At 37.5% G+C, this 72089-nt stretch overlaps 5 protein-coding genes and 1 long non-coding RNA gene across 14 annotated transcripts; 4 read left to right on the plus strand and 2 right to left on the minus strand.

Moving 5' to 3' along the window:
• The first annotated feature begins 14454 nt into the window (after positions 1–14454).
• Positions 14455–29803, plus strand: LOC130995219 (uncharacterized). 9 transcript variants are annotated; one of them, XR_009092098.1, is made up of 11 exons: positions 14474–14557; positions 15319–15408; positions 26257–26520; positions 26608–26721; positions 26883–27393; positions 27880–28009; positions 28561–28617; positions 28982–29056; positions 29148–29223; positions 29308–29419; positions 29543–29803. It is a non-coding gene; the product is annotated as an uncharacterized LOC130995219 (long non-coding RNA). The 9 variants fall into 9 exon arrangements; XR_009092094.1 differs by having other exon boundaries at positions 26883–27151; positions 27322–27393; positions 29148–29419; XR_009092095.1 differs by having other exon boundaries at positions 26883–27151; positions 27322–27381; positions 29148–29419.
• LOC130995206 (uncharacterized) lies at positions 19842–22966 on the minus strand. Its single transcript, XM_057920362.1, has 2 exons — positions 22896–22966; positions 19842–22199 (listed from the first exon to the last, which is right to left on the minus strand). Exon 2 carries the CDS (start codon positions 21178–21180, stop codon positions 20068–20070), a length of 1113 nt encoding a protein of 370 aa, XP_057776345.1. The 5' UTR covers positions 21181–22199; positions 22896–22966; the 3' UTR covers positions 19842–20067.
• An 837-nt stretch (positions 29804–30640) lies between the features above and the next one.
• LOC130994527 (F-box/LRR-repeat protein 15-like) lies at positions 30641–31876 on the plus strand. The gene is made up of 4 exons (XM_057919572.1): positions 30641–30855; positions 30951–31149; positions 31309–31735; positions 31815–31876. The coding sequence occupies exons 1-4, from the start codon at positions 30641–30643 to the stop codon at positions 31874–31876; spliced, it is 903 nt and encodes a 300-aa protein (XP_057775555.1).
• A 2558-nt stretch (positions 31877–34434) lies between these two features.
• Positions 34435–42014, plus strand: LOC130994529 (uncharacterized). Its single transcript, XM_057919574.1, has 11 exons — positions 34435–34487; positions 39288–39597; positions 39682–39891; positions 39971–40066; positions 40296–40418; positions 40508–40707; positions 40793–40963; positions 41043–41150; positions 41237–41303; positions 41721–41834; positions 41922–42014. Exons 2-11 carry the CDS (start codon positions 39301–39303, stop codon positions 42012–42014), a joined length of 1479 nt encoding a protein of 492 aa, XP_057775557.1. The 5' UTR covers positions 34435–34487; positions 39288–39300.
• On the plus strand, positions 35732–37177 carry LOC130994528 (uncharacterized). Its single transcript, XM_057919573.1, has one exon. The coding sequence runs from the start codon at positions 35732–35734 to the stop codon at positions 37175–37177; it is 1446 nt and encodes a 481-aa protein (XP_057775556.1).
• Positions 42015–45851: 3837 nt separating the features above from the next.
• On the minus strand, positions 45852–48370 carry LOC130995203 (ankyrin repeat-containing protein ITN1-like). The gene is made up of 2 exons (XM_057920360.1): positions 47718–48370; positions 45852–46531 (listed from the first exon to the last, which is right to left on the minus strand). Exons 1-2 carry the CDS (start codon positions 48273–48275, stop codon positions 45902–45904), a joined length of 1188 nt encoding a protein of 395 aa, XP_057776343.1. The 5' UTR covers positions 48276–48370; the 3' UTR covers positions 45852–45901.
• Between the last annotated feature and the right edge of the window lie 23719 nt (positions 48371–72089).

Genomic DNA, 72089 nt, shown 5'->3' on the forward strand with positions numbered 1-72089 from the left:
TGCTAGTTTCGGGTCAACATGAAGAAATTTGTCCTGCACAGATTTAGTCTCAAGATGTTCTTGGACAAAAGGGTCAGTAACATTAGTGGCACAAACAGTTTTAACAGCATGAAGACTTTTCATGGTATCATCAATGTTGAAAGTAAACTTTTCTCCATGATAATCCAAACAAATAGTACCACTATAAACATCAATGACTGCCCTAGTGGTCCTTAAGAAAGGACGACCTAACAGAACACCAGCTGACTCCTTCGACTGCATACCACTCATTTTCACCACATAGAAATCAGCAGGATAAACAAAATTATTCACTTTCACAAGGACATTTTCAAGCAAACCTTCAGGGTGCACACATGATCCATCGGCTAACTGAATCACAACTTTAGTATCTACCAACTTCACACCATTTAAACTATTATAAACAGCTAAAGGCATGACATTAATAGAAGCTCCTAGATCACACATAGCATACTCAATCTTAGTATCACCGATGTAACATGACAGAGAAAACATACCTGGATCCTTGCATTTGGGCGGCAACTCTTTTCGTATCACTGCTGACACGTTCTCGCCCATCACAATCTTTCCAGATTTCTTAGACTTTCCATCGATGAAGTCCTTCAAAAACTTGCTCAGATGAGGGAGTTTGAGTGCTTGGAGGAATGGAAGATTAATCTCCAACTTCTCGAATATCTTCATGAAGTCATTGATCTCTTCCTCAGGCTTCTTCCTTGCTAACCTTCTTGGGAAAGGTACTGGTGGCTCGATCTTAGGATCATGTAGGCTCGAAGCTTTATGAACCTTGGTCTGCTCACCCTCAACCCACTTGTGTTCTGCCTCTTTTCCTTTCTGTACAGCTGTGGAGTCACCGTTCTGTTTGGCCAAACCGGACTGATCTTCATTCTGGATTGCAGAATTCACCTTGCCTCCAGAATTTTCAAATTTTTGCAATTGAGATTCAACTCCAGAGGTCTTGCTCGAACACCCACTTGAATTCTGGCTTATGAGCTCACTCAATTCCTTGCCACTCCTCAAAGTAATCATATTAATGTTCTCCCTTGAATTCAATTGGACTTGGGATGGTAAGGCACCTTGATTTCCCTTGAGTTGATTCACAGACGTTGCAAGCTGAGACACTTGACGAGCCAACCCTTCGATCTGAACCCTTTGCTCTGCTTGAGACTGTTGAAGTTTTAGCACCGCTTCATTGGTTGTTTGCAAATTATTTTGCAACAATTGTTGTGAGCCAATCAACTCTCTTATCATTTCTTCAAGAGCTTTTCCTTGATTTACTTGTGGAGATGGTGGTGCTTGTTGGAATCCTCTTTGATGAGGCGGTCTATAGCTCTGCTGCTGTTGCTGCACTTGATTGCCTTGGTCTCTCCAACGATCATTAGGGTGATCTCTCCACGGCGCATTGTAGTTGCTCGAGTAGGGGTCCCGTTTGGGCAAAGGGGGCAGTGGATCAGAACAGCTGTAAAAGTTGTGAGACGAGTTTACTTGGGCTTGAAGATCTCCGTCGCCCCCAGCGCATTGCAAACTTGTATGGCCAAAGTTACCACATGCTCCACATGGTTTTTCTGTCGGTTGTCCAGCATTTGCCATCTTCTCCACCACAATACTTAACATTCTTTCCATCCTCCCCATTCTTTCTTCGAACTTGTCCTCAAAGTTAGAGGAACTTGCCTGTGCAACTTTCTTGAGCAATTGAATACGTGGCTCCTCATACTCTCTCGTTGCTTCCACCAAGTGTTGAATCAACTTCTTAGCTTCGCTCACAGTATTTTGAGAAAATGCTCCTCCACTTGATGAATTCACCAGATTTTTGGTATCTACCGTCATCCCTTGATAGAAATACTGCAGCAAATCCCCCTCTGAAAACTTATGGTTTGGACAGCTATCCACCAACCTCCTGAATCGAGTCCAGTATGTGCTCAGTGACTCATCGTACTCCTGCTTCACTCCACTAATTTCCTTCTTTAGCGCATTCGTCTTGGTGGGAGGGAAAAAATGCTCCAAGAATAGCTTTTTCATCTCGACCCATGAAGTGATAGAATAGGGTGGAAGACTCGCGAACCAAGAGTTCGCCTCTGCTGTCATGGTGAAGGAAAAGGCTGCCAACCTAAAATGCTCCTCTGTAACTCCAGTGGGGCGTTTCTGGACCTTGCAAATTTTGATGAATTCGCTCAAGAAATTGTACGGATCTTCTCCCTTCTTCCCATAGTACTTCGGGAGAACATTAAACAGTCCAAGCTTAATCTCAATACCGGTAGCAGCTGCCGGCATCTGAATTGGGGTGGGCGGGTCATCGGCCTCGTGGCTGGAGAGATCGCACAGTCTAGGATCGTCAGCCATGTCGCTTTCAGTACTTGCAACAGAAATTGAGTCGGTTTTCTCTTCACAATCTGCTTCTGTCTCTGAATCGTGCTCTGTTTGGGCAAACAGAGCCTCGTCAGCAGCGACAGTACTGGGCTTCTCCTCGACGAACTGTTCCGTTAGAACAGAAAAGTCAGACTCTGGATCCAGCAGATCCAGTAGCTTCCTTGCCTTGGCCTCTTTCCTTAATTTCTTAGCGGTTTTCTCAATTTCACAATCGTAGAGGAGGTTCGGCTTGGAAGATCTGCTCATAAACAAAAGAAAATAAAAAGAAAAAATAGATCAAAGGGAAAAGAATTAGATTAACACCGCTCCCCGGCAACGGCGCCAATTTGGTGGACGTCGCCAACCACCAAATAACTGCAGAATTATCAAAACTAATTAGTATAATGACAAGCAGGGTCGATCCCACAGAGAGCAGATAAAATCATTCAATCCCCTAAAATCTATAATTTTGGTGATGCCACCACGCCTTAAATTTAAGAAGAATTAATTAAAGCTAAGAATGCAAAATTAAATAAAAACTATTCTTGGAATAAATCAATAAAAAGGTAATTCGGCTCAAATAAATCCACACTAATTCAAAGCTCTGATCATCGACGCAAAGATTAATTAATCCCTATCAACCAACTAGTTATATGATACCGTGATACGCACTGACATACCCCAATTCCTACTTACTGTGTCGATAAACAGCTGGAGACGCCAGACCTGCTTATTTCCCTTATTAAAATATAACCTAGCTGGAGACGCCAGACCTAGATTTAATATTCTAATAGCATTAAGATGAAGGAACCCAGTTTATATCAATTATCCTAGATACGCTAGTAATAATTAATACACCAATTAATTCCTACTACGAATACGGTAGTTTTATCACTAATCAGTCATATTCCAACAATTACGGATTGGAGGTGCTAATTGACTGTAATCCAATTTAATCAAAGTTGATCAGGCTTAAATAAAATCAGAATTATCTTTAAACCCTAGGAATAAATCGAAATCAATAGGAACCAATTTTAAAACCAATTAGGTCTCACAGATTGATAAATTAGTGTTTCATTACTCTCGCCGAATTAAAGAATTAGCTACTCATAATAAAAACTAGAACAATCAAATAAATAAAATCAAACATAAAACAATAAAAATAAAATAAATTGCAATTGAAATAAATAAGAGATCACCACTTGAAATTCAAAGGAAATTAAACCGTCTGCCTTGATTCTCCACAACCAGCCGCAACTCTCAATTCACAAAATAAAGAATAATCAAAACTAAAAATTCTAAACTAAAATTGAAGGAACCTAAGCAAAAACTAAACTAATTGCTCTGTATAAAAGTCAACTCATGAGCATAACACAATACTAAACTTGCGGCTATGTCTAATAGTAATAGAATAAGAATTATAACCTAATTAAAATCCTCACTATGCGGCTAAGTGGGGGAGTTATAACCTAAGGGAATTAATCCCTAATTAAAATCCTCACTATGCGGCTAAGTGGGGGAGTTATAACCTAAGGGAATTAATTCCTATTAAAAACCGCAAGGGAGCCCACAGAAAATTGGATTCTCGGCTCCACCTGCAACTCAAGCCCAAAATTAATAAAACAAGAGTATTAGGCTTTAATTACATCTAAAATAATTAACTCCAAGCCCAATCTCTAATCTTCTCCAAAATTTATGCAATTCTTTATCAAAAATCTCGACTTTCACCATCTCTTTGCATCCACGAGCTTCCACTCTCCATCCATCTAATTCCTGCGCCAAATTATCGCAAACCATGTAAATGCATATAAAACCATAGTAAAACTCACACTAAACTAAGTAACTAAAATGCACACATCAAATCCCATCACACTTAGATCATACTTGTCCTCAAGTATGACATGAAAGAAGAATTTAATGGTGAAAATCAGCCATTAGAGACAACTTCCCTCCTCGACACGACACTAAAGACTTAAAACGAAACAAAGAAAAACAGACGCAGCAACTAACGGAAAGAAAACAGAAAAGAACAAGGACACTAACAACTCAACACTGACAACTAAACAGAAAACGACAGCCAAGTGATCATCAAAACACTAGTAACGGAACATACTGCCAAATCGAACCATGCAACTCACAATCAACTCTCAACTCTCAAATCAAGAAAAGGAAATGTCAAACAAGTGTTTTCATTGTCTATCCAGTCCAAATCAAGCAACAACAAATTCCTCTCAAGATTCACTCTTCTCTCAAATATGAATTTTGGAAATTCACACTCAAGAAGGAAGATCCACTTACTCGTGATATGTCGTGGTCACATAGTAACTCAAAAAGGTCTTTTCTCATTGGTTGTAATGGGGCTAAGGACCATCAATGATGTAGGCAAGATCCTAGGGGTCCTAAGCTCATACATTGAAGATCAAAGTGTGCATATCTAATCCAAATCATCATCCACAATTCAAGTTCATAGAGAAAGAAAGAAAGCAACTAAACTTAGGGGAAAAACTCCAATAATAACAATGATACTACATGCTCAACTCAAACTGGTGCAACATCTTTTTTTTTCTTTTCTTATCTCTTTTTTTTTCGATTTTTTTTTCTTTTATTTCTGCAGCACCTTTCCTTTTTTATATCCTCAATCAACATGCAATCATCATCTACAAAAGATCCCCACAAATCGTCTTCCAAAACTGCTCTCATCCCAAAAACTGAACTGATCAATGTCACTGTTTGGCCAAACGGATCACAGATCCTTATCATTTTACACAAGACAGCTAGGGGTGGGAATCGGGTCGGGTTCGGGTACCCTACCCGAAAAAATCGGGTACCCGAACCCGAAATTTCCCTAAATCTCCTACCCGACCCCGACCCCGAGTAGAAAATCGGGTACCCTAATACCCGACTCGGGTACCCGAATCGGGTATTAGGGTACCCTAAATCACCCGATTTAGAAGTGCCTCCAAGTTTCTTCAACAAATTCGATTTGCTCAGCATTATGGATCCAAAAAGTAATGGCCAACAAATTGTATTAAATTCCTATTGGGTTTACAAAGCTATTCTATTGATACTCTGAAAACATTTGCAAATGCCTTTTACAATTTTTGGAACCTTCAAAGGGGACGACGATGGTTGTCTTCAAACTTTGAATAGAAATCACCTGAAAATTGCACCGATGATGTCTTCAATAGGAAGTCCGGTGATGGGGCGGCGAGCTGCGAGCCTGCGGGGCGGCGCGGTGACGCCAGTGAGGCTCACTGCTTCGGCCTGAATCGATTCTCATTCTGCTCGGTAGCGGGGCGGGGCGGCGAGGGCTCACGTTATGCTCGTAGTTGGATAAGGCTCGCGGCGGTCCGGCGGGTAGGTGGAGAAGGCTCGCGGCGACTCCAGAGGGACCGAGGGATTGAAAGAGAGAGAATTGAGAATCTGAATTTGAGTCGGTGGACTCAATACAGATGTTAGAGAATAGAGAGAGAGAGAGTTGAATAGTTAATTAAATTGATTAAATAAAAAATATATATAATAATAAAAAATTCGGGTATTCGGGTATACCCGATACCCGATCGGGTATACCCAATACCCGATTTTTAGACCACCCTAATACCCGAATCCGACCCGATACCCTAATTTTTCGGGTATCGGGTACCCTATACCCGATTTTTTCGGATCGGGTAGTCGGGTACCCGATACCCTATCTTCCCACCCCTAAAGACAGCAGTTTGGGCAAACGGCACATGTAAACACAACTTAACTTTCTCTAGTAATTAATGGAATGAAGTTCAAAATTAGACATGCATCACTGGGCCAAAGAGAGAGTCTAAAACAGGCCTTGGCTAATTATTTAGTGACTAAATGAAAGAACATGGTCAAAGCTTCAAAGGGCTCACTAGGGAATAATGTTCAGGTAGGAATTCAAAAGCAGGCCAAAAGGCTACCCTAATGCCTTCTATCATGCATTACCAATGACTCACAACATATCACAACTTCATGAATAACAAACCACTCAAAAAGAAAAATAGTAGAGAGTACTCTACTCTAATAAGCTCAATTCTCACTTATATGTGGCTTTTTACTCATTGTTGCTCTTATTTGTCATCCCAAATGTCATCCAATAAAAACACAAATTTTCAATCTCAAAATCCCAAATCTCAAGTATCAAACCTCAAGTTCATCACACAACTCAATCCGGCAGCATGCTTATCACTAATACTTCAACAATCACAAGGCTCACAACACACAAAACGACATAAAAAACGGACTCAAACGCCCTGTCTGGGCAAACAGACTGTATCACGAAGGGGCCAGTCCACTTCGTCTTCAATTTTCCGGTCATCAACCGCAGCTTTGACTGGAACAAAAGTACTTTTTGGCCGACTGTAAATGTCTTTCCTTGAAAGTTCTTGTCGTGCTACATCTTGGTGCGATCCTTATACCATATCGCGGCGTCATAAGCTTCCAGATGAAGCTCATCCTCACATTTATCTTCTAAGTCGGGTGGTTCCACATCAAAATGCAGACTTCTGTCGTGTGGCTTCCGTTTGGGCAAACAGAACGTATTTCCAGAATCTGCTATTTTCGGGTCAACATGAAGAAATTTGTCCTGCACAGATTTAGTCTCAAGATGTTCTTGGACAAAAGGGTCAGTAACATTAGTGGCACAAACAGTTTTAACAGCATGAAGACTTTTCATGGTATCATCAATGTTGAAAGTAAACTTTTCTCCATGATAATCCAAACAAATAGTACCACTATAAACATCAATGACTGCCCTAGTGGTCCTTAAGAAAGGACGACCTAACAGAACACCAGCTGACTCCTTCGACTGCATACCACTCATTTTCACCACATAGAAATCAGCAGGATAAACAAAATTATTCACTTTCACAAGGACATTTTCAAGCAAACCTTCAGGGTGCACACATGATCCATCGGCTAACTGAATCACAACTTTAGTATCTACCAACTTCACACCATTTAAACTATTATAAACAGCTAAAGGCATGACATTAATAGAAGCTCCTAGATCACACATAGCATACTCAATCTTAGTATCACCGATGTAACATGACAGAGAAAACATACCTGGATCCTTGCATTTGGGCGGCAACTCTTTTCGTATCACTGCTGACACGTTCTCGCCCATCACAATCTTTCCAGATTTCTTAGACTTTCCATCGATGAAGTCCTTCAAAAACTTGCTCAGATGAGGGAGTTTGAGTGCTTGGAGGAATGGAAGATTAATCTCCAACTTCTCGAATATCTTCATGAAGTCATTGATCTCTTCCTCAGGCTTCTTCCTTGCTAACCTTCTTGGGAAAGGTACTGGTGGCTCGATCTTAGGATCATGTAGGCTCGAAGCTTTATGAACCTTGGTCTGCTCACCCTCAACCCACTTGTGTTCTGCCTCTTTTCCTTTCTGTACAGCTGTGGAGTCACCGTCTGTTTGGCCAAACCGGACTGATCTTAATTCTGGATTGCAGAATTCACCTTGCCTCCAGAATTTTCGAATTTTTGCAATTGAGATTCAACTCCAGAGGTCTTGCTCGAACACCCACTTGAATTTTGGCTTATGAGCTCACTCAATTCCTTGCCACTCCTCAAAGTAATCATATTAATGTTCTCCCTTGAATTCAATTGGACTTGGGATGGTAAGGCACCTTGATTTCCCTTGAGTTGATTCACAGACGTTGCAAGCTGAGACACTTGACGAGCCAACCCTTCGATCTGAACCCTTTGCTCTGCTTGAGACTGTTGAAGTTTTAGCACCGCTTCATTGGTTGTTTGCAAATTATTTTGCAACAATTGTTGTGAGCCAATCAACTCTCTCATCATTTCTTCAAGAGCTTTTCCTTGATTTACTTGTGGAGGTGGTGGTGCTTGTTGGAATCCTCTTTGATGAGGCGGTCTATAGCTCTGCTGCTGCACTTGATTGCCTTGGTCTCTCCAACGATCATTAGGGTGATCTCTCCACGGCGCATTGTAGTTGCTCGAGTAGGGGTCCCGTTTGGGCAAAGGGGGCAGTGGATCAGAACAGCTGTAAAAGTTGTGAGACGAGCTTACTTGGGCTTGAAGATCTCCGTCGCCCCCAGCGCATTGCAAACTTGTATGGCCAAAGTTACCACATGCTCCACATGGTTTTTCTGTCGGTTGTCCAGCATTTGCCATCTTCTCCACCACAATACTTAACATTCTTTCCATCCTCCCCATTCTTTCTTCGAACTTGTCCTCAAAGTTAGAGGAACTTGCCTGTGCAACTTTCTTGAGCAATTGAATACGTGGCTCCTCATACTCTCTCGTTGCTTCCACCAAGTGTTGAATCAACTTCTTAGCTTCGCTTACAGTATTTTGAGAAAATACTCCTCCACTTGATGAATTCACCAGATTTTTGGTATCTACCGTCATCCCTTGATAGAAATACTGCAACAAATCCCCCTCTAAAAACTTATGGTTTGGACAGCTATCCACCAACCTCCTGAATCGAGTCCACTATGTGTTCAGTGACTCATCGTACTCCTGCTTCACTCCACTAATTTCCTTCTTTAGCGCATTCGTCTTGGTGGGAGGGAAAAAATGCTCCAAGAATAGCTTTTTCATCTCGACCCATGAAGTGATAGAATAGGGTGGAAGACTCGCGAACCAAGAGTTCGCCTCTGCTGTCATGGTGAAGGAAAAGGCTGCCAACCTAAAATGATCTTCTCCCTTCTTCCCATAGTACTTCGGGAGAACATTAAGCAGTCCAAGCTTAATCTCAATACCGGTAGCAGCTGCCGGCATCTGAATTGGGGTGGGCGGGTCATCGGCCTCGTGGCTGGAGATATCGCACAGTCTAGGATCGTCAGCCATGTCGCTTTCAGTACTTGCAACAGAAATTGAGTCGGTTTTCTCTTCACAATCTGCTTCTGTCTCTAAATCGTGGTCTGTTTGGGCAAACAGAGCCTCGTCAGCAGCGACAGTACTGGGCTTCTCCTCGACGAACTGTTCCGTTCGAACAGAAAAGTCAGACTGTGGATCCAGCAGATCCAGTAGCTTCCTTGCCTTGGCCTCTTTCCTTAATTTCTTCGCGGTTTTCTCAATTTCACAATCGTAGAGGAGGTTCGGCTTGGAAGATCTGCTCATAAACAAAAGAAAATAAAAAGAAAAAATAGATCAAAGGGAAAAGAATTATATTAACACCGCTCCCCGGCAACGGCGCCAATTTGGTGGACGTCGCCAACCACCAAATAATTCCTGCAGAATTATCAAAACTAATTAGTATAATGACAAGCATGGTCGATCCCACAGAGAGCAGATAAAATCATTCAATCCCCTAAAATCTATAATTTTGGTGATGCCACCACGCCTTAAATTTAAGAAGAATTAATTAAAGCTAAGAATGCAAAATTAAATAAAAACTATTCTTGGAATAAATCAATAAAAAGGTAATTCGGCTCAAATAAATCCACACTAATTCAAAGCTCTGATCATCGACGCAAAGATTAATTAATCTCTATCAACCAACTAGTTATATGATACCGTGATACGCACTGACATACCCCAATTCCTACTTACTGTGTCGATAAACAGCTGGAGACGCCAGACCTGCATATTTCCCTTATTAAAATATAACCTAGCTGGAGACGCCAGACCTAGATTTAATATTCTAATAGCATTAAGATGAAGGAACCCAGTTTATATCAATTATCCTAGATACGCTAGTAATAATTAATACACCAATTAATTCCTACTACGAATACGGTAGTTTTATCACTAATCAGCCATATTCCAACAATTACGGATTGGAGGTGCTAATTGACTGTAATCCAATTTAATCAAAGTTGATCAGGTTTAAATAAAATCAGAATTATCTTTAAACCCTAGGAATAAATCGAAATCAATAGGAACCAATTTTAAAACCAATTAGGTCTCACAGATTGATAAATTAGTGTTTCATTACTCTCGCCGAATTAAAGAATTAGTTACTCATAATTAAAACTAGAACAATCAAATAAATAAAATCAAACATAAAACAATAAAAATAAAATAAATTGCAATTGAAATAAATAAGAGATCACCACTTGAAATTCAAAGGAAATTAAACCGTCTGCCTTGATTCTCCACAACCAGCCGCAACTCTCAAAGGAAATTAAACCGTCTGCCTTGATTCTCCACAACCAGCCGCAACTCTCAATTCACAAAATAAAGAATAATCAAGACTAAAAATTCTAAACTAAAATTGAAGGAGCCGAAGCAAAAACTAAACTAATTGCTTTGTATAAAAGTCAACTCATGAGCATAACACAATACTAAACTTGCGGCTATGTCTAATAGTAATAGAATAAGAATTATAACCTAATTAAAATCCTCACTATGCGGCTAAGTGGGGGAGTTATAACCTAAGGGAATTAATCCCTAATTAAAATCCTCACTATGCGGCTAAGTGGGGGAGTTATAACCTAAGGGAATTAATCCCTAATTAAAATCCTCACTATGCGGCTAAGTGGGGGAGTTATAACCTAAGGGAATTAATCCCTAATTAAAATCCTCACTATGCGGCTAAGTGGGGGAGTTATAACCTAAGGGAATTAATCCCTATTAAAAACCGCAAGGGAGCCCACAGAAAATTGGATTCTCGGCTCCACCTGCAACTCAAGCCCAAAATTAATAAAACAAGAGTATTAGGCTTTAATTAAATCTAAAATAATTAACTCCAAACCCAATCTCTAATCTTCTCCAAAATTCATGCAATTCTTTATCAAAAATCTCGACTTTCACCATCTCTTTGCATCCACGAGCTTCCACTCTCCATTCATCTAATTCCTGCGCCAAATTATCGCAAACCATGTAAATGCATATAAAACCATAGTAAAACTCACACTAAACTAAGTAACTAAAATGCACACATCAAGCAATTATAGAATTTTGTTGGATTTTATATTTTATTGATGAATTTGAATTTAAACATTGTTCTTTGTGGATTTCAACATGTGGATTTGAACTATGTTATTTGTGTTAATTTTTTTTTCTATTAAATTTGTTGTAAATTTATATTTAAATTATGTTTTATGGGTATGCGGCGGATAGTAGGTGGTGGGTATCCGGCGGATAGCGGGTGACGGATACCCGCCGGATAATGGGTTCGCGGATACCCGAAGGGTAGTGGGTATCCGCGGGTAGCGGGTTTGGATACCATTTGATATCCATTGATAGTTTCATGGTTTAAAACCACTATCCATTTAATTCGTGGGTATGGGTACGGATAGTATCCGTACCCGTCGTACCCGATTGCCATCCCTAATTCTGAGGCCTTTCAAAGTTTTTCCCATCGTCATCACATATTATAGAACGAGCATGTGACAAAGATCTCGAGACTTTACGTATTACCCTTCTTCCAGCATTTTGAAAAACAACCCGACGAGGTTTGCTATCTATGACTGAAGGAGACTTTCCTATGATATGATAAAACCTCTCCTTTTATAATTTATATATTTGATTTCTATGTATATTTTATACATTATACATTAGATCATTAAAAATAACATAATACAAATGATTATTTTATTTTAAGCATTTAGGCCGACTAGCCCGATGGGCTAGCCTGAAACTCGAACGGTTAGGGTTAGGGTTGAAAATTTATAACCCGACAAAATCCCCTGCCCGATTAGCCCGCACCCGATTAACCCAAAACCCGATAAGACTGGCCCGAAACCCAATGGGCTGGCTCGATTGACATCTCTACTACTAAGTGCTCAACTAGAAACTGAAACCAAAAGAAAAATTAAGAAGAAAACTGCAGAAGAGAAACACGCACACAAAGCGTTTGATAAAATTTTAGAATCAGAAAACAGTAAGAAAAAGAAGAAAAAGATCGGGCGGCGGCGCTTGGCAGCGGAGGCGAGGAGTAAAGCCGTGCAGAGACGACTATTTCTATTTCTCTTTTTTTGTCCGAATCTGATGATTGACGTTTCATCAAACACAGCCCTACAATAGTAAAGATAAATTATTCAAAACTCAAGAGCCCATTGGGCCATATAGAGAGTCAAGTATATACATAGAGAGATTTTAAATATTGAGATTGCATTTTTATTTTAAGCTTTATTTTTCATCGTTTTACATGTTGTTGTTCATATTTCTTTATCGTAAACTATGATTGTGGCTATAAGATGCTTTCGGGTGCAGGGGATTTTCATCACAACAAGTTTCTATGGGAAGTATTTATATTCTGGAATTGCGCATGCTGAAATCGATTTTTCCTCATGTTTTTCTACGCGAATCTGCTTATATGTTTCTGTTTATCCTATGTTTACATTTCTTTGGCTAACGGATCTGTTGAATGTCTTTTAAATGATGTTTTTGTTAACTGATGTTGTCCGGACTTCAAATGAAGGATCATCTAGAAAGCGATTCGTTTTGTCAGTATTCAAATAAAAAGTTGACGTAGGTGTTATGGGGATAATTTTGTTCGTTTTGTTCACCTCTTAGATCTAAGAATTTACTCACTTTCCATAAAGGAGCTGAATGAAACCAAAGTTTCATGTTCGGTTTTGAATTAGAGACGTTCAAAGAACTGAATCGACGTTGACTATAACCCCTAGCCTTTCTATCAATGGCTTGCAATCCTCGTGGAGGATAAAATCTCGTGATGATCTTTTTGGGCTGCTCCTAACTATCTAATTGTGTATTAATAAGTAGTTGTATTAATAAAGCATTTGTGAGAAGTGATTGAATGTGTGATAAGTTCTTTTTTTCTTGGTGAAACTCAAACTCACGCACACACAGCCAGGGGCGGAGCCAGGATTTTTTTTGGGGGGGGGGGGCTGAATTGTTACGGGGGTTCGGGGGCGGTAGCCCCCGGGAATTTTTTTTGGGGGCATTCAATACATTTTTTACTACAATACAAATATAATCATAATAATAACAACATTTTTATAGATAATATAGTTCAAAACATTTACTAAAATTTTTTTTTGGGGCATTCAATACATTTTAGACATTTTTTACTTTAATACAAATATAATAATAATAATAATAATAATAATAATAATAACAACATTTTCATAGATAATATAGTTCAAAACATTTACTAAAAATTTTTTTGGGGGCATTCAATACATTTAGACATTTTTTACTAAAATACAAATATAATAATAATAATAATAATAATAATAATAATAATAATAATAATAATAATAATAATAATAATAATAATAATAATAATAATAATAATAATAACAACAACATTTTCATAGATAATATAGTTCAACATTTACTAAAATTTTTTTTGGGGGCATTCAATACATTTAGACATTTTTTACTAAAATACAAATATAATAATAATAATAATAACAACATTTTCATAGATAATATAGTTCAAAACATTTACTAAAAAAAATTTTGGGGGCATTCAATACATTTAGACATTTTTTTACTAAAATACAAATATAATAATAATAATAATAAAAACATTTTCATAGATAATATAGTTCAAAACATTAGCTAAATTTTTTTTTGGGGGCATTCAATACATTTAGACAGTTTTTACTAAAATACAAATATAATAATAATAATAATAATAACAACATTTTCATAGATAATATAGTTCAACATTTACTAAAAAATTTTTGGGGGCATTCAATACATTTTAGACATTTTTTTACTAAAATACAAATATAATAATAATAATAACAACATTTTTAGACATTATAAAAAATTTTTTTTTTTTTTTTTCAAAATTGGGGGGGGGCTAGAGCCCCCCCTAGCCCCCCTGGCTCCGCCCCTGCACACAGCAACAACGATGGGACATATAAGAGTGTTATTAATGTCCCCAAGGGGACACCAAGCGATGCGAACTTCTGTTTGTGTGCAGCAACGTAGCTAGAGGGGGGCAGTGGGGGCACTGGGCCCCACTAAAATTTTTAAAACATTAGGGGTATTTTAGTAATTTTATATTTAATTTAACAATCTTAATAAGAGAGAACTTGGCTACTATTGTAAGGAATAGTACTGTAGAAAAAATAGTGCCCATGGTATTTTGGTAATTTTTGTTTCATTTGTGGGTTTTTTGCAAAAAGAAAAATATCTGTTTTATCTTAATCATCTCCCCTGCAGATTTTTATTTTTCACTTTCTATGTTCACAGTTTCGCAAGGTGAAAGTGCAAAATCTGATGTTAATCTAACAAAAAATCACACTAGACAAATCCATTCCACCAACAAAACAAGGAGGTGAGTTTGATTTCTGCACCACCTGCTTTTTATCAATAATATTTTAAATAGCCCTAGAATTTTTACAAAAAATAGAGCTCAGCATAACACAATCAAATTAGAGTGTTGTGGCTGGGTTTCTTGCTTTGTTGTTTGCTTTGAGGGTGCCGATCGGGAACAGAGAGTCGTGGCTGAGTTTTAGCTAACTTGTGGCTCAGTTCTTGTGTCGTTATCTGCATTGAGAGTATTGGCCGCTGTCGGCGTCGGCATCAGCTTTAGCTGAGTTGTGGCTCAGTTTCTTGTGTCGTTGTCTGCGTTGAGAGTATTGGCCGGCGTCGGCATCGGCATCAGCAACAACTTTCTTAGCTGCTCATAGTCGGGCTGAGGTGAGAAGAGTGGGTCGACAATGGGGAACGATAGTGAGGTCTACGAGAGAACAAGCTGTGTTTTAAGAAAAAAGGGGAAGAAGAAGAAGAAGAGGGATTTGGGGTTGAGATTTACTCTTTATTGCAAATGTGAAGTAAAGAGAGAGATGAAGGTGTGAGAGAACGCATATGGAGTATATTAATTGTGTGGATTTTGACTAGGGCTCTATTTTTAATTGAAAATAATAATGTATGGTTGGGCTTGCTCATGAGTGCAGATGATGGTAAATAAGTATGATTGGAGGAATGGGCCTAGAGTTTTAATTTAAACTTATTTTAATTGATTAATTGAATTTAACTGATTTAATATAATTATGTATAGTTAGTATTAATTGTTCTATTCTATATGTAAGTTAGGTTACTTTTGTTTTATTTTGAGAGCTTTGTCGGACAACTTCGTGGAAGCAACTTGAAAGTTACAATAATAACAAGGATGAAATATATCAGGTATGCCATCTTAAAGCTTCTTCATATTTGAAGATTTTCTCCGTAATGTTTTTGTCCTGTTATGAATTATTTTTTCCTGTATTGACTGGTTGGTTTGGAAGCATAATATTGTCACTTGAAACGGAATAAGTGATTAGTTTCATAGTTTGACAGGAGTGATCATTTGCTCTTTATGAGCATAATATTGTTGCTTTTATTTGTTTTGATGAAAATTTTATATTATTTTTGTGTTTAGATGGCTCAGACAGCCTGTGACAACTTTAAGACGCATATTTTTTAGTTTACCTCATCTGTCTGCAACTGATATGGCTATGCCAATTATCTTTGGCCCCGAGTGTTCACATGTCACGACCGGCCTTAATTAAAGATAATTAATCCGGGAAAACCATGACTGGGGAAGGGAAATTAAGAAGCGGGTTTAGAAAGGGGTGCATAAAAGAATACTCAAAGAGCTTGGATACGCGTGAAATATTCCTTAAAAGGAAAAGGCATCGTTAGGGGCTTGGCTAAAATATTATCAGAGTTTGCAACGGAAGGCGTAACTGAAATAATCAATGTTTACAGCGGAATACATAACTGAGATACATGTATGAAGACATGTATCCTTTCTGAGCCTACTTTAAGTTCAACAAAAACTCCACTCAGCAACAACACTTCATCGCCCATCACAGCTCAACCTGCACAAACATAAACATCGAAGGGCTAAGTACAAGAGTACTTAGTGGGCAGTTGCCAAGCATATAACATAACATCATTAACAATTTCACAATATCGCATAAGAGGCATGAGTTTCTTTCATATCCTTTGCTCATTAAACATTTCCAAATTCATAAATAGCATAAGGGCATTCTTCATCATCAATCTTCATTAACAAACATCGTGTCGTGGAGAAGGCCTTCCCCAACGAACACGGGCATCGCGCCGTGAGGGGGACCTCCCTCAGCGGTCACGGCATCGTACTATTGAGGGAGGCCTCCCCCAATAGACGCTGTAACACTGGCATACTGGCATACTGGCATCGCGCCGCGAGAGAGACCTCTCTCAGCAGACACGGGCATCGCGCCGTGAGGAAGGCCCTCCTCAGTGGACACGGCATCGTACTGTTGAGGGAGGCCTCCCCCAACAGACGCAAGCATCAAACATAAGCATAAACTTATCAGCGTAAAGCATTCAAGCGTAAATAAGCGTAATCAAGCGTAAATCACATAAGGCGTAAGTAGCATAAACAGCATAGCGTAAATCATTTAGCGTGAAGCATAATAAAGCTTAACTCAATTAGGCGTAATAAAGCATAACACACTTGAAGATCCAATTTGCATTTTTAAAGCATAACACTTGCATAGCATTTTATTTACGCGTAAGAAATTGCCCACCTGATAGCAAAGTTTTGCTAAGGTACTCTAACTCCTTGTGTAGTTCTTACTCTCGCGCTTGACCTTAATCACGAGAATATAACATAAGACATTGCCTCGAGGAAAATTCTTAATTAATGAGAAAGCGTAATTTAACTATGCATGAATCTGGTATGCATGATCTAATCTTTTGAGCGATAATCGGGAATTCTACTATTAATCCTCGTTAATAGATTTAGCTAATTCTCGTCTAGCGCGGTCGAATAAAACTGTGATTCTTCCTTCCTCATCGGAATATTCTAGTCGTGAAATAAACCTCGCATTTGTACTTGATTGAAAAAGGACTAACTCGGCTTTAAACGAGGTGTGACCTTGTAGAAATTATCGGGCTTTTCGATAGAAGCATCATTACTAGCGTAACCTCAAATAATTAATAGGCTCAAAAGAGAGTAGCCAATTAATTAAATAAACCAGTGGCTTAAATGAAATAAACAATAATGGCTTGCTTTAAAGTCGGAAGTCCAAAAACATTAATTAATAAACTGGGCGGCTCATTACTGATAAATAATTGGGCTCCATCAAAAATTGATACTGCTAGGCTTAGCTCAAAGGAGTAACTTCAACTCAAGCTTTAAAAGAATTAAAGCCCAACTTAAAAAGTCTTCGACCCAAAACAATTAAAATAGGGGTCCAAATAATAATTAATGTGGACTGAAAAGAATTAATCTTAACCCAAAAAGGCAATTTAATCGGCCAAAATGATGAATTAAACTGGCCCAACGAAATATAAATGGGACTAGAATAATAGCCCATCATAAAATATGCATCAGCCCAACTCCTTAATTAAATCGAGCCCAATAGAAATAATGAGAATGGCCATTTAAATAAAAGACTGGCCCAATTCGAATTTACTATATGGAAGCCCAAATAATATACAATCAAGCTCCAAAATAATTAAAAACGAAGGCCCAATTGTAGAATAAAATAAATCAGGCCCAACTTAAATTAAAATCAGAGGCCCATACAGTAATTAAAATCGGCCCAATTTATTAATTATAAGGAAAGCCCAAAACAAATTAAACAAAGCCCAAGTTTTAAAAAAAACAAGCCCAAAATTCGGCCCACAATAAAGAAATAACTCGGCCCAGTGTAATGGCCCAACACCACCCTTTTCTATCTTCTTTCTCCCGTAACATTTTGCCACTCTCTCTCTCTCTCAGTTGAAAGATCCGCCCACTCTCTCTCGCTCTCTGCGCCCTCCTGCCGCGAACGGCTCCGGCGACTGGTCGCGCCTCCACAGCTCTGGAACTCCGGCGCCGCTTTCTTTTCCTCCACACATGTCAGACGGAATCGAGAACACACAGCTCAGGAATCGGCGCAGCATGTCCAATCGAGAACAGGAATCGAGCCCTAGTTTCTCTCGATTCAGGCGGAATCGTTGCGCCGCTGGGCTTCGTCTGCCGCTGCTCTGGCCGTCCCAACCGCCGGCGAGCAGCCGCCGCTCGGAATCCAGGTATCGGTCTGCTTCTTCGTCCATCCGCAGAACCCAATCGAGCCCTAGAATCTGGAATGTCGCCGTTGCCGAGCTCGGTACCGGTCGAACAGAGCGGTTGCGTCTCGTTCGTGGCTGCGTCGGGCTGTTCTCCCTCTCTCCCCGCTCTCTCTCTCATCGTGTTCACGGTCGCTGGGGCTACCTCCGGCGAGGCAGCCGCCGGACTTGGCCCCCTCTGCTCCAGCCGACAGCAGCAGTCAGCCGGACCGCCGCCATCGCCGCCATCTCTCCCTCCGACGACCAGCGACACAATCAGATCTCACTCTCTCTCAGCCCCCAAAGTCCAGATCGGAAATCCACCCCTCTCCTCTTCTCCTTCGGCCACAGCGATCAACCATCAGGTGCCGCCATCATCGTCTGAATCCGGCGAGCGATCGTCGTCAGCGTCGGGTCTCCGGACTGGAGGTAGCATGCTGCCTTAGCCCTTGAGTTCCAGCGAGCGGACGCTTCGGTCGATGCACTCTGCCCATCGGAACAGAACTCGTTCCGCTTATTGTTGCCGCGCTCTACCCCAAACCCCAGATTGAACGGCAACACGCGGCAAGGATAAAACTCGACAGGTTACTAGATTGTCTAAGTTCATTCTATCTTATGAAATCTTGGGTTTTCATACTTTGCTTATGCTTATGCTGGAGTTTACACTAAGTGTTGTTTTGCTTTGTGTCGTAAGAAAATTCTTACTGTAAAAGTCATGGTTTATGCTGTATTACAGAACGTGTGACTCTGCTAAGTCTATATGTGCATATATTATTCATCTATGCATATATATACACACTTGTATACTATGTATTTCCTTTTAAACATATGCTTGATGATATGATGTATGAACTGGAGCTGAGCTTAGTATATACCTTCTATGCTTGTTGTTGGTGGCTTTTGTTGTTGATTTCTCCAGATGATGGATGGGAGTGAGTTGCTGTAAATTGATGTTTGTGATGGTGTTCGACTATGCAAGAAATTCTCTGTTATAACATTGCTGCAGGTATAAGGGAATGTTAATGCATTCTTGCGTGTGGTGGTGGGGAAGGGAGTTGGTGGAGTGCAAAGCTTGGTGGAGAGCAAAGCTTGGTGGACACACCTTTTCCTTTTCCCTTTTCTTATTCTTCTTTCTCTTTTCTTCTTTATGCAAATGCCAATTTATTGTGGTGTAATTGGAAGGTATGAACGAAAATTGGTTGTAAGAGTTTGTAAAGTATGAGAATGAGATTGATGAATAAATGAAGTATATCCTCATGCCTTGGTGATGCTAATACTGTAATAAAATATTGGCTTCGATTTTCAATCATCTCATTTCTGTATCTTGCTTGATATCTTTTTCCTTTCCTGCTAACTTAATAAACTGTAATTTAACTTAGATTAAATCCGTAGATTTAATCTGCGTTGCAGTCGAAATAATTCCTCGACTTCTATGCACTAATAAATATAACTGCTTCTGTTTTTCGATTAATAAATAACATGACTTTGCTAAGTCAGTTACAACTTGGAAATAATAATTATTGAATGGCTCAATAATCCGTCGCGTTTTTTTTTTTTTTTTATACGTTATAAAAGTATAAAGCTAAAATAATAACTCCGTTTCTGATAAAAAAAAATCAGATCCATAAACTGGATTCATTTATAAAAATTGCATTTACTAGTTTTAATCATAAATAAAAGAGCGGGCTACTACATACTACCCCTCTTAACAAAAATTTCGTCCCGAAATTTGCATATCTCTGCTAAAACAGTTTGGGGTATTTTTCCTTCACCTCGTCTTCAAGTTCCCGCGTAGCTTCTCTTGTCTGCGGTGTCTCCATAAGATTTTAACTGATGTGATTGAGGCTGATTTCGCAAGTGTCCACGTATTGCTGACAAGGGGGTGTGGGTGTTCTCAATTGTTGAACCTCGTTGTTTGTTGGGGCATTGCGTGGAGTAGTGACCTTTTTGGCCACAATTGTAACAACCGTTAGTTCCAGCCCGACAGATACCCCTATGCATCTTACCGCAATTTGGGCAAGGTGAAATTCCTTTCTGACCTTGGTTACCTCTAGTTGGCTCGAGGTTAGTCTGTGCCTCGTACCTTGGTTGAATAAACTGTTCAGCCCGTTCCTTTTCTTGCCACACTTTCTTACTAGTCTGATTGATATTGTCTTTGTTGCTGTCCCACTTGCGCTTCCTTTTGAGAGTATGTGAGGCTCCTAGTAAGTCGTTTGGCGTTGAGATCAATGGTGGGGCTGACTTGTCTGACGGCATTGCAGCTTCAATGTCAAGTGCCCTGTTCAGAGACTCCGTATATGAGAGTCCTCCGTGGCTCGCTAGAGTCATCCTAATTTCGTGTCGCAGACCGGCACAAAATTTCTCTGCCATCTTCTCATCTGTGTCCACTTGTTGCGGAGCAAACCTAGACAGGTTGCAGAATTCCTTGTCGTATTCAACCACAGATTTCTTTCCTTGCTTTAACTCGTAGAACTCAGCTTCTTTCTTCTTCCTATAGCTTTTCGGAATATATTTATCATATAATCCTGTCTTAAAATCTTCCCAAGTATAACTTGCCCATTGTTCAGGTGTCAGAATTTTTCGTCGTGCTTCCCACCAGAAGTCAGCCGATCCTGTTAGTTGGAATGAGACGCAAGATAGGCGTTCCTCATCAGTACAACGTAGAAAATTGAAAATGCGTTCCATTGCACGCACCCAAATCTCAGCTTCAGCCGGTTCACTCGTTCCGTCAAACGTAGGTGGATTTTGCCTTAAAAAGAGTTCTTCGACTCTCCTAGTTGGGGGCGGAGGGCATGGGTTATGTCCTCGAGCATCTTGTGGTTCTTCGGGTACAGCGTTACGGTTTCTGCGATTGTTATTGTTTCTCGCATGGCGTCCTCTCTTAGGCGGCATTCTGATAGCAGGGATGTGTCAATTAGCACACTCTAGTATAATCTAATACAAGCCTCAAAAGAATTCTTGTACATGTTAACTTATTATAACTTGTAAACAAGTCATAACTCCAATGACAACATTGATGTAGTAAGCTCTAAGGGTCCTTAGCATCTCATATCCATGAGTCATATCAATTCTTAAACATATAATATCTCATCATCTAAATTGGATACTTAGGCATAAGTCATGGAGATTTATAGCGGCTATAAAATCATGAGCTTAAAAATTATTCTATACGCATCACTTATCTTGCTGCCTTCACTATAGCCACCAAAAGATACAATCTAATTTCTTCTATGTTTGCTTCTATGTTCTGTAGTAGTGGTGATCTCATAACTTAATAGCTCTATGTTCATATGGATTCATTCCATAGGCATACTTAATCGCGCTTGCGTAAATCATTTCATTCAATAACAACATAACAAAGCTATTGACAGTTACTCACTTTGTTATTACGATAGTTCTCACTTTTTGTAAACATTAACTCAAAACTTGGAATAGCTTACCATTCTGCTTCGTTGAGTGTGATGCGATGAAGTGCTGAGCTTTGTCGATTGAACTCTAGACACTTTAGTGATCCATTCTAAGTTTGGCTTAAATAAACTCTTAGGCTCAGAGCAAACGAACTGCTCTGATACCACTCTGTCACGACCGGCCTTAATTAAAGATAATTAATCCGGGAAAACCATGACTGGGGAAGGGAAATTAAGAAGCGGGTTTAGAAAGGGGTGCATAAAAGAATACTCAAAGAGCTTGGATACGCGTGAAATATTCCTTAAAAGGAAAAGGCATCGTTAGGGGCTTGGCTAAAATATTATCAGAGTTTGCAACGGAAGGCGTAACTGAAATAATCAGTGTTTACAGCGGAATACATAACTGAGATACATGTATGAAGACATGTATCCTTTCTGAGCCTACTTTAAGTTCAACAAAAACTCCACTCAGCAACAACACTTCATCGCCCATCACAGCTCAACCTGCACAAACATAAACATCGAAGGGCTAAGTACAAGAGTACTTAGTGGGCAGTTGCCAAGCATATAACATAACATCATTAACAATTTCACAATATCGCATAAGAGGCATGCGTTTCTTTCATATCCTTTGCTCATTAAACATTTCCAAATTCATAAATAGCATAAGGGCATTCTTCATCATCAATCTTCATTAACAAACATCGTGTCGTGGAGAAGGCCTTCCCCAACGAACACGGGCATCGCGCCGTGAGGGGGACCTCCCTCAGCGGTCACGGCATCGTACTATTGAGGGAGGCCTCCCCCAATAGACGCTGTAACACTGGCATACTGGCATACTGGCATCGCGCCGCGAGAGAGACCTCTCTCAGCAGACACGGGCATCGCGCCGTGAGGAAGGCCCTCCTCAGTGGACACGGCATCGTACTGTTGAGGGAGGCCTCCCCCAACAGACGCAAGCATCAAACATAAGCATAAACTTATCAGCGTAAAGCATTCAAGCGTAAATAAGCGTAATCAAGCGTAAATCACATAAGGCGTAAGTAGCATAAACAGCATAGCGTAAATCATTTAGCGTGAAGCATAATAAAGCTTAACTCAATTAGGCGTAATAAAGCATAACACACTTGAAGATCCAATTTGCATTTTTAAAGCATAACACTTGCATAGCATTTTATTTACGCGTAAGAAATTGCCCACCTGATAGCAAAGTTTTGCTAAGGTACTCTAACTCCTTGTGTAGTTCTTACTCTCGCGCTTGACCTTAATCACGAGAATATAACATAAGACATTGCCTCGAGGAAAATTCTTAATTAATGAGAAAGCGTAATTTAACTATGCATGAATCTGGTATGCATGATCTAATCTTTTGAGCGATAATCGGGAATTCTACTATTAATCCTCGTTAATAGATTTAGCTAATTCTCGTCTAGCGCGGTCGAATAAAACTGTGATTCTTCCTTCCTCATCGGAATATTCTAGTCGTGAAATAAACCTCGCATTTGTACTTGATTGAAAAAGGACTAACTCGGCTTTAAACGAGGTGTGACCTTGTAGAAATTATCGGGCTTTTCGATAGAAGCATCATTACTAGCGTAACCTCAAATAATTAATAGGCTCAAAAGAGAGTAGCCAATTAATTAAATAAACCAGTGGCTTAAATGAAATAAACAATAATGGCTTGCTTTAAAGTCGGAAGTCCAAAAACATTAATTAATAAACTGGGCGGCTCATTACTGATAAATAATTGGGCTCCATCAAAAATTGATACTGCTAGGCTTAGCTCAAAGGAGTAACTTCAGCTCAAGCTTTAAAAGAATTAAAGCCCAACTTAAAAAGTCTTCGACCCAAAACAATTAAAATAGGGGTCCAAATAATAATTAATGTGGACTGAAAAGAATTAATCTTAACCCAAAAAGGCAATTTAATCGGCCAAAATGATGAATTAAACTGGCCCAACGAAATATAAATGGGACTAGAATAATAGCCCATCATAAAATATGCATCAGCCCAACTCCTTAATTAAATCGAGCCCAATAGAAATAATGAGAATGGCCATTTAAATAAAAGACTGGCCCAATTCGAATTTACTATATGGAAGCCCAAATAATATACAATCAAGCTCCAAAATAATTAAAAACGAAGGCCCAATTGTAGAATAAAATAAATCAGGCCCAACTTAAATTAAAATCAGAGGCCCATACAGTAATTAAAATCGGCCCAATTTATTAATTATAAGGAAAGCCCAAAACAAATTAAACAAAGCCCAAGTTTTAAAAAAAACAAGCCCAAAATTCGGCCCACAATAAAGAAATAACTCGGCCCAGTGTAATGGCCCAACACCACCCTTTTCTATCTTCTTTCTCCCGTAACATTTTGCCACTCTCTCTCTCTCTCAGTTGAAAGATCCGCCCACTCTCTCTCGCTCTCTGCGCCCTCCTGCCGCGAACGGCTCCGGCGACTGGTCGCGCCTCCACAGCTCTGGAACTCCGGCGCCGCTTTCTTTTCCTCCACACATGTCAGACGGAATCGAGAACACACAGCTCAGGAATCGGCGCAGCATGTCCAATCGAGAACAGGAATCGAGCCCTAGTTTCTCTCGATTCAGGCGGAATCGTTGCGCCGCTGGGCTTCGTCTGCCGCTGCTCTGGCCGTCCCAACCGCCGGCGAGCAGCCGCCGCTCGGAATCCAGGTATCGGTCTGCTTCTTCGTCCATCCGCAGAACCCAATCGAGCCCTAGAATCTGGAATGTCGCCGTTGCCGAGCTCGGTACCGGTCGAACAGAGCGGTTGCGTCTCGTTCGTGGCTGCGTCGGGCTGTTCTCCCTCTCTCCCCCGCTCTCTCTCTCATCGTGTTCACGGTCGCTGGGGCTACCTCCGGCGAGGCAGCCGCCGGACTTGGCCCCCTCTGCTCCAGCCGACAGCAGCAGTCAGCCGGACCGCCGCCATCGCCGCCATCTCTCCCTCCGACGACCAGCGACACAATCAGATCTCACTCTCTCTCAGCCCCCAAAGTCCAGATCGGAAATCCACCCCTCTCCTCTTCTCCTTCGGCCACAGCGATCAACCATCAGGTGCCGCCATCATCGTCTGAATCCGGCGAGCGATCGTCGTCAGCGTCGGGTCTCCGGACTGGAGGTAGCATGCTGCCTTAGCCCTTGAGTTCCAGCGAGCGGACGCTTCGGTCGATGCACTCTGCCCATCGGAACAGAACTCGTTCCGCTTATTGTTGCCGCGCTCTACCCCAAACCCCAGATTGAACGGCAACACGCGGCAAGGATAAAACTCGACAGGTTACTAGATTGTCTAAGTTCATTCTATCTTATGAAATCTTGGGTTTTCATACTTTGCTTATGCTTATGCTGGAGTTTACACTAAGTGTTGTTTTGCTTTGTGTCGTAAGAAAATTCTTACTGTAAAAGTCATGGTTTATGCTGTATTACAGAACGTGTGACTCTGCTAAGTCTATATGTGCATATATTATTCATCTATGCATATATATACACACTTGTATACTATGTATTTCCTTTTAAACATATGCTTGATGATATGATGTATGAACTGGAGCTGAGCTTAGTATATACCTTCTATGCTTGTTGTTGGTGGCTTTTGTTGTTGATTTCTCCAGATGATGGATGGGAGTGAGTTGCTGTAAATTGATGTTTGTGATGGTGTTCGACTATGCAAGAAATTCTCTGTTATAACATTGCTGCAGGTATAAGGGAATGTTAATGCATTCTTGCGTGTGGTGGTGGGGAAGGGAGTTGGTGGAGTGCAAAGCTTGGTGGAGAGCAAAGCTTGGTGGACACACCTTTTCCTTTTCCCTTTTCTTATTCTTCTTTCTCTTTTCTTCTTTATGCAAATGCCAATTTATTGTGGTGTAATTGGAAGGTATGAACGAAAATTGGTTGTAAGAGTTTGTAAAGTATGAGAATGAGATTGATGAATAAATGAAGTATATCCTCATGCCTTGGTGATGCTAATACTGTAATAAAATATTGGCTTCGATTTTCAATCATCTCATTTCTGTATCTTGCTTGATATCTTTTTCCTTTCCTGCTAACTTAATAAACTGTAATTTAACTTAGATTAAATCCGTAGATTTAATCTGCGTTGCAGTCGAAATAATTCCTCGACTTCTATGCACTAATAAATATAACTGCTTCTGTTTTTCGATTAATAAATAACATGACTTTGCTAAGTCAGTTACAACTTGGAAATAATAATTATTGAATGGCTCAATAATCCGTCGCGTTTTTTTTTTTTTTATACGTTATAAAAGTATAAAGCTAAAATAATAACTCCGTTTCTGATAAAAAAAAAATCAGATCCATAAACTGGATTCATTTATAAAAATTGCATTTACTAGTTTTAATCATAAATAAAAGAGCGGGCTACTACATAGTGATGCTCTAACTACTTAGTCGAGAAGTTTGCGAGGTGCATAATATTTGTTGAATTGTGTCTAGATTTGCACAATTTAATTTAACATTATGCGGGATCGCTTTGCAAGTAATGCTGCTATTACTTTTTTTTTATTGACTATGGTTTGTAATTTTCAGATAAGACTTTGAAAAACAGAAAGAGGCGTGTTCTCGTTGTTGACACCGGTGGGAGTGTTCCAATCTCACAAGTGACAGGTTATGATTTCTCTTGCTTTTGTTTTAAATTTCTTTAGAGCTTTTAATAATTTAGCATATATTTGAAAAACTGATTTCTTTTATATTAACAATCGTTTTGTTTTCATTTGCTCGGCTCTTCTTCTGAAAATGGTTAAGTTTTCCTTAGCCCAACAAATGTGATCCCTAATTCCATATTGTCAAAAGGTATTGTTATAATTAATTTTATTTAGTGTTATTGTTTACTTACTTATCTTGACTATGTTACTACTCTTGAATTTTGATGGTTCGCAGGCTGCTTGCGCCGGTTGGGTTCCGATGTGACGCAACTGCCTTTGTCTAATAATGTTAGTGTTTCACGGTCTAAACGTTTATGTAAAGCTTGTTGTGGACAGAGGCACTTAAAAGGTATGTGTTTGTCTGATTATTACCTTATTAATTTATTAACAGTTGCACATTTGTTTAAGCTGGCTTGGTAAGTTAATGAACATCCCTTACATTTAAGTTGTTGTTGTGAGTTTTTCTTACCTTTAAAAGGTGACATATATTAATTTTTTTGTTCTTTTTAGGGCCACACTCTTGATGCTGTGATATTCCATGATAATTAGGTTCAAACATGTGCTTCAAGAGGGTAATGTTTACATGGTGAAAGGAGTCTATATTTTTGATCCAAAGCAATACAAGAATCCAATTGTGACATGTAATTACCAATAGACATTCAGAAAAGATACTTTGGTGAATGAAGAACCAAATGATTCGATACCTGCTGGTGGACTAAGTTTCAGAACAACTCCAAGTTGAGAGTTCCACAAATTCCTCTCAACAAAGACATTGATGAGTTAAGCTAAGCAACTTAATCATTGAAGAATTGCGAATGATATTTCTATATTTATTTTAGCAATATTTTGTGTAAGTTTAGGAAAAGAATTATTGTACTTATTATATTTTTGAATGAGATTATTTTAGTGTGACTTAAATGTTAATTAATCATTTTCTTCTCTTACTTAGATACTGCTTATGTCATTATTGGTACCCATGAACCTCGGGAAGTCACAGTTAAAGGACAGGGTAAAGTCATTTGTGAGTATATTGATATTCATACAGAGTATGTTAGATACACGATGAGTTTATGTTTTTCTATTTCGTTACATATGTTTAGTTTAGTTTATAATAACATATTTCATGGAAATGTAGGCTGGAAACGTTTGTGGTGACATTTTGGGAAGATTTTGTATCCGATGAGATCTATGCTAAATTGGAACCTATTTCAAATAGGACACTGTTTTTGTTGTTGAATTTTTCAGTCGTGTCATGTTACGGTATGCATGATTTTATGTGGTGAGATAAATTATACATACATAAATTGTTAGGCACAATCGATGATGGTTTGTCTTTAATGTTCAAGATTGAGTCTGACCACCAATACTTAGTCAATTATCTTGGATGGCTCTAAGAATGAAATGCTAATTGAACTAGAGAGATGGTATTGTATAATCTGTATAACAATTAAGAATCTTATCATGTGAATATTTTTGTTCCTAACTTGCTTATAATTATCATAAACAGGAAGCAAGAGAATGAAGAGGCCAATAACATGTTAGTATAAACCGGTGGTTTTTTTGAAAAGAAATTGTTGCGCTCACCCAAGCAACCTTTGCAGATTACTAAAGTGGAACAAATGTTGCACAAGAAAGAGGTGAGTTACTTTATATTGTACTTGCATTGTCACCAAAATTTGGGAATTTATGTTCTAAAAATCTAGGTTAGACATGTGTATTTGATTTTTTACATATATAATAACAAAAGTTTATGTGATGAAAAAATGCACGAGCCCAACAAGAAATTTTCTAGATTTAACTTTCATATTTTATTCATCTAAGAAATCGGGTTCAATTCATATACTATATCAGGTAACATTGGGAAAATCAAAAGAAGATTTGTTAGCAAAAGAAAAAAAAAGTTGTGCACTTAGATCTTTCTAAAGATTCAGGTCTTCAATTATTATTACAAGATTTAGTGCATTTTGCTAAAGATTTTCATGATATGTTTTCCACCAGAAAATTATAATCATGGCTTAGTGAAAGTAAAGATTCTTTTGATCACTTTGAACGGATGTTGGTGAAACTTTTAATATTCTTTTCCATGAGTAGTGAGTTTTTAACTTTTTTATTGCAATGGAGAAATTGTATAACTAATATAAGAATAATTATTGATCTAACAATATTTATATTGGTTTTGTAATGTTAGATGATGTTGATACACATGAGAATTTTGATGATGCACATTTGGATATGCCTCTACCAGGTAATAGTTAGACATGATAGATAGTATATTTTGAATCTTCTAGAATTTATTAATCGAGCAAATGATGAATAATATTGTGTCATTGTTAGAAATTTCAAAAATAAAAAAGAAAGCTAAAAGCATTAGCATGAGGTCATAAAGTCTGGTGAACATGAAGATCAAAGATCCTCAGGCATGCACATCTAAACATTCTAATTTTAAATTGATATCGCCTATGTTAATCTATTCATGTTTTGAACTACCACTTGTTACTATTGTGTAATTACCATGATATATGAATCAGTACACATGTGTACCAGGTACTTGCTTAGCTCCAACAACTTATAAAACATATACAAATATAATTAAGCAACTTTATTTGTAGATAAATTTGTGGAGAGAGCAACTGATTGCAAACTTGTTGAAGATTCTCATATGGAGTCGCATCTACCTTTGGCACGTAATTATTCAACCAATTAGATAAATTTTCGTTTTTAATATTCTTCGTTGTGAACAATATTAACTCAATCATTTTTTTATATATATACCAGGAGAAATAGGACCTTATGGCAAAAACATCAAAGAAGACTAAAATAACTCAAGCTAAGGACAAACATATAGCTAAGGGTACAAACTATTGTCATTATATAGACACTTAATCTTTGAAGTGTTCTTGTATGATTGATGGGAGTTTCTGTGCAACATTATTAGCAAAGAAGGCAAAAAAAAAAAAAAATGAAGTCTAATATCTTAAAAGACAAGATACAAAGCATATTTGATTCATCCCACGAACTTACTGAAGTGGTTGTCGAGCATAATAAAGGTTAGTAATCTACATGAGGCAACGGTGTTAATAGTTCTAAATCAAACCATCAACGACATATATTATGCAAATACATTGTGTTTGTCATTAACTAATTTTATTAATATTATCATCAACTTTTAGGCAAAAGAGTCCCACAAACACCAACACTCAAGTCAAGGAGTGGCTGAACAATCAAGCGAAGAACATTGGGCTAATGAAGTGAAAGATTTTATGAGACTTTCAAGCAACTTGTGTATGTACTTTGTACAATTCTCTAGCTATGACTTTTGGCTCTATTACACCGTGTTGGTGATATTCTACTAGAATTTTGAGGTTACCTTTTGCATGTACATTGTATATGCCTCGATGCAGTTTTTGGTTTAATGCGATATGTTTATATAACGCGTAATGTGTGAAAGGATACTTAAATGGTTTTTATATAAATTGTATTGTGTAGATTGTTGCTCCTAACTGTACAAATTAAATACTCTTAACTGTATTACAATTGTGACCTACAAGTCATACTATAATATGTTACATTTAAAAATGATTCGACCAGCGCCGTTATTGGTCCCATAATTCACGGAGCAATTATAGAAACACCGCGTCTTACGCGGTGCAGAATTTCTAGTATTAAATAAATACATAAATATTAGTATTATTTTTAGTAATAATTCCAATTTCTCTCTACTCAATCGTATATGAGATACATTATCGAATGATTGTCCAATATCTTACATCAGAAATGATGAATTTGTAAATATGTACTAATGAAACGATTATGTAGCGATTTCAAAACATGAAAATTAAATAGAAGAGAAATTTGATGATGGTAGAATATTTATTTTTATTTTTGTAATATTATGGCGCAACTAATTAATGTAGCATTATGATTTTATTGAAATTGCTAATATTCAGAGTCTTTTATAATATTATGATTATTACTTTCTTAGTCTTTTATAATATTATGATTATTATTTTCTTCATCTAAGCTAAGTTGAGCAAATTATTTTCGACAGAAAATTTAAGAACTTAGTATTTTAAGTGTCTTTGGTAATAAGTGAAATAAGTGATTATTATTATTATTATTATTTTTTTTGCTTATATATATTTATTCCATATAAGAAAATTGATCATCTTAATTGAGACGGTCAAAAAAAAATATTTACGAAGTTAGTTGGAACCAAGAGAGTATTTGGTCCCCCCTGACTGAAAAGTCTGGCTACGTCACTGGCAGAGATGGGCCAATCTCATCCTTATCACGCTTTCTCACTATCAAGATTTCAATTACAGGTTGGCCTTAGGTCCTTAAATTTGGGAATCTGCCCCAAATTAAGTGTACTCCATATTGAAGCTCCAGAGATCGTCTCGCTTGAACTGAAGGGCTGTGGAGTATTGTCTGAGGCATTAATTGATTGCCCTCTTCTGACATCTCTAGATGCTTCTTTCTGCAGGTGAGCTGTGCCTTTTGTTGTTGTATAATGTATCTAGCAATTTCTCTTGCATGACGACAAGAGTTGGTATTAAGTGGTATACTTGATGAATGCAGCCAACTCAAGGATGATTGTTTATCTGCTACTGCTTCATCTTGTCCACTTATTGAATCCTTGGTCTTGATGTCGTGCCCCTCTGTTGGCCCTGATGGACTTTCGTCTTTACACTGTCTTCGGAGCCTGACCTTCCTTGACCTATCCTATACCTTTTTGGTCAATTTGCAGCCCGTTTTCTACTCCTGCGTGTATTTAAAGGTAATAACAACTATCATGTTTGGTGACATTCATTCTTCTTTTACTCAGTTCTTGGTACCGATATTATGTTGTTCCCTTTTATTTCACAATTAGTGAGTGTGGGATGATTTGGTTTTTGGGTGATAAATCGGGTTTTGTTTATTTATCTTGATCTTGTAGGTTCTAAAATTGCAAGCATGCAAGTACCTTAGCGATTCATCCTTGGAGCCTCTCTACAAACACAATGCTCTCCCAGCTCTGTGTGAGCTGGATTTGTCCTATGGTACACTTTGCCAGTCAGCGATAGAGGAGTTGCTTGCTTGTTGTCGGCATCTAACTCATGTCAGCTTGAATGGTTGTGTCAACATGCATGACTTGGATTGGAGCTTTCAAATCAAAACATTAACTTTGACAAGCACCTTTGATGGATCACACACCACCTCTACACGAGAAAGTATCGTGCTTTCTCAAGAGCAAGGTGACCGATTGCTGGAGAGCCTAAATTGTGTCGGTTGTCCAAACATCAAGAAAGTTGTAATTCCTCCCACAGCGAGATGTTTCCATCTATCATTACTAAATCGATCTATCATTACTAAACATCAAGAAAGTTGGAATTTTTGTTTCTCGTAGGATTATCCCCTGTCGTTGATTTTTCTCTTGACTTCATCTTTGTTTCGTCTTGGCAGATATTCCCATCGAGCATGGGAACACTACGCGCAGCATGCCCGAGCTTGAAACGCATCTTTAGCAGCCTACCGTGCACGTGATATCGCCAATTTTACGAAAGCATTATTGGAGCACTTTTTTGTGTCTACGGGTGACATTAAAATCTCTACTATTTTGCATCCATCCCTTCGTCTATTTTTGTGTCCTAGGATAGGTTTTACAACATGAAATCTTGGGATCTTTTTTTTCATTTGATTTTATCAAATCTCTTTATACTATTAAATGTTTCTCTTGGTGTCTTTGATAATTGTTCTATGAAATGAAAATATTGAAAATGATTAATTATGTTTTGTGTCTCTTTAAAATTGAACGTTTTCCAAAAATATATTAACTTTCATTTTTTATTTTTAATTCAAAAATTTCTAATTTTCAGCGTTATTTAGAAAATACTCAGTTATATAAAATTTGGTGATGAAATAATGAGTCACTTGGATTTTTAAGTGGATTTTTTTTCCCACTTTGATAAGTGGATTTTTTAATTGGATTTTCTGCCTCTATTTCATTGCCATCTTCTTTGATAATGAAATTAATAGTTACAATAATGAAATACTCCATAGTTCTAGAGCTTACTGTCTGGCATGGGGTGATTGTTAACTTCAAAAAGAACTTCTTGACGACGATTTCTTAGCCTTAGATCATTGGATTCTTCTTCAGTAAATGGTGGAATTAATGGTGGTTTTTCAAGAAGTGGTGACGAAATTCCAGGGATGTCGAAAATCAGTAAATCGGAGCTATAAAATAGATGCAAAGAAAATCAAAAATCGAAGGCAAATAGAGACGAATTGAGAACGAAGAAAATCAGAAAATAAAAAACCCCACCGCTTCTGCTCGTGTCGATCGAGACTCAACGCGCCTCCCTTAGCGCGGGAAGCGTGTGCACAGAACGGGGACTGGGCACTGGGTAGGGCAAGCGACGCATGGTGACGCCGACGTAACTCCCTTAGCGCCGCCACCCTCTCACCTCCGTCAAGCAACTATGAAGATGAAGAATAAGAAGCAGCGCTAGCTATGAAGATAAAACAAATAAGATTTTCATGGGTTTGAGATTTTCTTTAATTTACAAGTTTTTAAAAGTGTGTACTAGAAATATCCACTTTTTTTTTTATTTTGCTACACCCCACATCCGCTTTGATTTTTCTAATATTTGTTTGATGAAAAAGATGTATTGATTGTGACATGAGAGACAATTATTGTAATTGAAATAATGATTGATACTATGATTCTTATTCTTTTGTCATTTAGTATTGCATTCGTATGAGTGTGAGATAGTAATTGTATGCATGTGAACGAAGTTTCCTGCTTTTATTTGTATTGTTTTAAGCCAGGGGTCCCAGTGTTTGATGAAGATCTTCATTTTCAATCAATGGACTCGGAGAAGGAATGGATTAATGGTGCGTATACGGGGTTCATAAAATCGGAATTCGATGGGATGATATTAAAGATGAGATATTTGTGAAGAAATCTTTGAAAGATCTCGAGACAAGGAGTAATGATTTGGCGACGGAACGTGTCACGAGACAAGGCCTTCTTACTCCGAAAGTTTTAACGGATTGGGCCGGGAGTGTGGATAGGGACCCAAAATGTGGACCAAGAGGCCCAAACCGCCTCGAAATTAAAAAAGCCTTGGCCCAATCTAGCCACATTGCTAATCCCAGATCCTTAGGAGACCATTTTACTATGTGTCATAAAATAATTAAGTGGTACAACAATATACACTTCTTTTGATATGTTAGTACTATTATTTATGGATCAAAATTCTTAGCAACGAAAATAATTCATAACGGCTGACTACTCTGAGTAAATCCTGCTTATATTCTTGTGTATATTACTATAGTCTATAGATATGATTGCCAATTAATATGGCTGATCTGAACAGGTATCGTATTTGGACGAGCATTAGTTGTCATTTAATTCCACTAGAAATCGCTAAATTTCCGGTCTTAATATAGACTTGTCAATGTTTTTCCAGAAACTAATCTTGTTTTCTGGTCAAACTATATAACAAATTAAGTCCACGGTTGCTATGAGTAGTCACTCATGCTCATTATTGTACTATAACTCCAAACGTGATTATTTGATATTTCAATTAATTTTCAATAGAGAGAAGGTTTTTTTTTTTTTTTAAATAAAAAAACTCTATATATATTTCATACCTCACAATAAAATCTCCCTAACAATTTTTTAATTCTAGTCACAGGTAGCGTAAGACACATTAATTATAATAAAATAAATGAATAATTTGCCGTATATTAGCCTCTCCTCATATTGAGATTTGGTGGTGTTTAAAGTCTGAATTTCACAGTATATTTGCTATAAATGAGGGCTACGAACACCTCCATATTGCAGAATCTAGAATTGCAAGTTCGTTTTTTTTCTTCTTTTTCTAATTGGTTGTTTCTCATCCTTGAGATTTGGGTGTACCCAGCTTATCCCCTGTTTAGTTCTTTTTAGTTTTCTAATTGTCTAGTAGTATTTGTTAGAACCTCACATTTACAAGGATATGAGATTTTCAGTTTACTCCATGACTTGAACAATGACTATATTTTTTGAATTTAATTATTATTTTCATTTGTATTGTTTCAGGTTGGAAGGTAAACGGTGATAGAGAAATTGGCGCAGAGATTAGCTTGAAGGTTAGTTTTATATTCTCTTGCTTTTAGTTTTGCACCATGGCTCAACTGGCAGCCATGGTTATGTAAATATCATATATAGATAAGCATGTATCTAGGTGCTTTTAGTTTTGCACCATAGCTCAACTGGTAGCCATGGTTATGTAAATATCATAGATAAGCATGTATCTAGGTAGTCAATATGGAGAGTAGGTTGGGGAATGGCTTGTTCCATTCCATTTGTTGTTGTGTCGATGGCTTGGAGCCGATTATATGTGGTATGTGTGTTTGTGTTGTGTGTTTTGATGCTTACCATTTAGTTTAGTTTGAAAATGTATCATGAATCATGATCTTTTAATAGACTACAGTTTGTTGTCGAAGAAACTGACAGAACGAGCATGTAAGCCTAAGTCAATATTTTAGGGTAATGAGGCCTAGCTTTTGAAATGTTCATGAAATCTCTAGCTCAAAATCATAATAAAATATCTAAATCACAAGTTTATAAGTTTTACAATAATCAAAGTTTAAGTTGAAAAGAGTTAATGAGTTTATAGGTCTTAAATTTTGGAACTGAACCGAGAGAGGCTGAGAAAGCTGTTGTCAAAGCGAGGAGATGGACAGTGGCTTCTGCCCATTTCTCTTGACTTGTCATGCAAAGTTATATATACTTGAATATATAATAAAGATTAGGTGATGCATTTAATAACGGGATGTAATTTCTTTAAAATTTGTATATTTAGATGAAACTAGAAGATGATGCAGGACAATAAATAAATACACTGTCCATTTAATCGAAAAATGCGAAAAGCTCATTTAATATGCTCCAAAAATACCAAATTTTGTCTGCAAAATAATGTAAGAAGCAGTAGCAAACGAAGCTAGATTAATATATAAGAAAAATTATAATCTTAATCTTAAGCTATAAATATAAATATAGTTATATATGAGTTGCAACCTCAAGTCTAAAAGCGATATTTTCTTCTGGCCTCCATGACCAGCAGCCCTCCATATTGCTTGGCAGCCTCCATAAGTGGAAGTCAGTCACAGCAGAGCGCAATTGATTCATTCATTTGTTGAATGATTGTGAACGAATTATTATTATTGTATTATTTCCTATAATTAATAGAAAGATATTAAGTTAAATAATATAGCAGCTGGCTAACCATACCTATGTATCTATATATATATATATATATATATATATATATATATATATATATATATATATATATATGTCTAATTAAATCCGAAAGCTTAATTAGGTGAGGATGGATAAATTATGGATGTCAAAGAATAGATTATCGGAAGAGTATGAAGGTGGAGTTGATGCCTTCTTGAAGTTCGCAGTGGAGAGAGGTTGCGATTCCAACTTCATGTCTTGTCCTTGTACGAAGTGTGCTAACACTAGGAAGCACAAACTTAGTATTGTAAAGGGACATATCATAATGAATGGTATGGACATGACTTATAAGCGGTGGATATGGCACGGGGAAGGGCTTACATCATCACAATCAACATATGAATCAAGTTGGGTTGGGAAGGGTGATACAAGCTACAACGTTGAGGAGCCAATATCTATGATTCATGATGCGTATGATGCATATGAAGATAATCCAACTCACTTCCAAACTTTGCTTGAAGATGCTGAAAGAGATCTATACAATGGTTGTACCAATTTTACCAAATTGTCTGCCACTATAAAACTGTACAACTTGAAGGCAAAATACGGTTGGAGTGATACGAGTTTCAAGGATTTATTGAAATTGTTGAAGGATATGCTCCCTGAAGGAAATCTGTTGCCAGAGTCTTTATACGCAGCAAAGAAGACCTTAAGCACGCTAGGGTTAGATTACAAGAAGATTCACGCTTGTCCCAACGACTGCATTCTGTACCGGAAAGAGTTTAAGGATGCAAATGATTGCCCTACATGTGGGATGTCGAGATGGAAAACTAATACAAAAACTAAGGGTGTTTCTAGAGTGCCGTCGAAGGTCTTGTGGTATTTTCCACCGATACCCAGATTTCGAAGAATGTTTCGGACTCCAGAAATTTGTAAAGAGCTTACTTGGCATTCAGATGGAAGAACTCGTGATGGAATATTACGTCACCCAGCTGATGCACCAGCTTGGAAATTAGTGGACAACAAATGGCCGGATTTTGGGCAAGAGCCAAGAAACCTCAGATTAGCTTTGGCAGCCGATGGTATGAATCCACATAGTATGATGAGTTCTAACTATAGTTGCTGGCCAGTTATCCTTGTCACGTACAATTTACCACCTTGGTTATGTATGAAGAGAAAATTCATGATGTTAACTCTTCTGATTTCTGGTCCCAAGCAACCCGGGAACGATATTGATGTTTACTTGGCACCTTTGATTGATGACTTGAAAGATTTATGGGAGGTAGGCGTCCAAACATACGATGGGTATCGTGATCAAAGCTTTACACTTAAATCTGTTCTTTTATGGACGATTAATGATTTCCCTGCCTATGGAAATTTGAGCGGCTATTTAGTTAAAGGATATAAAGGTTGTCCCATTTGTATGGATAATACTCATTCTTTCTGGCTGCCCAAGAGTAGAAAAATGTCATATAGAGGACATAGGCAATGGTTGCCTCTTTCCCATCCTTACCGAAAGCAGAAAAAAGCTTTTGATGGAGAACAACTTTTGGATCCTGCCCCTAAACCATTGAGTGGAACCGAGGTGTTATAGAGAATGCAAGCGTGCAATTGGGTGTTGGGAAAAACAAAAGGTAAGCACTTATCAGATGAAGGAAGTTCCAAGAAGAGGAAGAAAATAGCAGCCACATCTCCTGATGAAAGCTCTGGTTTCAAAAAAAGGTCGATATTTTATGAGCTAGAGTATTGGGAGTATTTACATATACGTCACATACTCGATGTGATGCATATCGAAAAAAATGTGTTGGAAAGTCTTCTTGGTACATTGCTTGACATTCCCGGGAAGTCAAAGGATGGATACACTGCAAGGCAGGATTTGGTTGACATGCAAATGAGGCTTGAGTTAGCACCATATGTTGTTGGGAAAAAGACATGTTTACCTCCAGCATGCTATACACTAAGTAAAGAGGAGAAGAAAAAGGTTTGTGCCTCATTTATTGGGATGAAGGTTCCTGACAGATATTCTTCCAACATTAGTAGACTTGTATCCATGAAGAACCTGAAACTAATAGGATTGAAATCACATGATTGTCATGTTCTGATGCAACAACTTCTACCAATAGCTATTCGTGGTGTTTTGCCTAAGCATGTGAGAATTGCCATTACTAGGGTGTGTCTGTTTTTCAATGAGATTTGCAACAAGGAGATAGATGTGCCAAAGTTAGAAGAAGTTCAAAAAGAAATTGTGACAACGTTGTGCTGCCTAGAGAAGTATTTCTTACCTTCTTTTTTTGATATAATGGTACATTTAACAGTGCATTTGGTACGTGAAGTTAAGTTGTGTGGACCGGTATGGTACAGATGGATGTACCCCTTTAAGAGGTACTTGAAAATTTTAAAGGGGTATGTACGAAACCGTACTCGGCCCGAGGGTTGCATTGTTGAGTCTTATATCACTGAAGAGGCCGTTGAATTCTGCTCTGAATATTTATCTAATGTATACACTATAGGGATCCCATCTAGTGATCATAATTTTGACGTGACAGAGTCTTCATCAGCGTGTGGTAATAAAATAATTAGTGATGAAGAACGGGAACAAGCTCATCATTATGTATTGACAAACGAACCTGATATTGATCCCTATATTGAGTAAGTCCTTAATATTGTGATCCCAATTTATAAAATTAAATCATAAAACTAATGTTAATATATATACATAGGGAACACAAGGCACATTTGGCAGCACAATTTCCTAAGAGAAATCCAAAATGGCTTCAAGATGAGCACAACAAGTCATTTCTTAGTTGGATGCGTGACCACGTAAGTTGCCCAACCTAGCACTTAATCTTACGTTTATGATAAAATTTAATATAAACTATTTTGTTTGTAGGTTGCTGTCGATAGTAAATATCAATTATCTGACAGGTTGAAAACTCTTTGTGGGTGGCCAACCAAGCGAGTATTAATATATGCTAGTTATAGTATAGATGGTGTAAATTTTAGTACTATAAAGCGTGATGAATCTCGAGTTACTCAAAATTCTGGTGTTAGCATGTGTGCTACAGTCATGCAAATTGCTAGCGCAAAGGATAAGAATCCAATTGTGTCAGAGATGTTGTTTTATGGAAGAATTGAAGAGATTTGGGAGCTTGACTATACCAAATTTCAAGTTGTAGTGTTTAAGTGTAGTTGGGTTGACAACAATGGTGGTGTAAAAGTGGATGATAGTGGGTTCACCTTAGTCAACCTGAACAAATTAGGATACAAGTCAGACTCATTCGTTTTGGGAAGTCAAGTCAAACAGGTTTTCTATATTGAAGACCCCGAGGATGCAGCATGGTCAGTCGTACTTGTTAGTCCCTCCAAACGATACACTGAAAGGATCAATCGTGATGATTTGGGAGATAGTTTTATGCAACTGCAAAGTTTTTCAAAAGGAGTTCCAATAGGTGACACAAGTAACGCGTCCGATGAAAATGAACCGCCATGTGTTCGTAAAGATTGTGAAGTGATATGGGTTAACAATGCAAATTTGTAGTTTGGTGAGATTTAATGGACTCTACTGTGTTTCTTACCTTCTTTCTTTGTGTTCGCATTTTTTAAATTTGTTTGGGCTGTTGAGTATTAATTCTTTGCTTAAGCATCATAATGGTTTCCCTGTTTATTATTTGCTGATCCTTATTTTAATTGTATTTATTGAGCAGGTTTCATATAATCATGGCTTCGAAGGGTGGTGTTGATTCAGCAGATGGCTCTAAAGATACTCAAACCACAAGTAAAGGCAGAGGCAGAGGCAAGAGGGGGAAAGTTTGCTTGAATAATGTTTATCATAAAAGAGGTAAAGGGATTATTGAAGATATTGAGTTTAATGCGGATGGACAACCAGTGGGGAAAAATGCATCTCAGTTGCAGTCGTACATTGGCCTTCTAACTCGTGACCATGTTAAAATCTGTATAAAGAAATGGAAAGAGGTTCCAGAAGCAGTTAAAGATACAATATGGGAGCAAGTTAAAGTAAGTTTTAGATACATTATGTTATACATTCTGATCTCATTGTTATTTGTCCTTTAAATTATGTTTTAATTCACATTTTTGCAGGCTTCTTACAAGGTTCCGGAGCAATGGAAGTCAGCATGCTTGGAATCAGCAAATACCAAGTGGCGAACATGGAAAGCTAGGGTGGCAAAGGAACATGTCATTCCAAAAGAAAACAATCCAAATGAGTTGTTTAAAGTGCCGGTAGGCTTAGGCATACAGGAGGCCGACTGGGCTCTGTTTGTACACAACCGGACCACAACTGAATTTAAGGTAATTAATACCTCTTTTTTTGCATATATTTGTTACATTTTGAAATATATATTATATATTTCACTTAATCACCTTGTAGGAATTGAGTGAGCAGCAGAGGGAGAGGAGGGGTAAACACTTATACCCGCATCGACTATCACGTAAAGGTTATGCAAACCTTGCTGAAGAAATCAAGGTTAATCCCCATTTTTTTGTATTTGCTATATTAAGCTGTTCTTTTAATATTATGGAATCACTTCTCAATTTTATCAAAAGCAGGTACTTAGAGATATTAAAAATCCTGATTTCTTTACTATGATATTTAAATTCTTGTTCAATCCTCTGTTTGGCTTATATTAGTTACTTTATATGGGGAGCAGTTTTTAGTAATTAAATTTTAACATTTACTTACATGACTTGCTTAGAATTCTGAGTTGCAAGACGATGAAGAGCTTAATAGATGCCTGCTATGGAAGAAAGCAAGATTGAAGAAGGATGGATCCACTGACAATGACAATGAGAACTTGAAGATTGCTATGCAGAAAATAGTACTACTCTATTTTTTTCATTTATGGAATTTAATTGCAATTGTCATTTTATTTGTGGTTTTAATCAACATTTTATTTGCACTTAATAGGATGAATACATACGTGAAAAGGATCAAGGGAAACTTGAGTCAGAAGAAGGTTCAAGTGATTTGCTTTCACTTGCCCTCGAAAAACCAGAGCATGTTGAACTTTTTGGCCATGAATCAAAACTTTACATTATGAAGAAGGATTTGGTTCCATTTTGTAACATGGAACCAATAACAGGAGGTTGCATTGTGGCATACATTTGGTAAGACCTTCATCGTCAATTCTTTATATGTTTGTTGTTGATGCTTCTCTATATGTTTATTTAACTCTCACACTTTTATTGACAGCCATCTGTACAACAACTTGAGGGAAATTGGTGCAGATTCAAAATTTTTATTTGTGAATCCATTTACCGTAGACAATGTAGTAAAGCAAGAGGATAGAACACGCGCCCTGTCACAACGATTACTTGAGGTTGCTGCATCAGACGTACTCGTATGCGTGCCTTGCAACGTGGGGTAAGTGAACAATTAAGTATATAAAATAGTTAGTATCCCTCATGTTTTTGGCCTAACAATCTGACATGCATATCAATAGTGGGCATTGGATTCTGACCATCATTGAAGTTGAAAAAGGAAAAGCGTTTCTAATGGATCCTCTCAGTCATCGTAACAAGGACAGCATATGGAAGTCTGTCGTCGACACGTAAGTTTTGGATTATACAAATAATGCATCATCTATGCTATTTTTATTTGATGTAAATGTTAACTTTATATAAATTTCCTTTGAAGTGCGCTAAGCATGGTCACTGCAAAAAATGGAAAGAAAATGAAAAAAGCAAATTGGGAAGTTATAAAGGTATGTATGCTTAAATTACTGATCAGTATTGTGGCTTTATTCTGATAAGTCTACATTGAATTTTTGGTTGGATATCATTTAGGTAATAGGGGAGTAGGATTTGTTGTGAAAGTCTACAAGAACTTGCTTAATAAATTGATTATTGCTATCTTCCAACTGTTCTTGTAATTTAGCAAAAGAGGTTCTAGAGAATTGCACTCCTGGTAAAATGTACATCACAAATTTCTCCTCAATTTATCAAAAAACAGGTACTTAGCGATATTAAATATCTTAAGTTCTTTTGATGGATAATGCTAGCTACTGTTATTTGTGGAAATTTAAATTCTTGTTCAATCCTCTGTTTGGCTTGGCATTAGTTACTTTATCTGGGGGAGCATATAACGCAGCCTTACCTATTTATTAATGTAATAATTGTAGGGCCCTACACAACCTGATGATAAGCAATGTGGCTACTTTGTGATGAGGTTTATGAGAGATATTATCGAAGGGTCTCAAAATACGGCAGCCTCAACTTTTCACTTATCATCACTGGTATTGTTATATACATTATACTTTAATATTGTTTAACAGTATTAGTAGTTATTGATAAAATATATTGGTGATTGTTTGTATTCGTAGTTTAAGGGTGTTACTACTTATTCTCAAAACCAACTTAACGAGGTTCGTGAAGAATGGGCAAGGTGTCTGATTAAGAATGCATTGGCTGGATAGGTATGTTTAAAGTTTAATAATTGATGCTCCTGTGAATTAGGCTAGTACAAGCTATAAGTTTGGTGTTTCTCCTATTTATGTTCTTAGTTTAGCTTTCATGTGCAACTATTTTTCATATATATACTATCTGTTTTATGCTACAGATGCTCCTACAGATGCTTTCCATGAAGTTCATAGAGATATGGCAGGAGAAGTGATTTTTGTAATCAATCTTTAGAATTAAGCACTAATAGCTAGAACTTATGTTTTTGTAAACTGTGATTGTACAAATATTTTGTGAAGTGATATGGTTGGATGGTGGTTGCATATGATTGGTTCGTTTTTATTATTTTGTTGTTTTAGAATTAATTTTAATTGCAAATCAATTATAATTAAAAGCTGTCATTAGCATACATAACGAAAAATTTAAAATATATAACTGTTATGTATTAAAACATACATAACGTTAAAAAACGTTATCTAAACATCGATTTGATGTTATTATAACATTCAAAGATCACACAGATGAGTGTAATGTATATGAAGAAAACCGTTATGTAAAAACAAATAAATAACAGAAATAAAAATTTAATTACGGATTAAACACGTTATGTATAACATTATACATAACGGATAAATAAGTGTTATTAAAAAAAACAATTGTTATGTATAGTTGTACACATAACGGTTAATATTAAACTTTCATAACGGTATTCAACGTTATGTATAACATTAAACAAAATGGATATAAAACGTAATTAAAAATAAACAACCGTTATGTATATATATAAATATAACGGTTTAATATGAAATGCATAACGGATTTTCACCGTTATGTAAAATGATTTAGATAACAGAATAACCTACATTATTTATTAAAAAAACGCCGTTATGTATAACAGTATAGATAACGGATAAATATAAACTTTCATTACGATCGGAAACGTTATAAAAAATACTAATACATAACGGATTATAAAGCGTTATGTATTTATTATCACCGTTATGTATAATGTAATAGATAACGGTTATATCTCCGTTATGTATAAATCTCACATACATTACACCATTATACATTACGGATATTTTTACACATACATAACGAGCGCTTCTGGTGTAGTGATATATACATACGTACTCCATAATAAGCTAACTAATATTAAAATACTACGTTTTGCATGTAAGCAACTCATTCATGATATTCTCAACAACAACATTTTTACATATATACTTAAATTTTGTTATTTCAATACAAACATCTAGAACAAAAAAAAGGTAATCGACATGAAAAGAATAGCTACCTGCTTCTATGAGCAAAGAATCCAGTATAGGTTGAGCCATATCAATTTCCACCGAGACGCGTGCAAAGTGACCAACGACATCCCCGATGGCCGAGGCACCATCGATCTTAATACATTCTTTTCTCATCAAGAGGGTGTTTGGCTAAGCTTATTTTAAAGAGCTTATAAGCTCTTGGAGCTTATAAGATGTTTCAAGAGCTTATAAGATGTAATTTTTAAGAGCTTAGAAGTTGTCAAGGTGTTTGGATAATTGAGCTTATAAGCTAGAGAGAGAATTTTTTGTTAAAGAGAGAGAATTTTTTGTTAGAAAGAGAACATCGAAGAAAAATGAACTTAAATGATATATAATGAAAATAATAAATTATAGTTCATTGTATATGAGATTATAAAAAAATAAGTTGGGGTAGATGAACTTATTTTTTTGGGAGCTTATAAGCTCTTGGAGCTTATTTTTGAAGCTTATAAGCTGTTTGAGAGCTTATTTTGCCAAACACTTTGGAGGAGCTTATAAGCTCTTGGAGCTTATTTTTGAAGCTTATAAGCTGTTTGAGAGCTTATTTTGCCAAACACTTTGGAGGAGCTTATAAGCTCCTAAACAACTTATAAGCTGTTTTGAGGAGCTTATAAGCTTAGCCAAACACCCTCTAAGTTATTTATTTGACTCATGAAATGTTTATTTTTAGTTTTTTTAAATAATTTAACTTTATTTGTAATTTGTAAGGATCAAATTCATGTATTAAAATGAAGATGGATAATTAGATAATAAATTTTATTTTATTTTTAGAGATAACTGGAATGTGGTGCGTGGTTGTTTTCACTTCAAAGGTGGCTCGGGTTTTGCCTTTGAAGCAGAGCTACTGGCAGTTATCTCGGCGATTCAAATTGCTCACAATCGTGGATGGCACAGACTTTGGATTGAAGCCGATTCCACCTACGTGATACTCATTCTTAATTCTCGTTCTTTGAATGTGCCTTGGCGTTTTAAGGCGGCGTGGAATAGGATTTTAAAGATGTTAGATGATTTCTCGCTGCAGGTTTCTCACATCTTTAGAGAAGGAAACAAGGCGGCCGATTTAATGGCTAACCAACAACGTTCGGAAGGGTGGTGGCCGCACGAGATTGAGGAGATTAGGGCTGCGGTTCGTCTTGACATGGATTCGCATAGCCATCTGCGTAAGAAACGGTAGTTGGGGCTGATGTGTGGATGTTTGGTTCTAACCGCCCGTTTAGTTTTTTTCGTGGGGTGAGAGCCGGGCTAGTTTTGGGACGATGGTTACGCCGGAGTTCCGGAAACTTTCCCTTCCGCTCTTCCCTACTTTCGTTTTGTGTTTAGACGAGTACTCTTTTTCCTTTTCACGGTTTTTCCCTCTGGGTTTTCAGTGAAAATGTTTTAATGAGGTTCGGCCCTTAGTCTGCTCCTTCTGTGCTTTCAAGGGTTTTTTTTAGGTTTTTTCTTTCCTTTTTTTATATAAAATCGTCATTTAATAAAAAAAAAATTTATTTTATTTTTATCTTATACACAAAGAGGTTCACTGATCGAATAATTAAATGAATAATGATTTGTATTAAAATCTACTTTCCCCAATTTTTCTTATTAAAATTAGGTGCATATACTTTCACAAAAAGAAATCAAATTATATATATTCTTTTGCATTCACGATTCAAAAGAATATTAAGTCTATATTTCTCATTATATTGTTTTTTATACTTTCTCTAATTTACCTATATACTTTTTCAAATTACATATTACTCCCAAAAACATTTAAATTTCATTTAATGTATCATTTTCTATTATTGTTAAAATCACAGTAAACAAACTTTAAAATCAATGAATTACAACAACAATATCATAATATTTAAAAAGTAAAATTAGAAGTAATGTTATATTATGTATTATTTAATGTAGGAATGAGAGCAGGTTCCAAGGAAAGGTCTGGGAGATTCAAAAAGTTTCACAGGAGATTAAAGGTAGAATGTGGAGTTGGAATTCCATTTTTCACATTTGTTGTAATTGTGTACCTCTGGTACCACCTTTTTTCTGTTAATATATCTCTCTTTTACTGACCAAAAAAAAAAATTTAAAACACCAATAATAAGATGATTGATTGAATGATGGAGCATTAATCAATAGTTTTTACATATTACACATTGGATAAAAGATTGGAGTCTATTAAAGGGAAAATGGCTTAACATGGATGTATTGAGCTTTTATATATATATATATAGATTATTCATCACACAAATATATATAAGAGTAGTGCTATTAATTTGGACAAAATTTGTCCGGATAAAAATAAGGTTACAAATTTTTTAAAAATCAATTTCTTTATATATTTTGATTCAAGTTTAAAAGAATTTTGTTAGTTTTATTGTTTTCTCTATATTGTAGTTTTTTTTGTATTTTTTTTAGCAATTTTTATTATTTTTTATTATTTTATTTGTAGTTTGTGTACTTTAAAAATAATAATAATTAAAAAGGTTATCAAAAAATTACAATATAAAGAAAATAATAAAACTAGCTAAATTCTATTTTATTTTGAACCAAAATTTTTAAATAAATTTATTTTATAATGTATTTAACCATATTTATGGTGAACAAATAGTCTCTCAAACATCCCTTTGCCTCATAATGACGACGGAAAATCGGAAAAATTCTCTTGTTACCACTAACATCACAGCTATGATTGCGGCGATATGAATATAGTAGCCAATTAATGGTGTATCGAACGTGTTGGGACTGATCACCTTTATCGAACTTTTATAACTGAATATGATAAACATAATCGAGAGCCACATTGCAGATCCGACGGCATAGGAAATAGAGGGGAATCTGGATGTCAATCCGGAGATGATGATGAAGATTGCGGAGAAGGATAAGTAGAATGCCATGTTGTTATAAAATACCAAATCTTTGTATATGTCGGGATGAGTGTATGCTATCACAGCTTCGCCGGCCTTGTGTGATGGCGTGTCGTCCTGCCACACCCCACCAGGTGGGGTGACGGTGTTCTGGAACGCCATCGTTGCTATCAGGATTGCCACCACCATCACAACGTCGCTCATATTGGGCAGAAATGACAATACTGAAAAACCTCTTAAGATTCTCCACATTTCCCAATAGCTAGGAGCTGGCCAAGCTGGAGGGCGGCTCTGAATCAAGATTTTTAGTGCTGTTTTGCCCATCGAATTCCGCTTTCCCCTTCTTATTTTGTTGCTTGCCCCCAAGTATCGGAGAATCTGAGATTTTCATAATGTTCAATTGCATATTGCAAGACATTCTCCTAATAAGTAGCCATTTAATTTTCTATCTTTATTTATATATAACCCTTTCAAGTTTCAACCCAACCTAATTATTATTTTTTTACTAACAACCGAGCCGAGCCGAGCCGAATACTAACAGGCTCGAGCTCGGCTCGTTTAAATATTCGAGTTCGAGTTTGAGTTTGAGTTCGACTCGTTTAAGGCTCGTGTACTAACTCGATTGAAGGCTCGACTGAAAGTTCGTGAACAGGCTCGCGAACAATCGAATTCGAACATGTTCGCGAACTCAACGAGCTGAGCACTGTCAGGCTCGAGCTCGGCTCGATAAAATTTTCGAGCTCGAAATCAGGCTCGAGTTCGGCTCGTTTATTATCGAATCGAGCTCCGAACGAGTTTTTTTCGAGCCAAATCTCGAATAGCTTGCGAGTAGCTCCGTTCATTTACAACCCTAGAAATTACTATATATAATGTATCTAAACAATATGATATATATGCGTGCACATTCCAACAAGATGGTCTCATCTTACCACTTAAGATCCAATATACAAGAGTCTTATAACTTTCATTTTTTTTTTTCTCACATATGTTTTATCCAATTTCAATTTTGTGTACTTTAGTGTACTTTCGTTATTATTAAATATTATATTCGTCCCACAAATCTTGACACGTAATTCCTTTTTGGACCATCCCACGAATTTTGACATGTATTCCTTTTTGGACCGTCCTACGAATCTTGACACATTTTCAAATAAGATAATAATTTAGTCCAAAAATAAGAGGATCTTAATTACTTCTCTCTCCTACTTTATCACTTTTATACTTTATTACCTACACACTTAAAATACTAATCTACAACTCCTTAATTCTCGTGCCGAAATCAAATGTGTCAAGATTCGTGGGACGGAGGGAGTATATATGATTTATTCTATCTAATTAGGGTATTAATTATTTTTTATCATTTAATTTTACTTTTATAATTACCTAATAATATGCTGATAAATTTTAATTTTTTGAAATAAAAGTTAAAAGTATAATTTATAATATTACAATAAATTTCATTTGCATAAAAATACTATGTAGATAATAAATATAATAGTAGGACATAATGATACATACAAAATTGTGGGATATTATGACTAATTAATCAAATGATGGTGGTTACCTCAAGTTGATTGGACCTAACAGCCAAATGCGATAGGGTCTCCCCATCATCATCAACTGCAAACACAAACTCTCCCAATTCCACCACCAAAACCTTCAATGCGTCAAGCTGACCATGTTTCACACACAGGTGCAACACAGTCTGCCCGCGATGCAGTCTCTCCATAGCAGGCATATGACTCTCTTCAAGCAGCACCTTCAACACCTCGTCATGCCCTTTCATGGCTGCAATATGAATCGGGTTCATATCATGGCAGTCTCGCCACCAGCACGCCTCTGGGGCTACTGATAACAACTTCTTCACTATCTCAAGGCTCCCTTTCGCAACTGCAATGTGAAGAGGCGATGATTGTTGGGAGTCCAAATCTCGAGCTAGCTGCGGGTTGATGTTCAACACCTCTTCAACAATGGATGCTTGCCCCCGCAGTGCGGCTATGTGCACAACATTTCTTGAACATGCAAATGAAGCACTTTCAACAAGATATGGATCTTGTTGAACCACTTCTCGAAATCTTGTTACATCCCCTTTCAATATAGCATCGTAGAGTTCTGCAGCCATTCTTCCTTCACCACTAATTATTAATGCCTTTCTATCTTTTTTTTCTCTGCTTTCTCCTTTTCTTATTTTTATGTTCACCCACACAGACCCAACTACTCTGGCAATATATAAGGACCTCGCATGATAAGGTTCTACTTATTTTTTTTATTTTTTTTATTTTTTTTTGCGAAGGAAAATTCTACTTAATTAATTTCCTCACTCCTTCGTCGAAGTGTTAAAGAAAGGACCACAATATTAAGTAAACTTGACTCAAAAGAAAATTCGTACCTAGTTTCTACTTAATTTCTCACTACTTCGTCGCAATGTTAAGAAAAAACCACAATCTATATAATCTATATAATATATAAAAGAGGAGTTTTTTTCCCTCCATTTCTTCCCTCTTTTTTTCTCTCTCTTCTTCCATCAATTTTTTTTACTAGTATTTTTTTCATTTTATTTTTATATTTTAATTATTTTTTAAATATTGTCAAATTTGATTCATGAAAAAATATTCAATACGCATCTCAAATTTAATATTATATAAAAATTATAAAAAATGATTTAAAATGAATAAGTAATGAAAAAAAAATTAAAACACTTGAGTATCGACTTGTAAAAATATCACATATTTAGTAAAACACTTGTTAATATTCTTCAAATATAAAAATTATAACATACATTTAAAGAAAATTATAATATTTAACCGTATATTTTTTGAATAGTTATCTTGATTTTTCTTTCATCGATTCCTAAAATTCAATAAATTAAATAATTACATGTGTATATAATATTTTCAGTGGTTAAATACCAAATCCACAAACTGGGGAAATATAAGCATCAAGAAAATCCTGCAAGAAGGTAACAATTTCAGTGAGAGATTCAACTTGCTTTTTGTGGATAGAAATTGGAGGGGAAGGATGTTTTTCAAGCCGATCTATGATATGCATAAGAGAAACCAGAGCTCCATAAGCCGCCATGATTAATGTATATATTTATGGGAAGTGTGAATGAAAATATATATATGAGATAATATTTGAGAAGTGAAAGAAGGCAAGCAATCTGGTATATATTATAATTCCACAATTGAGATATGAAACTTTTTATGGAAGATATAGTCCCCAACCACTCTGGCCCTATATAAGGCCATAAGAGCATGATAACTGATAAGGTTCTACTTTTATCCTTTTTTCTTTTTCTTCTTTTGTGAGGGAAGATTCTACTTAATTTCCTCGCTAGTGTTAAAGAAAGGACCACATATTTTTTGAATTTTTTATTTGAAGAAATATTTTTTGAAATTACAAAAAATATCCGAATACAATTAATTATGCAATCCGTAGACAGGCGAGACTTTAACACCACTCAATAGTGGAAAACATCACCTCACGCAAGTGAACCCACAGGCCAGCCGCCCTGCGTGTGTAGGGGTGAGCAAAATATCCGAAATCCGAATATCCGATCCGAACCAAACCGAAATTTAAAATTTGGTTCGGATTTTTCGGATTTTCGGATCGGATTGAATTTTAAGCAAATTTCAAATTTTCGGATCGGATCGGATTGGCACCTTAAAAATCCAAAATCCGAATTATATTTATAATATAATTAATATTATAATATTATAAATAAATATATATAATTATTAGTTTTTAAATAGTTAAATATTTCTAAATTCTAACCCTATACTCCCATTTTGGTTGATTATAATTAATGGCTTGTTAATTACTATGACCTTAACTTGATTGTAATTATCTAATATGTTAGGTTGACATCTATTTCGGATTTTTCGGATTTTTTCGGTTTTCGGATTTTTTTTTGACATTTCGATTTTTTTTTTCACATTTCGGGTTTTTCGGTTCGGATCGGATTTTATCCGAAATTTTTCGGATCTTCGGATTTTCGGATAATACGGTTCGGATCGGATTGAATTTTAGGAAAATTTCGGATTTTCGGATCGGATCGGATCAGGCAAAAATCCGATCCGAAATCCGAATGCTCACCCCTATGCGTGTGGAGTTTCAACACCGAACAATATAATATACGACAACAATACATCACCACCTAAAATGGAAAAGCATCATCGCAAAGCATAATTGAACCCAAGACCACTCACAAAGTAGAGTCTTTAGGTGCCTCAACTTTACCACTAGAGCAAGGCCTCCTCGACAGAAAAGACCACATACTAAATACGTTGACTCAAAGTACTTAATTTTCTCACTACTCTGTCGCAATGTTGAAGAAAAAACCATGTACTATAAAGTAATGTTGATTTAAAAGAAAATTCCACTGAATATCTTACAGTACTAATTTTCTCACTACTCTGTCGCAATGTTGAAGAAAAAACCATGTACTATAAAGTAATGTTGATTTAAAAGAAAATTCCACTGAATATCTTACTAATAGTCATTGTTAGAGTTATTTTACTCTATTTAATTTTCGATTTTTTTAGGAATATTTAATTTCCAATTTTATTTATATATTTTGTCTTTCTCATTAAAATAAACTAGCATCTGCACTCCGTTTTTATATTTTTATATTTATATAAAATTGATACCAACTCAATTATCATATTACATACTCACAACATATTGGTATTCAACTTTCCTTTTTTGGTCGTCCCACATTTTGGTATTCGTTTTTATTTTTAGTAAAAGTAAGTTGGACTCTTACTCCACTTTAATTATTTTAACACTCACATAAAAAGGTAGGACCCTTATTCCACTCACAACATACTCAATTATTTTATTAAAACTCGTGTCACTCTCAACTGAATACAAAAAGCTGGGACGAAGTGAGTACTTTATATTAGTCGAATTTCGCAATTTTAGAGATAAATAAAACAAACAAATAAAAAGATAAAGAAAAAGAAAATAAAAAAGAAAATGTATGGTTTTACAAATAAATCTTCAACTTATTATAATTAAAAAATTGCCACTTAATCTTAAAATTGATTTCAAATTAGAAGTTACCTTTTCAATATGTTGTCAATTTTCTTATTTTTGAAAGAATATATTTCATTTATTTTGCAGCTTATAATTTCAGTTATGGGCTAAAAAACTATGAAGATAGGAGGATTAGTTTCGAGTTGGTCTCCAAGTTTGCCTTGGGGCCTTGGGCTCAGGTTTGGGAACTTTACTTTTAGCCCAACCATCAAACCACATTTGAATTCTCAACCTTCTATTCTTGCTCCTCAAACCTTATAAGTTAACATGCGAACATTATTGCATACACTTATGCGATTGGTTTCAAATTTTACATTTCTTCACGATAATGTTTACTTTTATTCATGAGAACTTTTACTTTTAGCATAAGTTATATATTTATTCGCACAAATGTATACTTAAGCTAAAAGTAAAAGTTATCATGAATAAAAGTAAACATTATTGTGAAGAAATATAACTTTGAAACCCGATCGCATACTATGCGACCGGGTGTATGCAAGACCAACTCTATAACATGTGTCTGAAAATAAATATTTACAAAAAGAAAAGAAAAAAAAATGATCTAATTTGTTTAATTTTCTCTCGCAAGATATTATCCTACTATGTTAGTAGCTTTAAGCACTTTATAAAAAATTGTTAAGGATCGACTAGGTTTTTTTTTTAAAATGTAATGTTAGGGTGACAAGTGGTGTATACCTTATATTTTAATATAGTGTATGTTATTATTTATTATAGTTTGAATTCTCTGGATATTACTCTATGTAGGGACGGACCTACATGTCCCGGTGCGGGGGCGCGTGCCTCCACAATTTTTTATTTATTAAATATATACATATATATTTATATATTTTTATATATATATATATATAATTAAAATATATAATAAATAAGCAACCTTTAAAGCTCTCAATCCTTAATACACTTCATCAAAAAAAAAGTTTCACACTACAAAAAAATGCGTTTTTACCGGCGAAAACTACCGGCGGCTATTTTGCCGTCGGTAGCTAATGGCGGCACGGCGGCGGCAGTCCAGGCGACCCGAACTTTCGAATTTACCGGCCATCTACCGACGGCAAATTCCCCGCCGTTAGCTAGCGGCGGCGACGCCGCCGTTAATATTAAAATACGCATTAAATAATTTATTTTATAGAATTAACGGCGGCAAAGTTGCCGCTGCTAGCTAGCGGCGGCATTTGCCGTCGGTAACCGTTTAAATATAGGGTGATTTATGCCTAATTGTTCTAATTTTAGGGGTTTGCATGTGCTTATTTTAAGTTAAATCTTCTGGAAATTGGTGCGTTTTATGGTCTATTTTATGCTTTGCAGAAGATTTAGGTTTTCGAGATGAAGAGTGCAAATCTTGGAGAATTTGGGCTAAGAATCGTGTGTTTGTGCACACTCTAGCATGGAAGAGAGGCAAAGCCCCCGTGCCAGAACCGAGAAGGCCGCGCCAGAGCTAAAACCCAGCGCGGAAGTCAGGCCAGAGGAATCGAAATGCCAGAGGAGTCACCAGCCAGAGGAGTCACCAGCCAGAGGAGTCACTAGTCAGAGAAGTCGCTAGCCAGAGGAGTCAAAAGTCAGAGGAATCGAGAAGCCAGAGCAGAAGAATTACCTATTCCTCTGCCGAGAAGCGCCAGCATCAGAGAAGTAAAGTCCAGCGCTCGATAGCAGAGAACTCACCGTTCCTCTGGCGAATGCCAGAAAGAAAAGCGCCAGAGGAGCGAAGTCGCCAGAGAAATCACCCTGTCAGAGGAATCGAGGCGCTAGAGGAGTTAATATGCCAGAGGGTAGAGATACGTCAGAGAAATCAATATCAGAGCGGAACTCATTCCGCTGACAAGATCAGAGAAGTCATCCGTTCCTCTGGCGATAGCCATTCCTCTGGCGAGAGCCGCGATTTCCGCCCGAGTGGAGATTACTTGCTGAGCGCGTCATAGCTGGAGTTACTTTATCATCTACGATTCTATTCCTTTTAGAATCCGGCTTTGCATGGTAATTTCCATGGTGATCCAGAAGGAGTTAAAGTCTATAAATAGGGCCATAGTTTTCATTGTAAAAATAATCCAAATTCTTGCCCTAGTTTTAGACGCCATCTTAGAGAGCTGTTGGCATTCGAAGCTTAGGATTTACTTGCTTTCATAGTTTTTCATAGTTTTCGAATTCATTGTTTTAAGTTAGATTTCAATTTCGTTTTTAGTTTAGTTCTTGGATTGTGATTGCGTGACACGATTACACGTTCAAGGATTTTACGGTATTTCGTATTTAATTTAATTTATTTTTGTTTAATCATGTTTACGCTTTTCATTCGTGTTTATGCTTTCTTCTTAATTATGCAATTTAAATTATGCACTTTAGTTTATGCCTAGATTAGAAGCCTTTACTTTTACAAGTATTTACTTTCATAAGTAGGTTTAATTTAAGTTCTTTAAAATCTTGTCTAGGGTTTAATAGTTCAATTCGCCTAGCTTAGTTTTATAATTCGGTTTTTACTTATGTTTTTAATTCTAAGTTTTAGTTTAATAATCAATCTCTTTACTGCTTTCTTTATTGTTTTTCCTGCGATACTACTAAAAGCCCTTAAAGACTTTCCTTGAGAGATGACACTGGGTCAACTTACCATCACTAGGATGTCCTTGTTCTATTGCAAGTCAAACTAGAGGTGTTCTAGGTTGAGTCAAATTTTGGCGCCGTTGCCGGGGAAAGTTTTAGGCGTTTTAGTTGTGTCGTTTTTACTTGCTTTATTTAATTTTTGTTTTTACGTTTCTTCCACTCGGTGCGTTTAATCCGTTTGTTCAGTGTTGTGCATGCAGGGACGCCGTAGTCTTAAAGGCAAATTGGTGTCACCTTTGCATAGTACGAGCGAAGGGATTTTCAGGAAGAATAGTTGCAAGGGAGTGTTCGGTGACGACGGAGCAGACGGTTCTAACTCCAATTCGGACGAAGACGCACGTGACAGAACTGACGATTTCTACTGTGGTTCTGAATCTGACTCTGAAGTTCCAGAGCATACCATAGAGACAAGGGAGGAAGAGGCCAGCTTTGTCGACTTCCGTGCTAAGCATAACACGACTAAGGAGGACACCAGCGCTACCAATACAGAGCAGACCGCAGCCACGGCAGAACACACTAAGGAGGAAGAGGCCAGCTCTGCCAATTTTTGCACCAAGCAGAATTTAAACAAGGAAAAGAAGGAGATGGCCAAGAACACGGAATATATGGGAGACTTCACCAGGCCGATAATTGGAGATACCAACACGTCGGCAATTGTGCTCCCCACTGCTGTGAGAAATTACAATCTCAAACCTAATGATTCGAATCTGCTGCCGGTGTTCCACGGAATGCCAAGCGAGGATGCGCTGCAATTCATCCGGGATTTTTGCACACAAGTGCAAACAATCCCTCTACTTACTCTTACGGAGGATCAACTCAAGCTCAAGTGCTTCCCCTACGCACTTAAAGACCGGGCGAGGACGTGGATGCTATCTCTGCCGCCCAACTCTATCACTACATGGGGAGATGCTTGTGAAAAATTCATGCTGAAATACTACCCAAGTCACAAGACACAGGAGCTGAGAACGAAAATAATGGAGTTCACCCAAGGAGCGGACGAGCCTTTGCATGAAGCTTGGGAGAGATATGAAGAACTCCTCCGTCAATGCCCTCAACATCAATTCACTAATGTTATGTTGATGCAGTTCTTCTACGATGGGTTAGTGCAAACTGCCCAATTTATGGTAGATAGCACGGCAGGAGGGAACATAGCTCGGAAAACTGCGGCAGATCTGAAAGAGATTTTCAAGACTTTAGCCGAGAGCTCCCAACAAAAGTCAGTCCGAGGACGGAGAGTAGAGGCTAGTGCCGTGACAAATCAGTTCGAGATGCAGCAACAATTGGCCTCGATCATGCGAGAAGTCCAACAGCTCAAGATGGAAAAGATGGAAAACTCTCCAGTACAGAGCTCAGCACCGCCGATGACAACTCAGCCAATTCCAGCTCTGCCGACGCCAGCCCCGCCGAACCCAGCCCTACAATACGTTGAGCCCTGTGGTATTTGTGGAGATTTCAGCCATGGAGCTAATGAGTGCCATAGAATGGGAGAGTTTACTCCGGAAGGACAAGCTGAGGTCTATGCGGCACAAGGATTTCAAGGCTACAATCTAGGGCCAAGCAGACCTTATGGGCAGAACATGAATCAAGGTCAACAAAATGTGAATGGCGGATGGAGAGGTCAGCCGAATGCTGGATGGGTAAATCAAAATCTTGGGGGGAATCAATTCCGTCGACCACCTCAAATGGGTTATCAACAACAACAATATTTCCCACAACAGCAGGGTTCGTTCCAACCGTACAGATCACAATACCAACAGCAGCAATCAGTTCCGCAGCATAGTGCACAGCCCATGCCGCCACAAAAATCGACGCTCGAAGAAACGTTACAAGTGTTCATGGAGTTGAGCAAGCAGAATATGGAGGCTCAAGCATCGACAATAAAAAGGCTTGAAACAACTGTCGGGCAACTTTCTGGTACTTTGAATCAAATCCAACAACAACAGCAGCCCGGGAAGTTTCATGGTCAACCTGCTCAGCCGCATCAAGCTCTTGCTGTAACTGTTCTCCGCAGTGGTAAGATTCTGGATAACAAAATGGAGGCTCCAACACAAACCAGAGCAGAGGAACCGTCCCGTCAGAGTAGAACCGATTCCTCTGACCTTGTCAGAGCAGAGGAACCGTTCCGCCAGAGCAGAACGGATCCCTCTGGCTTTATCAGAACAGAGCTGCCGAACTCTGCTCCGTTCAGACCAGAGCTGCCGAGTTCAGATCTGCCCAACTCGACTGATGGAGAAAAGGGAGACCAGCAAAAGGAAGAAGAGAAGGAGAAGGAGGTCAAGCTCCACAAAGCTTCTACACCTTATCGACCACCGATTCCCTTCCCAGGCAGATTGAGCAACGGAAAGCAAGACCAACAGTTCGCCGACTTCTACAACATGCTTGCCAAGGTGAACGTGAATCTTCCTCTCCTTGATGTGATCAGAAAAGTCCCAGCATATGTGAAGTTTTTCAAGGAATTGGTCTCCAACAAGCGGAAGTTCGGGGACAATGAGAAGATTCTAGTCTCAGAAGTAGCGACCTCAATCATGCAGCAATCCCTACCACCAAAGCAGCGCGATCCAGGTAGCTTTGTGATTAATATTGCTTTGGGAAATGGTAAGGAAGCCACGGGTATGTTAGATCTGGGAGCGGGAATTAATTTGATGCCTTACTCTATTTTTCAACAATTAGAGTTAGGTAATTTGAAATCCACTCGCATGTGTCTACAACTCGCTGATAGGTCTGTTAGGTACCCCCGTGGGATAGTTGAGGATATTCTGGTGCGAGTCGGGGATTTGATTGTGCCTGTTGACTTCGTAGTCCTTGAGATTGGGGATGTGCACGAGAATGGTAGAGATCACACTCTGCTATTAGGAAGACCCTTTATGGCGACCACTAACACGTTGATTGATGTCAAAAATGGAACTATTAAGATGACAGTGTTGGGGGAGTCGGTGTCTTTCTCGGTGCATGAAAATCGGGCTATGCCTTCTGCTAATTTCATAAATGAATGTTCATATATAGATGCTATTAATGGCCTGGTTGAGAAGGTATTTATACAGGAACAGGAGCGTGTGGAAGTTTGCGCTGGATCAGCCGATATAGAGGAGTTAGCTCGGGAAGCTGAAGACTTCGGCTCTGGACTCGCCAGAGAAATCCCCATTCCTCTGCCTTGCGGTTCTGCTCAGACAGCCATGCCGAGCTCAGTGCTTTCCAACCATACCGAACTATCCCTCGATGATCAGATGGAAACCAAGAGCCCAGCGCTGGAACTAAAGGAACTCCCTGCTAACCTCAAGTACATCTTTTTAGAAGCAGGAAGGGAGAAGCCAGTCATCATCTCATCTACGCTGACTATAGAGCAAGAGGCAGCGCTGCTTGAAGTTTTGAAGAGAAACAAAGCAGCGCTAGGATGGAGCCTAGGTGACATACGTGGCATTAGTCCAGCCACATGCATGCATAGGATCAACTTAGAGGAAGGAGCTGCACCAAAGCGAGATGCCCAGCGACGCTTGAACCCTATGCTAATGGAGGTTGTGCGTAAGGAAATCCTAAAGCTTCTTGCCGAAGGGATTATCTACTCTGTCGCCGATAGTGAGTGGGTGAGCCCGGTGCATGTCGTGCCAAAGAAAGGAGGAATGACAGTTGTGCGCAATGAAAAGATGGAGTTGGTGCCGACACGTCCTACCACGGGATGGCGGATGTGCGTCGACTACAGGAAACTCAATGCCGTCACCAGAAAGGATCACTTTCCTCTTCCTTTTGTTGATCAAATGTTAGACCGTTTAGCAGGACATGATTTTTATTGTTTTCTAGATGGTTTGTCAGGATACTACCAAATCGCAATCGCACCGGAAGATCAAGTCAAGACTGCATTCACCACGCCTTTTGGGACATTTGCATGGAAGAGGATGCCGTTCGGATTGTGCAATGCGCCCGGGACGTTTCAACGATGCATAATGTCCATATTCTCTGATATGATTGGTAAATGCGTGGAGGTTTTTATGGATGATTTTTCGGTTTTTGGGAAGTCTTTTCATGATTGTTTAACTAAGATTGATGTTGTGTTGAAAAGGTGTATTGAAAGTGGCCTAACTTTGAGTTGGGAAAAGAGTCATTTCATGGTTACGCGTGGGATTGTCTTGGGTCATGTGGTGTCTAAGCATGGACTAGAGGTCGACAGAGCTAAGGTGGAGGTAATCCAAAAGTTGCCACCCCCTATTGATGTCAAAGGGATTAGGAGTTTCTTAGGTCACGCCGGTTTTTATCGACGTTTCATTAAAGATTTCTCTAAAATTAGCCAACCTCTATGCAAACTGCTTGCTCAGGATGTTCCTTTTAATTTCGATGACTCTTGCATGCATGCCTTTGAAACATTGAAACTTAAGTTGAGCTCTGCCCCGGTTGTAATTGCGCCTGATTGGTCATTGCCCTTTGAGATTATGTGTGATGCGTCTAACTCTGCTGTAGGAGCGGTGCTAGGTCAGCGTGTGGATAAGATGTTACGTGTGATTTACTATGCTAGTTTAACTCTGAATAGTGCACAAGTAAATTACACCACTACTGAAAAAGAGATGCTTGCTGTGGTCTTTGCCTTAGATAAATTTCGAGCATACATCATTGGGTCTAAGGTCATTGTCCATAGTGACCATGCTGCACTTCGATACTTGATGACTAAACCTCAGGCTAAAGCTCGTCTCATCCGTTGGGTCTTACTGTTGCAAGAGTTTGATGTAGAAATCAGGGATAGGAAAGGGAGCGAGAATCACGTAGCTGACCACCTTTCCCGATTGGATAAAAATCGGATAGAATCGAATTTCAATTGCATCCCTGAATCTTTTCCTTTTGAGCATACATATGCATTAACCCTTGCTAAGAGCAGCACTGCCGAGATCCACTCTGCCCAAGCCATAGCAGAGGAGTCGAATGCCAGAGCAGAGAACTACCCGAGCAGAGCAGAGGAGTCGAATACCAGAGCAGAGGAGTCGGTACCAGAGCAGAGGAGCCGACATCTCCAGCACAGAATCGAAGCCAGCTCTGCTCTGACCAGCTCTGCCGATATCACCTCTACCAGCCTTGCCGAACTCAGCGCTGTTCAGAGCAGCCCTGCGAGTGCCGAGCCCTGGTATGCAGATATTGTCAATTACTTAGTTTGTGGTATTCTACGGCCTGAGCTGACATCGCAGGAAAGAAAGAGATTTTTAGCTCAATGCAGACACTATTATTGGGAGATTCCTCACCTTTTCAAGCTTGGAAAGGATGATGTCATTCGACGGTGTGTGCCGGCAGAGGAGCAACAACAAGTGTTGAAAATGTGCCATGAGGATCATTGTGGTGGACACTTTGGGGGACAGAAAACAGCTCATAAAATTCTTCAATCAGGTTTGTTTTGGCCTTCCATTTTCAAAGATGCACACACTTTCACTCTTGCTTGCGATCGGTGTCAGAGAGTAGGAAATATTGGCCGCAGAAATGAGATGCCCCTCCAAAGCATTTTAATTGTCGAGATCTTCGATGTGTGGGGCATTGATTTCATGGGACCATTTCCTACTTCGCATGGATTTCAATATATTTTACTTGCTGTAGATTACGTGTCCAAATGGGTTGAGGCTATTCCCACGCGGACATGTGATGCTAATGTGGTGCTTAAGTTTGTGCAAGAAAACATTCTTTCTAGATTCGGATTTCCTAGAGCTATCATTAGCGATGGAGGCAAGCACTTCTGCAATAAGTTGTTTGCAAAGCTCATGAAGAAGAATGGGATCACGCACAAGGTTGCAACACCATACCATCCACAGACTTCTGGACAAGCTGAGACGAGCAATCGGCAGATCAAAGGAATTTTGGAGAAAACGGTGCAGCCCTCGCGCAAGGACTGGTCCGCAAAGTTGAATGACGCTCTCTGGGCATACCGAACTGCCTTCAAGGGAGTGCTAGGGATGAGTCCATACCGTCTAGTATATGGCAAGGCTTGTCATCTGCCGGTGGAGATAGAGCACAAAGCCTATTGGGCGATCAAAGCTGTCAACTATGACTTGGGCTCTGCCGTGAAGCAGCGCATGTTGCAAATGGAGGAGTTAGATGAGCTACGCAATGAGGCGTATGAGAATGCAAGAATTTACAAGGACAAAGTGAAGCGACTCCACGATCGCCGCATTTGTCACAAGAAGCTTTGCCCTGGAATGAAGGTGCTCTTGTTCAACTCTCGACTTAAGTTATTTCCGGGAAAGCTGAAATCTAGGTGGAGTGGTCCATTTTTACTCAAAGAAGTGTTCGAACATGGTGCGGTCGAGCTATTGAACGAGCACACAAAGGAGAGTTTCCGAGTGAATGGCCATCGAGTGAAGCCGTACTACGAGCACCAGAGCTCGCCGTTGGAGGTGGAGTCTCAAGCTCTGCACAACCCTAGCTGAAGTTCAGCTCTGAAGTCGGGCTGGAGACTCTAAATCTAGCGCTTGGTGGGAGGCAACCCACCGTTGGTTTGTTTTTAGTCTCTGTTTTTCTTTGTTTTTAGTTGAGTGTTTCGTGTCTTTCCTAAGTTTTGGATGCTTTGTGGATACTTTGATGCTTGGTGAGCATGTCTTATTTTCAGCGCTGAAACTCTCATACAGCCGCCAGCGCTGCTGCCACCACCGCTGCACTTCTCCACGCTGCCCTTCTCCACTCTGCCATAGCCAGCGAATTCCCCTCGTCACCACCTCGCACGTTGCTTCAATGTCTCCATGCCGATAATCAGGGACGTATCCTCTATTCTTATTTCTTTTGTGCCCTGAGGACATGGCATGCTTTAAGTGTGGGGGGGTGTTTTATTGCGCTTATATTTTCAATTGGGCGAGATTAGTCTTTCTATGCTTAGTTTTTGGTCTCGAATCTTGCTAATTTTTATGAATTTGTGGAAGAGTAGATGGTTTTCGATGCGAATTTTGGGTTTGTGAATGAATGGTGGTTATTCTTATTTTACTCTTGATATATGTTTCTTGTTTATGCAAAGAATTTGAGTTTTGTTGCAACATGATTGTAAGTTAGTAAAACGTGATTTGTCCGGTAGATGCTAGAAGGAGTGTTGTCATTGTGATTGCCTACGATCGTATCTTATTTGTGAAATGTGAAAAATTTTGGACGAATTGCCAACTTCAAAATTGCCAGCTCTGAAACATCTGGCCTGTTCTGAAATGTGATAGCTCTGAGTCTCTGTTCCTCTAGTCTAACTATGAGCATGGGAAACCACGTGAAAAGACTTTGGAGTACATCCAATTGTTTTTATTTCATGAATTATGGCTCAACTGTCGAAAAATCTTAAGCACACAAGGTGTGAAAAATGGTGATATTGATTATAAAGGCGATCACATTAGGGAATTCACTTCTAGCGGAGAATTGGGTCTGATCGAATTACTTACATTACTCTTTTGTTGTTTCTTAAACTTTGAGTTACTTGCATGATCGAGAGATATGTGTTGATTGTAAAATTTTGAATTCTCTTTGAGAATGTTTGGATGGAAATTAGCATTGTTGAAATCAATATCTTCCTAGGATTCATATGGATTTTGCTTGAGGACAAGCAAAAGGCTAAGTGTGGGGGGGTTGATTTATGCCTAATTGTTCTAATTTTAGGGGTTTGCATGTGCTTATTTTAAGTTAAATCTTCTGGAAATTGGTGCGTTTTATGGTCTATTTTATGCTTTGCAGAAGATTTAGGTTTTCGAGATGAAGAGTGCAAATCTTGGAGAATTTGGGCTAAGAATCGTGTGTTTGTGCACACTCTAGCATGGAAGAGAGGCAAAGCCCCCGTGCCAGAACCGAGAAGGCCGCGCCAGAGCTAAAACCCAGCGCGGAAGTCAGGCCAGAGGAATCGAAATGCCAGAGGAGTCACCAGCCAGAGGAGTCACCAGCCAGAGGAGTCACTAGTCAGAGAAGTCGCTAGCCAGAGGAGTCAAAAGTCAGAGGAATCGAGAAGCCAGAGCAGAAGAATTACCTATTCCTCTGCCGAGAAGCGCCAGCATCAGAGAAGTAAAGTCCAGCGCTCGATAGCAGAGAACTCACCGTTCCTCTGGCGAATGCCAGAGAGAAAAGCGCCAGAGGAGCGAAGTCGCCAGAGAAATCACCCTGTCAGAGGAATCGAGGCGCTAGAGGAGTTAATATGCCAGAGGGTAGAGATACGTCAGAGGAATCAATATCAGAGCGGAACTCATTCCGCTGACAAGATCAGAGAAGTCATCCGTTCCTCTGGCGATAGCCATTCCTCTGGCGAGAGCCGCGATTTCCGCCCGAGTGGAGATTACTTGCTGAGCGCGTCATAGCTGGAGTTACTTTATCATCTACGATTCTATTCCTTTTAGAATCCGGCTTTGCATGGTAATTTCCATGGTGATCCAGAAGGAGTTAAAGTCTATAAATAGGGCCATAGTTTTCATTGTAAAAATAATCCAAATTCTTGCCCTAGTTTTAGACGCCATCTTAGAGAGCTGTTGGCATTCGAAGCTTAGGATTTACTTGCTTTCATAGTTTTTCATAGTTTTCGAATTCATTGTTTTAAGTTAGATTTCAATTTCGTTTTTAGTTTAGTTCTTGGATTGTGATTGCGTGACACGATTACACGTTCAAGGATTTTACGGTATTTCGTATTTAATTTAATTTATTTTTGTTTAATCATGTTTACGCTTTTCATTCGTGTTTATGCTTTCTTCTTAATTATGCAATTTAAATTATGCACTTTAGTTTATGCCTAGATTAGAAGCCTTTACTTTTACAAGTATTTACTTTCATAAGTAGGTTTAATTTAAGTTCTTTAAAATCTTGTCTAGGGTTTAATAGTTCAATTCGCCTAGCTTAGTTTTATAATTCGGTTTTTACTTATGTTTTTAATTCTAAGTTTTAGTTTAATAATCAATCTCTTTACTGCTTTCTTTATTGTTTTTCCTGCGATACTACTAAAAGCCCTTAAAGACTTTCCTTGAGAGATGACACTGGGTCAACTTACCATCACTAGGATGTCCTTGTTCTATTGCAAGTCAAACTAGAGGTGTTCTAGGTTGAGTCATAGGGCAGCGGGTTCCTTCTTTTTTCAGTTTCTGCGCCGCACACACACACGAAAATCCACCCCCCCTCCCCTGCCTGCTGCTGCTTCCGCTGCTGCTTCGCCGCCGCCGCCGACCGCTGCCGCCCTAGCAGGTATCTCTCTCTCTCTCTCTCTCTCTCTAGATCTATATATATATATATATATATATATATATCTCATTAATTTTAATTATATATATATAATTATATAATTTTCACTTATATTATTTATTGTAGTTCGACGACCTCGTTTCACCGCCTTCTTCACGACACCCACCGGAAACCACCACCGTACGCTCTCTTATTTATTTATTTATTTAATTATGAATTTATTTATGTATTTAATTATATATTAATTAAATAGATTTATTTGTTATATATAGTTAATTAATTTATAATTGATTTTGTTTATAACTAAATTATATGAAGCATGATTAATTTTAAATTATATTAATCTATTTAATATATGTTGTTAGTTTAATTTTAAATTATGAAGCATGATTAATTTTAAATTATGAAGCATGATTAATTTTAAATTATATTAATTTTAATCAATTAGTTTAAGAATTGTTTGTTAGAATAATTTATATATGTTGGATAATTTTGTTAAATTAAATGTTATGTGCTATGTGTTTATGAAATGTTATATTATTATATATATATATATATTGTGGGATAGATTTAATCAATTTCTTAAGGATCTTCTCCCTTTGGGATAGAAATTGATTATTTCTTAAGGATCTTCTCCCTACAAATGATTGTTTTTAATTTAATTACCATGATTTTTATTGCTTTTATTTGTATTGTATTATTGCTTCGACATTGGGGGGCCGGGTAGACCTAGTATAGGCTTAGTAAATTAGGACCACTATGGTCACTATAGTTGCTGGTAGAGTCGAGCACTTGGTAGTTAGGATAGTGGGGTTATGCTGTCGAAATTTTGTTAGATTTCAAGTAATTTATTATATTTTATTTGTTTTTTTCAATTAGAATTTGCAAGAATGAGTGATAATCGTACGTTTTATATATTTCAAGTGCTTTAATTATTAAAGCTATATATGTTTTATATATTTATGGCAATGATGATGATGATTGCATTTAACATAAACAAATAAATTCAAATCACATTATAATAACCAAATTAAAACACTTTTGGTGTATTAATGTTAAAAAAAAAAAATTAATTAATTAATTATTAAATATTAATTAAATATTTTACCGACGATAAAAATAAGGACCGAAACGAACTCGCTCACTAATTAACAACATATTTCAGGTATTATCTCCACATATTCAAAGATTATAATTATATGAGTGAGTATATAGCATTTAAATGAATTAATAGATGTAGATATATCAATAATACGAGTATTCTGTACTGGTGATCACTCGAAAAGAATTTCAAAGTTAAGCGTGCTTGACACAGAGCACAAGCAAGATGGGTGACCCACTGGGAAGTCGGGTCGCCGATTGGGAACTTTGTCTAAAGTATGCAATACCGTATAAATACGGAAATAAATTGTGGATATACAATATACAATAAAATAAATAATTAAATAAATAAATAAAATAAAATAAAATAAAATAAAAAAATAAAATAAAAAACATTACCGTGGGCAAAACGCCGTCGGTAGTTACCGACGGCAATTTGCCCTCGGTAAATACCCGGCCATCCTCCGGCATGACCCACCGGACGGCGGTAGCTTGTTACCGACGGCGTTTCGCCGGCGGTAATCGCCGTCGCTAGTTTTCCGGCAAGGTCAGCCGGACTCCGGTGGCTCTCTACCGACGGCAAAATAGCCCTCGGTAACTAGCGGCGGTGTCTGCCGCCGCTAATTCTCCGGCTAGGCTCCGCCGTTTAACGGCGACAATTCCGGCGGCATCGCCGCCGTTAACTGCCGACGGCGGATGTTCGCCGCCGTTATTGTCGTTGCCGACGAACCGTTTAGCGGCGGGAGCTTGCCGCCGTTATCGCCGCCGGTAACACTATTTACCGGCGGCCGTCTTTTGTTACCGACGGCATTTAGCCGTCGGGCATCAACGCTTTTTTTGTAGTGTCATTTACCTATTTTTATTTGTCTACGAAAAAAAAATACTTCACTTTTTAAACTATTAAATCTTATTTATCTATAAATTGTACTTTTATTCCAATTTTTAACTAATATTATACATTTATTTCATTTTTTTGTATTAATACTACTTTTATAAATTGTACACTTATTTTACTTTTCTACTTACAATAACTTTAACAATTTAATTAAAATTTGTGTCTAGCACACAATAAGACTCTTTTAATTCCGTGGACAATGAATAATTTTTTTTAACGTATTTTATATTTATAGTTATTTTGTGCCCCCATAATGAGAAATTTCTGGATCCGTCCCTGACTCTATGTATCAACAATAACCTTATGAATTATTTTCTATAAATTTTTTAAGCTTTACAGTAATGAAGCAACAAAAGTTCAAAGTTTTATAAGCTTACAAAACAAAAAGTCTGAACTTATAAATTTCCTGTACCACCCCATAATTCTAACTTGTGAAGAAGGGGCAACCACCCTATCTTTTGCAATATCTCTACCAACTCCAGATGAGAACAGAAAATGAGAGCTAACCTCAACTTCTTGAGAGAGTGTGGGAAAATAATCCTCTGCAAATACTCATCATATGCAAAACAGATGTAGCATGACAAGTTTTCCAATTTACTCAGACACTGAAGATAGCTCAAACAGTTTGCTGCCTCCATTTGTTTCAATTTACTCAAATTCTCCATATCTTTTGATCGATAAATTAGGTGCAATTTCTTCACATTGGTAATTCTTTTAACCACCTAATTCAAATTTAAATTTAGTGCTCCTATCAACGTTGTAGATTCTCCATGATAACCATGTCACTCGGAGGATATGGGAGAATCAATCCCTTCTTTCACAAACTCGAGATGCCTAAGATTGTGAGGCCTTTCAAAGTTTATCACCTTCTCATCACATATAATAGAACGAGCATCTGACAAAGATCTCGAGACTTCACTTATTACCCTGATTGAAGCATTTTGGAAAACAACCCGATGTTCGTTATTTATGACTAAAGGGGAATTTTCTATGATACGATAAAACATGTCCTTTTCAACTTTTTTCAAGCATAAGTCCCTCAACAAATCACGAATCTTACAAAACTTTACATTTCCACTAAACCCCAACTCGTCAACTAAAATCAGATTTCTATCTACCAACTCCTTCAAGTACTCTTCTGCTATTGTTTCCCAAAATTTTCCACTCACGGGTTTTAAAAATCCCTCCGAAACCCATAGCTTTTTCAGCATTGAGGCACGAATTGAACAATCTTCCTCAAAAACACCCATATACAAAAAACATGGCTTCAAATAGTTCGGCAAAAAACATGGCTTCATCATTATTATTCGTAATGATTATTGAATTTAAATTTTGCTCTATACGCCCCCAATATTCTCTAGTGCGCTCAGATTTTTCCAAAAGACCTCCAACTGTAGCAATTGATAAAGGAAGCCCTTTACAATTTGCTACAATATTCTTTCCAATGTCCTCCAACTCATGAGGAAAACTATATCACCCCTACAGTGTTGGTGAACAAATCCCAACTACTAGCCTCATCTAGAAACTTCATACCAACGCCATAAGACTCACCCTGCAAAGTCAAGTTTGACAACCTAGTTGCCATTATTGCAATCAGGAAAGAAAGACCTGATCTTGTCCCACACTTCTATACCCCACATATTATCCATAATTATGAGATACCTCCCACCCCATAAATAGTGGTATAGTTTTAATCCCAATTGGTCCTCACTCAGATCACAACCCGAGTCCCCACTTGCTTGGAAAAGAACTTCTCTAAGTGTTTGTCTCACATTATAAGTTTGAGAAATTGTAGTCCAAGCACCAATATCAAAATGTACTCCATATTGAAGCTCCGGAGATCGTCTCGCTTGAACTGAAGGGCTGTGGAGTATTGTCTGAGGCATTAATTGATTGCCCTCGTCTGACATCTCTAGATGCTTCTTTCTGCAGGTGAGCCGTGCCTTTTGTTTGTTGTATAATGTATCTAGCAATTTCTCTTGCATGACGACAAGAGTTGGTGTTAAATGGTATACTTTATACTTGATGAATGCAGCCAACTCAAGGATGATTGTTTATCTGCTACTGCTTCATCTTGTCCACTTATTGAATCCTTGGTCTTGATGTCGTGCCCCTCTGTTGGCCCTGATGGACTTTCGTCTTTACACTGTCTTCAGAGCCTCACCTTCCTTGACCTATCCTATACCTTTTTGGTCAATTTGCAGCCCGTTTTCTACTCCTGCGTGTATTTAAAGGTAATAACAACTATCATGTTTGGTGACATTCATTCTTCTTTTACTCAGTTCTTGGTACCGATATTATGTTGTTCCCTTTTATTTCACAATTAGTGAGTGTGGGATGATTTGGTTTTTGGGTGATAAATCGGGTTTTGTTTATTTATCTTGATCTTGTAGGTTCTAAAATTGCAAGCATGCAAGTACCTTAGCGATTCATCCTTGGAGCCTCTCTACAAACACAATGCTCTCCCAGCTCTCTGTGAGCTGGATTTGTCCTATGGTACACTTTGCCAGTCAGCGATAGAGGAGTTGCTTGCTTGTTGTCGGCATCTAACTCATGTCAGCTTGAATGGTTGTGTCAACATGCATGACTTGGATTGGAGCTTTCAAATCAAAACATTAACTTTGACAAGCACCTTTGATGGATCACACACCACCTCTACACGAGAAAGTATCGTGCTTTCTCAAGAGCAAGGTGACCGACTGCTGGAGAGCCTAAATTGTGTCGGTTGTCCAAACATCAAGAAAGTTGTAATTCCTCCCACAGCGAGATGTTTCCATCTATCATTACTAAATCTCTCGCTCTCTTCAAACTTGAAGGAAGTTGACATCTCATGTTGCAACAAAGAAATGAAAGTATGACTTAACTCATCGACATTTTTGCCAGTCTTGTGGTATCGATGAGCAAGCTGTTGAAGCCGCAATAAGGCAATGTAACATGCTCGAGACACTTGATGTTCGCTTCTGCCCAAAGGCGAGTTGGAATTTTGTTTCTCGTAGGATTATCCCCTGTCGTTGGTTTTTCTCTTGACTTCATCTTTGTTTCCTCTTGGCAGATATTCCCATCGAGCATGGGAACACTACGCGCAGCATGCCCGAGCTTGAAACGCATCTTTAGCAGCCTACCGTGCACGTGATATTGCCAATTTTACGAAGCATTATTGGAGCACTTTTTTGTGTCTACGGGTGACATTAAAATCTCTACTATTTTGCATCCATCCCTTCGTCTATTTTTGTGTCCTAGGATAGGTTTCACAACATGAAATCTTGGGATCTTTTTTTCATTTGATTTTAGCCTGTCAATACCAGAATCAAATCTCTTTATACTATTAAATGTTTCTCTTGGTGTCTTTGATAATTGTTCTATGAAATGAAAATATTGAAAATGATTAATTATGTTTTGTGTCTCTTTAAAATTGAACGTTTTCCAAAAATATATTAACTTTCATTTTTTATTTTTTATTCAAAATTTTCTAATTTTCAGCGTTATTTAGAAAATACTCAATTATATAAAATTTGGTGATGAATAAGACCTATTCAAAATTAATATAATGAAATTAATAGTTACAATAATGAAATACTCCATAGATCTAGTGCTTACTGTCTGGCATGGGGTGATTGTTAACTTCAAAAAGAACTTCTTGACTACGATTTCTTAGCCTTAGCCTTGGATCGTTGGATTCTGCTTCAGTAAATGGTGGAATTAGTGGTGGTTTTTCAAGAAGCGGTGACGAAATTGCAGGGATGTCGAAAATCAGTAAATCGGAGCTATAAAATAGATGCAAAGAAAATAAAAAATCGAAGGCAAATAGAGACGAATTGAGAACGAAGAAAATCAGAAAATAAAAAAATCCACCGCTTCTGCTTGTGTCGATCGAGACTCAACGTGCCTCCCTCAGCGCGGGAAGCGTGTGCACAGAACGAGTACTGGGCACTGGGTAGGGCAAGCGACGCATGGTGACGCCGACGTACCTCCCGACGTACCTCCCTTTGCGCCGCCACCCTCTCACCTCCGTCAAGCAACTATGAAGATGAAGAATAAGAAGCAGCGCTAGCTATGAAGATAAAACAAATAAAATTTTCATGTTATGGGATTTTCTTTAATATACAAGTTTTTAAAAGTGTGTACCAGAAATATCCATTTTTTTTTATTTTGCTACACCCCACATCCGCTTTGATTTTTCTAATATTTGTTTGATGAAAAAGATGTATTGATTGTGACATGAGAGACAATTATTGTAATTGAAATAATGATTGGTACTATGATTCGTATTCTTTTGTCATTTAGTATTGAAAGTGGTAAAAAAGTATTATAATTAATATTGAGAGTTGTGAAAAGTGAAAAGTAAGAGTAATTATAAGTGGTGGGGTGTTGGCCACAAATAGGTAGGAAGTTTTTTTATGGACGTCCCAAAAAGGAAAGATAGAAAGTTCTTTCGTGCATGGAGGGAGTATTAAAATACTACGTTTTGCATGCAAGCAACTCATTCATGATATTCTCAACAACAACAACATTTTTACATATATACTTAAATTTTTTATTTCAACACAAACATCTAGAACAAAAAAGAGGTAAGCTCTCAAACCCAAATTCGACATGAAAAGAATAGCTACCTGCATCTATGAGCAAAGAATCCAGTATAGGTTGAGCCATATCAATTTCCATTGAGACGCGTGCAAAGTGACCAACGACATCCCCGATGGCCGAAGCACCATCGATCTTAATCCTGTGCCCAAGCGAGCTTGCAATACCCGTTATAATTTTAGGGTGCCATTATTCCACTGGCAAATGGTATAGATTCTCACCCATACTTGTGCAAGCGAAGAATTTTCCTTGTAGGGATCAAAGGTCCTCCACTACAAAAAAACCGGAGATTACCGGCGGCGTTTTGCCGTCGGTAATGGCGAGACGACCGCCGAAAATTAATCTACCGGCGGCATTACCGGCGGCGTCTCGCCGTTGGTAATTTTCTCGTCGGTAACACAATTACCGGCGGCAAAACCTGCCGCCGGTAATTAACGGCGGTAGGTCCCGCCATTATATTTCCTCGGTGAACGGCGGAGATATACCGGCTAATTACCGGCGGCAATATGCCGCCGATAATTACCGGCGGTGACTTTGCCGCCGGTAATATTCACCGGACGGCGGCGGTGAATATCACCGGAGATTATTCTCGTTACCGGCGGTAAAATGCCGCCGCTAATTGCCGGTGGCAAAATGCCGCCGGTAATTTTTTTTAATTTAATTAATTAATTAATTATTATTTATTTATTTATTTATTATTTTTATTTTATTTATTTATTTATTTATTTATTATTTATTATTTTTATTTATTTATTTATAAGTTAGACGAACTTCCCAGTCGGTCACTCATCTTAGTTGTGCTCTAAGTCAAGCACGCTTAACTTTGAAGTTCCTTTCGAATGGTCACCAGTACAGAACACTCGTATTATTGATATATATAATACCTATTAATTCATTTAAAATCTAATTCAATATACAAAATCATATATATATTCATAACCTTATAATATATCGAGATGATATCGATGAGATGCTGTTAATTACGGATCGAACTCGTTTTTGTCTTTATTTTTATGTCGCAAAAGTATTTATTTATTAATTTATTATTATTATTATTATTATTATATAATTTTTTTTTAAAAATCAATATAGTTTATATACACCATTAGTATTTTATCATGATAATTGTATTTTGAATTTATTTCCATACGTCCTTATTTTTATAAAAAAACAAGGAGATAATTTGTTATAAGATAAGTAATTTGAATTTATTTCCATTCGTTGTTATTTTGAATTTATTACTTTGTTACGAATTAATTGTAATGTTGTTTGAAAACATGAAATTAATAGTTGCTCAACATAACATAAATGTAAAAAGAAAGTGCAAGTGTAATTTTGTTCCTAAACATAGTTCAAACAAATAGTTCCAAAACATGAATTAATTAAATAGTCCAAAACATGAAATTAATAGTTCCAAAGCATAAAGTGCTGCTCAAGGTAGACGTAGATGACCCGAGGATAGTTCCCAAATCGGCTGCAGCTTTGCCGCCTTCTTATCCTCTAAATTCTCAAATTTCATGGTGAAATATATAGCCTTTTCCCATGGGGATAAGGTGCCATTCAATCGAAATATTCCAAAGACGTTGTAGCTCCGCTTTAATATCTAAGAACATAAAGCTAGTAATATCTCGAATTTCGTGCATTACACGGAGGTGCAAATGCCAGTAATATCTAAGAACATAAAGCTAAAATTGTGATTAGTTGTAATAAAAACTTGATTAAAAAATTACTTATAAATTTAGATACATGAAACGTTAATTTTTAGTTTTTTTTTTTTTTTTTAATAATTTTAACTTTATTTGTAATTTGTAATGATCAAATTCATGTATTAAAATGAAGATGGATAATTAGATAATAAATTTTATTTTATTTTTATCTTATACACAAAAGAGGTTCACTGATCGAATAATTAAATGAATAATGATTTGTATTAAAATCTACTTTCCTCAATTTTTCTTATTAAAATTAGGTGCATATACTTTCAGAAAAAGAAATCAAATTATATATATTCTTTTGCATTCACGATTTAAAAGAATATTCTCTCTATATTTCTCGTTATATTGTTTTTTATACTTTGTCTAATTTACCTATATACTTTTTCAAATTACATATTACTCCCAGAAACATTTAAATTTCATTTAATGTACGTATGTCATTTTCTATTATTGTTAAAATCATAGTAAACAAACTTTAAAATCAATGAATTACAACAACAATATCATAATATTTAAAAAGTAAAATTATGTATTATATAATTTTAAAACACCAATAATAAGATGATTGATTGAATGAAGGGGAATTAATCAATAGTTTTTACATATTACACATTGGATAAAAGATTGGAGTCTAAAGGGAAAATGGCTTAACATGGGTGTATTGAGGAGCTTTTATATATATATATATATATATATATATATATATAGGGTTAGGCTAAAATAAGAACTAGAGTTAGGATATAAATTAAGAACCGTTAATAACCAATGGATCAATTTAAATCTACGGCCATATTTGATCACAAACAATTACATAAAAAAATCTCGCTGGCTACATAGATTGGATAGAAAAGTA

The sequence above is a fragment of the Salvia miltiorrhiza genome, chromosome 7 (genome assembly GCF_028751815.1).
Source record: "Salvia miltiorrhiza cultivar Shanhuang (shh) chromosome 7, IMPLAD_Smil_shh, whole genome shotgun sequence".
Classification (NCBI taxonomy): Eukaryota; Viridiplantae; Streptophyta; class Magnoliopsida; order Lamiales; family Lamiaceae; genus Salvia; species Salvia miltiorrhiza.

Excerpts from the sequence above, each read along its gene's own strand:
- LOC130995203 (XM_057920360.1), bottom strand. The coding sequence starts at position 48,275 with ATGGCTGCAGAACTCTACGATGCTATATTGAAAGGGGATGTAACAAGA. Across the intron at positions 46,532-47,717 it reads TTAGGTCCAATCAACTTGAG|ATTCTCCGATACTTGGGGGC; the intron begins GTAACCACCATC and ends TGAAAATCTCAG.
- LOC130994529 (XM_057919574.1), top strand. The coding sequence starts at position 39,301 with ATGGCTTCGAAGGGTGGTGTTGATTCAGCAGATGGCTCTAAAGATACT. Across the intron at positions 39,598-39,681 it reads CAATATGGGAGCAAGTTAAA|GCTTCTTACAAGGTTCCGGA; the intron begins GTAAGTTTTAGA and ends ACATTTTTGCAG. Across the intron at positions 41,835-41,921 it reads CTTTTCACTTATCATCACTG|TTTAAGGGTGTTACTACTTA; the intron begins GTATTGTTATAT and ends TTGTATTCGTAG.
- LOC130995206 (XM_057920362.1), bottom strand. The coding sequence starts at position 21,180 with ATGCCGCCTAAGAGAGGACGCCATGCGAGAAACAATAACAATCGCAGA.
- LOC130994528 (XM_057919573.1), top strand. The coding sequence starts at position 35,732 with ATGGATAAATTATGGATGTCAAAGAATAGATTATCGGAAGAGTATGAA.
- LOC130994527 (XM_057919572.1), top strand. The coding sequence starts at position 30,641 with ATGGGCCAATCTCATCCTTATCACGCTTTCTCACTATCAAGATTTCAA. Across the intron at positions 31,150-31,308 it reads ACTCCTGCGTGTATTTAAAG|GTTCTAAAATTGCAAGCATG; the intron begins GTAATAACAACT and ends TTGATCTTGTAG. Across the intron at positions 31,736-31,814 it reads CATTACTAAACATCAAGAAA|ATATTCCCATCGAGCATGGG; the intron begins GTTGGAATTTTT and ends TCGTCTTGGCAG.